This window comes from Hypanus sabinus, chromosome 9, assembly GCF_030144855.1.
Source record: "Hypanus sabinus isolate sHypSab1 chromosome 9, sHypSab1.hap1, whole genome shotgun sequence".
Lineage (NCBI taxonomy): Eukaryota > Metazoa > Chordata > Chondrichthyes > Myliobatiformes > Dasyatidae > Hypanus > Hypanus sabinus.
The window spans coordinates 163,760,500-163,832,588 of NC_082714.1; the positions used below are offsets into that span (position 1 = coordinate 163,760,500).

The 72,089-nt window shown below is 44.8% G+C and overlaps 1 protein-coding gene across 1 annotated transcript; it reads right to left on the reverse strand.

Annotated features, from left to right (window-relative positions):
* Window positions 1-1,521: 1,521 nt before the first annotated feature.
* Window positions 1,522-35,969, reverse strand: LOC132400134 (R-spondin-2-like). The gene is made up of 5 exons (XM_059981209.1): window positions 35,897-35,969; window positions 19,211-19,390; window positions 13,036-13,179; window positions 11,071-11,259; window positions 1,522-2,584 (listed from the first exon to the last, which is right to left on the reverse strand). The coding sequence occupies exons 1-5, from the start codon at window positions 35,967-35,969 to the stop codon at window positions 2,493-2,495; spliced, it is 678 nt and encodes a 225-aa protein (XP_059837192.1). The 3' UTR covers window positions 1,522-2,492.
* Window positions 35,970-72,089: the final 36,120 nt, after the last annotated feature.

A 72,089-nucleotide genomic window follows, 5' to 3' on the forward strand; every position in this document is an offset into this window, starting at 1 on the left:
GGCAAGTCAGGAGATGGAGTGGCCATTGGGGAGAGGAGATGCTAAGCTGCAGGAGATGAAATCAAGGGGAAGGCGATGAATGAGAATGGAGGAGAGGAGGTTCGAGGGAGAACAGGTATAAACAACAGGATGGAAAAAGGAGGGCTTGGGACAGAAATGAGCCATTGAAGGGGGAAAGGAAGTGGGGTAAATGGAAGAGAGAGGAACAAGTAAGATATGGAGGACCGTGGGCAAAGTGAGGAAATGTGATTGGACTTGCCTGGTTTTACAAGTATGAACAACTGCCAACAAGATATTTGATGCAATCAGGCATCATTACAGACCATAATGCAACCATCTGCATGACAGCAGTTAGAGTAGTGAGCTCCATAACCCAGCTTCCAGCCACACCCTCAGTCCAAGGGTACTGAGGTCAATTGCTAAATCCTGTTGCATCACTCCACTCAGCAAGGCTGGTGCTGGGGTTGCGCCTGGGGCCGTACGCAGACATGGACATCTTCTGAGGTTTGAACCCTCTGCAAGTAGGTGTATCAGAGGAAGGGATGCAGCTGTGGAGCAGAGATGGAAGAGCTGTAACTAGAACTCTCCAAACCAAAGATTCATAAAATCAGCTGATGTTGTGTGAGTCCACAGAAAGCCCACATCCTCTTGCTGCCTTAAAGCTTGCACCTTGTTTTTTGGAGAGTGTGAAGTCCAGGTTGGTCACTTTAACCTTCCTTCAGCCCATCTTGAATGCTGATCAGCCTCGAAGACAATGTTCACCAACGACTGTTGTTCTAAAACTCCACCAAGGACGGTCCCAAGCCTGGCTGTGACAAGAGGAGGGTTGGGTATGGGGCTAGCAATCCTATCCCATAAAAACACAGAGCTACAGAAACACCAACAGAGGCTACAAACACCTCATCCCTGGAAGAGGAAGGAGACGTATGGATGGGCTATGCCTGAACTTGACAGACTGGCTCATGACAAAGGACTCTGGCAAGCTGTTGTTGGTGGCCTGTGCCCCAGAAGGGATGATGGGCTTAAGGAGAAGAAGATTGCTGTTCTAACTGGTACAAGATGAGGGAACAATGTTCATTTGGTCTGTTTGTTAGTCTTGGACGTGTAGTCATGGACAAAGTCTCCAGCTAAGGACTAACCAACATCGTGGTTTGGGATTTTAACACAGCCCCCTTGGAGGGACAGTACAGTGTCGTGCAGGTAGGTGTTAACGTGTGCAGGTCAGTAAAGAATGCTGTGCAATGGTTGGAGCAACATGGAGATGGTATTCCTAACAAGGAGATGTAGTTGTTCCAGAGACACAGTGCAGGGTGGAGGAACAGGAAATGCTCTACCATTTCAACAAATTCCAGCTGACTCCTTGTGAAATCTTCTTTGCCATCAGCGTTACAATATGATACATATGATAAAATATCCCAGTCTCAATCACTGAGGAGCACGACAAACCAAATCTACAAGGAGATGTCCTAACGTTTGATCCAAGACGAAGGTTTTTTGAGGTTGTGAAAGAAGGGGCACAGGTGTGGGGGTGGAGGGAGGAGGTAGAATGGGGAAGATAGAGGGAGGGGAGGTGGGGGATGGAGAGAAAGGGGAAGAGGGTGTTGGAGATAGAAGATGGGAACTAGTTGATTGGGGGATAGTGAAGGAGAAGCAAGGAAAGAGCTAGAAAAGAAGGGGAGTTGTGGTGGGGTGTGAACAGAGGCAAGGAGGAGAGAGGTGGAGAGAAGTGGGAGGAGGAAGTTAAAACGAAGAGGAAGAGGCAAGTGATAAGTAGGGGTGGGAGAAGGTTGGTGTTTGGAGATAGTATTTGGAAAGGGGTGGAGTTGGGTTATTGGTAACAGGTTGAGATGGGATTTGGGTATTGGAAGAGGTGTAGAGGTGGGAGAGGGTGTTGGAGGGGGTTATTTGTAAGGGGTTGAGATCAGAGATGGGTTTTGGGAGAGGAGTAGAGGTGTGAGGGGGCAGAGGTGGGAGGGGAATAGCAGCAAGGAAGTGTTGGATTAGGGAAACAAATATTAGGAGAGGGAGAGGTAGAGGTGGGGTTTAGAGATGGAAGAGGGGTGGAGTTGGAAGGGGATATTGGGAGACAGGTAGAGATGGAAGATCGGTGGAGAAGTAGGAGGGGGTATTGGGAGAGCAGGAGGGTAGGCGAGGGATATATGAGTGGGATTGAAGGACGGTTGATGGGGTAGAGAGGAAATTGAAGTCTGACAGCTGATGACACGTCCACCATTGGGTGATGTGCTGGGCTGTCACTACTGTCCAGTCTCAGTGTTAGTAATTCCACCCAAGCCACTGCAGTGATACATTCCTGCAAGGCGAAAGGCATTCCAGGTCTGGGGAAATCTACACAAAATACAGTGTCCACTTCAGGCAGGAGGATGTACTCTCCGTTTGGTCCTCGGTGTGCCCTCATTGTGCTGCCGAGTCCGCAGGGCTCCACCTTAATCAGGGCATTTGCCCCCACTCCCTCCTGTAGTGAGCCCTGGACGTTATGAGGAGGAGTTGCCCTCCTCTGATCTCATGCCACTCGCCAGACCTTTATTCCTCCACCTGCCCCCTCTGTTTCTATGCATCTTTTTGTCTGCAAAGCAAAAGAGAGATAATTCTGTGATTAATTTCTTTCTTTGCTGATAATCTCAAGTCAAACATAGAGTCATGGAGCACTACAGCACAACACCAGGCCCTTTGGCCCATCTAACCCATACCAAACCTATATTCTACCTAGACCCGTTAACTAGCACCTGGACCTTAGCCCTCCATACCCCTCCCATGTATTTATCCGAACATCTCTTAAATGTTGAAATTGAACCCCTTATCCATCACTACCGCTGGCAGCTCGTTCCATCCTCTGAGTGGAAGAAATTGCCCCTCAAATTCTCCTTCAATAGTTTACCTTTCACCTGTAATCGATGACCCAACCTCAGTGGAATTCAGAATCAGGTTTAATATCACTGGCATATGTCAGGAAATTTGTTGAATTTGCAGCAGCAGTACAATATAATACATAATAACAGAGAAAAATAAATTACAGTAAGTATATATGTATATAAACTTCAGTTAAATTAAATAAGTAGTGCAAAAACAGAAATAAAGGAGCAGTGAGGTAGTATTCAGAAATCGAATGGCAGAGGGGAAGAGGCTGTTCTTGAATCAGTGAGTGTGTGCCTCCTCGCTCCTGTACCTCCTTCCTGATGGTAGCAATGAGAACAGGGCATGTCCTGGGTTATGGGAGCCCTTTTTGAGGCATCATTCCTCGAGGATATCCTGGATACTATGGAGGTGAGTGCCCATGGTGGAGCTGACTAAATTTACAACTCTCTGCAGTTTACTTCAAGAGCATGTGTTGTCCTGCATTTCCAGCATCTGCAGAATCTCTGGTGTTTAAGCCTGCTTGCATTTATCCTATCTATACTCCTCATAGTTTTTTACACTTCTATCAAATCTCTCCTCATTCTCCTGATCTCCAGGGATAAAGTCCTAATCTCTTCAGTCAGCTCACTAGCCTCTGGCAGTCATATTAAATTAGCTAGGATCACCAACCAGGATGAGCTGCAAAATGTTAAACACAGGTGTGTGTCTTCATTCTCTGCAACAATTACAGTTTCACACATTTCAACACCATGAGCTCCTCTTTAAATATGCCAATCAGGATATGGTGACACCATGAAGCCTGACCCAATCATTAACGAGAGGGACAGTTACAAGATATGACTGGATATACTCCTGCAGACCAGAGCCATGAACACCCTGTTTTCCCTCCTGTGCAATATCTACCTATTCATTTGTTGCAACTTAGAGCATTTTGTTACATCTTGCAGGGTGGTGCTGCCACAAAACACCAAATTTCACACCTCATGCTCAGTGGCCACTGAGCAGGTATCTCCTGTACCTAAGAAAGTGGTCACTGAGAATATATTCCTGGTCTTCTGTTGCTGTAGCCCATCCACTCCATGATTTGATGTGTTGTGTATTTAGGGATGTTCTTCTTCACACCACTGTTGAAACGTGTGGCTATTTGAGTTATTGTCACTTTCCTGTCAGCTTGAACCGGTCTGGCCATTCTCCTCTGACCTCTCTCATTAACAGGGTATTTTTACCCACAGAACTGCCTCTCACTGGATGCTTTCTGTTTCTCACACCACTCCCTGTAAACTCTAGAGCACGGGTTCCCAATCTTTTTTTATGCCATGAACCCCCACCATTAACTGAGGGGTCCGTGGATTCCGGGCTGGAAACCCCTGCTCTGGAAACTGCTGTGTGTGAAAATTCCAGGAGCTTAGCAGTTTCTGAGAATCACTCAATCTAGCACCAACAATTATTCCACGTTCAAAGTCACTTCGATCACATTCCTTCCCCATTCTGATGTTTGGTCTGAACAGCAACTGAACCTCGTGACCATGTCTGCATGCTTTGTGCATTGAGTTGCTGCCACATGATTGGCTGATTAGATATTTGCATTAACGAGCAGGTGTACAGGTGTGTCTAATGAAGAGGTTACTGAGCGTATGTCAGAGATAATAAACTTGATATTGAGTCTCCTTGTGATACGGATGGTTTAGGTGAGATAGAATATAATATGGGAAAAAGTGAAGGAAAGCACTTTGGAAGGAAATTTTTCCTTTATTTGGAGTGAAAGCGTTAAGACAATCATAGAAAAATAACTGGGAGTCTCAAATGAAACGCAAGGGGCTGTGATTACGCGAGAAGATAGTTGGCTTTCATTGCAAGGGTTATGGCGTATACAAGGAGAAATGTTTTGATTCATTTTTGCAAGTCACTGGTAGGTCCGTACCTGAAGTATACCTGCGTGCAAGTCCCGGTCTCCATATTTGAAATGGGTATGATTGGACATCACGGTGGTGAAGTGGTTTGCTTAACACTGTACGGCACCAGTGAGCGAGACTTAATTCTCTCTGTGTCTGTGTGGATTTCGTCCCACATACCAATGACACACGGGTTGGAGTTAATGAGTTGGGAGCATGCTAAATTGACACATGGTGACACTTGTGGGCTGCCCCCAGCACATCCTCAGACTGTGCTGATCGATGATAATTCATGTCCACGTGACAAATAAAGCTAATCTTTTTTTAAAATTTGAGGCCATTTAGAGAGGGATTACTAGATCGATTCTGGTTTGAAGCAGATGATGTTTGGGCTCATATTGATTGATGTACGAGAGATGAACTTGCTGAAACGTGTCAGATTTTGAAGGGGATTGATAGGATGGATATGGTGGAGATGTCTCTTTGATATGATGGGGAAAGGGTGCTAGAACTTGGGGGACACGTTGTCTGCTCTTTCTGACAAAGATATGAAAGAGTTTCTTCAGAAGGAGGAATGTGGATCTTTGAAGTTTCCTACCTCTAGTCCATAACAGAACCATTCATTTTATGAAGTCACCAAGTACATTGAAGGTGGTTAGATGATTGGGGAGGATATCATTGAAACCTATGAAATATTGAATAGACCTAGATAAAGTGGATATGGAGAGGAAGTTTGCTGTAGTGGTGGAATCTAGGACCAGAGGACATAGCCTCAGAACAGGACATTGATTTAGAACAGAGATGAGGAGGAATTTCTTTAGCCAGAGGGAGGTGAATCTGTGGAATTCCTTGCCACAGACGTTTGTGGAGGCCAAGTCATTGGGTATATTTAAAGCGGAAGTCAATAGGTTCTGGATTAGTAAGGGTGTCAAAGGTTATGGGAGAAGGCAGGGGAACGAAGTTGAGAGAGATAATAAATCAGCCATGATTGAATGGCAGAGCAGACTTGATGGGCTGAATGGTCTAATTCTCCTCCAATGTAGTATGGTGATTGATAAACCTGAAGCCTGAAGGTATAAGGAGAGAGGGGAACTTTGCATTGGAGCAAAATGTGGAACAGCCATGGTGGAGCAGATTAGAGGGACTGAGAGGCCTTTACCTAATGCTGTTTCCTATGTGCTTGGGCCTTAGTTGGCATGGGATGAGATGGACCAAGGGGCATGTTTCCATGTTGTATAATTCTATGCTTCCATGATTCTTAGTTGAGTGGAATCCAGTGAAACATGAATTGGAAATACAGCTTGGCAGCCACAGTAACTAACAATTGATTTCCAGGCAACCATCAGGTCAGGTAACATCTGTGGAGGGCAATAAACAGCTGATGTTTCAGGCCGAGGCCCTTCAATAGGACTGGAAAGGAAGGGAAAGAAAGCCAGAGTGAGAAATTGGTGGGGGGAGGGGGGAGAAGGACAAGCTGGCAGGGGGCAGGTGAGACCAGGTGAGGGGGAAGATGTGTGGGTGGGTGGGGAAGGAGGAGATGAAATAAGAAACAGAGATGTGATAGGTAGAAGTGGTAAAGGGCTGAAGAAGAAGAAATCTAATGGGAGAGGAGAGTGGACCAGGGGAGAAAAGGAAGGAGGAGGAGAACTAGACAACCACAGGGAGGTGATGGCCAGAGGAGGAGATGAGTAGGGGCATTTGTAAACCCCTGGTATTCCAGACAAACTCGTTTCAGACCAGAGCGTTTTTTATATCTATTCCCTAAGAAAAGTCATCTACTGAATTTGGTAAACAAACAAGTAAGTGATTCTAAAAATGACCCCAGTCTGACTGCAGTTTAATACTAACCTGCAATAATTCTGAAATGTTTGTTCCAAAACTCTGAGTTTATTACAATTAAAACATTCAGGACATTTTAGCCACAAAACCAACTGCCTATTAAAAGTAGCCAAGATCTCCCCTGCCTTGGCAGTAATTATATACTACTTCAATCTTACTATTAAATGAATACATTTTAAAAATCTGGTGCAGAAGAAACTATTTTGAAATTCAGTCTTTGGGAGAAAGTCCTTAAGTTGACCTGACATTCAAACATCCCTGTCCAGTTTTCTCTGTCTTTGTTTGTAGTTTTCCATTGACTCTATTGTACCTCTTTGTATCTACTGTGAAACCCTGCAAGAAACTGAATTTCAGGGTTCCGTATGGTGACATATACGCACTTTGATATTAAATTTACTTTGAATGTTGAACTAAATCAAGGCCGGTAATACCACGAAGGATCCCACCCACCTTGCTCACGGACTGGATGTCCCACTCCCATCAGGGAGGAGGCTACGTAGGATACACACCAGGACCACCAGACTCAAAAACAGTTACTTTCCCCAAGCAGTAAGGCTGATCAACACCTCCACCCACTAACTTACCCCTCCACACCCCCAAACACAACTACTTTATCACTTCCTGTCAGAGTCACCTTGTGTACAGACACTCCTGTGTGTAGCCTCACTTTATGGACATACAATCAATCTGTGTATATAAACTATCTTATGTATTTCTATTTATTGTGTATTTTTTATTATTGTCTTCTTTATCTTGTGTTTTTATATGCTTCATCAAATCCGGAGTAATAATTATTTCATTCTTCTTTACATTTATGTACCGGAAAATCTTGAACTTTGAATCTTAAATCACTTTGAAATCACCAGTGAAGATGTGATGCGGGGAAGTAGACAGCCAGTTTGTATTCAAACTTCACGCTGATAAGACCAGGTCATCCATTTGCAGCTGTTTTCCCAGGATAACCCTCTCATGGGGTGGCGTTTTGGCGTGGTGGTTAGCATAACTCTACAATGCCATCACTGATTGATTGGGGTTCAATTTCCTGCACTGTGTCCATAAGGAGTTTATGGGTTTCCTCCCAGTACTCTGGATTCCCCCCTCATTCTACAGACATGCGTTAGGGTCATTGAATTGTGGGCATGCTATGTCAGTGCCAAACGCATGGTGATACCTGCGGTTGCTCCAGCACAGCTTTGGACTGTGTTGGTCACTTATACAAATGACGCATTTTACTGTGTGCTTCAATGCTTTGATGTAATGTGGCAGTTAAGGCAAATCCTTTATCTTAGATAGTATCCAAGACGTGGAGAGAACTCCACCTGCTCTTTTCTGAAATAATCCCACACAGTACATCTATACACAGGGACACAAGGTTCTGTGTATCTGTGTGTTGTGATCTTGGGGAGGACAGGAGGGTCACATTGTGTGTCTGCAACTCCAAAGTCTGCCACAGGATTGAGTCATAGAGTCATAGGAAAGTACAGCACAGAAACAGACCCTTTGGCCCATCTAGTCCATGCTGAATCATTTAAACTGCCTTGTCCCATTGACCTGCTCCAGGACCACAGCACTCCATACCCCTACCATCCACATATCTATCCAACCTTCTCTTAAACATTGAAATCAAGCTCCCATGCAGCAGCAGTACTCAATGTGTGTGTAGATTGAGTCTTCTCTCTAGTAAATGTCAAAGTCCCTCCCTCTACTGATTCTTAAAGTGTGTGGAGGGAAGTATAAGGGGCCCAAAACGTCGATTGTGCATTTTTGTCTGGTCTGCTGAATTCCTCCAGCATTTTGTGTTTGGTGGTAGAGGGAGTTATCATAAGACCATAAGATATAAAGGCAGAATTAAGCCATTTGGCCCATCGAGTCTGCACTGCCATTTTATCATGGTGGATCCGTTTCCCTCTCAGTCCCAGTCTCCTGCCTTCTCCTATACTCCTTCATGGCCTGACTAGTCAAGAATCTATTAACCTCTGCCTTAAATATACCCAATGCCTTGGCTTCCACGGCTGCCTGTAGCAACGAATTCCACAGATTCACCATTCTCTAGCTTTCCTCATCTCCCCAACTCTAAAAGGATGTCCCAGTATTCTGAGGCTGTGTCCTCTGGACTTAGGCACTCCCACCACAGGAAACATCCTCTCCACATCCACTCCACTGAGGCCTTTCAACATTCGATAGGTTTCAATGAGGTCATCCCTCAGTCTTCTGAATTCCAGTGAGTACAGGCCCAGGGTTATCAAACACTCTTCATATAACAAACCATTTAATTCTGGAATCATTTTCGTGAACCTCCTTTGAACCCTCTCTGGTTTCAGCACATCTTTTCTAAGTTAAGGGCCCAAAACTGCTCACAATGCACCAAGAGAGGCCTCACCAGGGCTTTATAAAGTTTCAACATTACATCCTTGCTTTTATATCTAGTCCTCTCGAAATGAATGCTAACTTCACATTTGCCTTCCTCACCACCGATTCAGCCTGCAAATTAACCGTTAGGGAATCCTGCACAAGGACTCCCAAGTCCCGTTGCGCCTCAGGTTTTATATTTTCCCTCCATTTAGAAAATAGTCGACCTTTTTGTTTCTTCTACAGAAGTGCATGACCATAGACTTCCAGACACTGTATTCCATCTGCCATTTCTTTGCCCATTCTCCTAATCTGTCTAAGTCCTTCTGTACCCTCCCTACTTTCTCAAAACTACCTGCCCCTCCACCTATCTTCATGTCATCTGCAAACTAATTAGGGACATATGTTCATGAAATGCATTAGAAACATTTAAGAGACTCTTAGATAGGCAGAGGGATGAAATAAAAATGGGGGGGCCATGTCAGAGGGAAGGGTTAGATTGACCTTAGGTTAAAGAGTTGGCACAGGGTCATGGGCTGAAGGGCCTGTACTGTTCTCTGTTCTAAAGGCCACCATTGTACTTGCCCTCTTCACCTCGTTATCTATTCATGTTGTCACAGTCAAGGATACTCATCCTCGTTGGTAAGGACGGGCGTGGATTTGGGCAGTGCTGTCTGTGTAGCTGGTGTGAGTAATTGCTAGGTTGGTGGTCAAGGCAGATACATTATGGACATTTAAGAAACTCTCAGATAAGCACATGGTTGAGTGATTTGTGTGGGAAGGAAGGCCTGTGTTGATCTTAGAGCAGGTTAAAGTGTTGTCACCTGTTGAAGGGCCCGTAACATTCTATATTCTATCGCAACAAAGTTGGAGGGTGGCAATCAATGTGTCTTGCTCCCAGATGTAAATAGAGAGTCACAGACCCATACAACGTGGAAAAGGAAGCTTCTGCCCACCATATTCACACATCAGGCTTCCAAATGCACAAATCCCATAATAATCCCATCTTTCTGCCTCATACCTGTGGATGTGGAGAGGATGTTTCCTATAGCGGGGTGAGTCCAGGACCAGAGGGCATAGCCTCAGAATAGAGAGATGTCCATTTAAAACAGGAATGAGGAGGAGCCAGAGGGTGGTGAATCTGTGGAATTCACTGTCACAGATGGCTGTGGAGGCCAAGTCAGTGAGTATATTTAAAGCAGAGGATGATAGGTTCCCGATTAGTAAGGGTGGCAAAGGTTATGGGGAGAAGGTGGGATAATGAAGCTGAGAAGGAAAATAAATCAGCCGTGACGGAACTGTGTAGCAGTCTTGATGGGCCAGACGGCCTAAATCTGCTCCAATATCTTATAGTCTTATAGCCAATGTTCTATGTTCTATCACAGTGAAAGTGGAGGGTGGTGGTCAGTAGGAATGTGCCTTGGTCCTGGAGATAAAGACTGAGATACGTAGACCTATACAGCACAGAAAAGGAAGCTTCCCTTGGTTCCTCTACCAACCATCCACTCAACTGGGGCAAGCTACAATTAAGCAATTGGGATGTCTCTGGAATGTGGGAGGGAATCAAACCACGTGCAGGAAACCTGCACAGTGAGAATGGAGTGTGAAAACTCCATGACCAGGACCGAGCCAGTTTCTGCAGCTGTTGGACACTAGCACTAACTGGAGTACCACCTGTATGGATCCTCAATTCTTAGTAACTGTTCACTTGTTACGTGCTATTTCATACAACATGGGTGATCACGGTCTTTCCATGACCATAACTGTTCTTGGTCAATTTTTTCTTCAGGAGTGGTTTGTCATTGTCTTCTTCTGGGCAGTGTCTTCACAAGACGGGTGACCCCAGCCTTCAGCAATACTCTTCAGAGTCTGCCTGCCTGACATCAGTGGTTGCATAACCAGGACTTGTGACATGCACCCCGTGCTCCCAAGGCTTCACATGACCCTGATCGAGAGGGTTGGTGGGTGTTCTAAGCAGGTGCTACACCTTGCCCAAGGGAAGAAGATGCATTTCTGCCCCACCATCCTATCTTAACTTTACTGTTATTTATTAGACCATACTGCACAACAGTCCAAGCTTTGCGAGAAGGAATCACACCCTATTTAAGCATCTTACCTCCAGGGCAGTGTCTGTTCTTTATCCTGCATTTCCTTGTCATCTTCAGGGCAACGCAGGGCTCAGAGAGATTCTCTGAGGCAGACAGCTCCTGCCGGGTTCTGGTCTCAGACCCCCACTTGTAGCCACAAGTCCGCTGGTTCCTCATACAAGGACTCCACGCGCTCCATGATCCAACCTCGCATCCATCTGTGGTAAAACCAGAGAAACACCAAAATAATCACCAGGTTTTATTGCATGAGCACAAGAGGCTGCAGACTCAGCCGGCTGGATCACAGGCCTAGAAAGAGTGGATGTGGAGAGGATGTTTCCTATAGTGGGGAGCCTAGGACCAGAGGACACAGATAGAGTGGATGTGGAGAGGATGTTTCCTATAGTGGGGGAGTCTAGGACCAGCGGACACAGATAGAGTGGATGTGGAGAGGATATTTCCTGTAGTGGGGGAGTCTAGGACCAGAGGACACAGATAGAGTGGATGTGAAGAGGATGTTTCCTATAGTGGGGGAGTCTAGGAGCAGGGGGCACAGATAGAGTGGATGTGGAGAGGATGTTTCCTGTAGTGGGGGAGTCTAGGACCAGAGGACACAGATAGAGTGGATGTGGAGAGGATGTTTCCTATAGTGGGGGAGCCTAGGACCAGAGGACACAGATAGAGTGGATGTGGAGAGGATGATTCCTATAGTGGGGGAGCCTAGGACCAGCGGGCACAGATAGAGTGGATGTGGAGAGGATGTTTCCAATAGTGGGGGAGTCTAGGACCAGCGGGCACAGATAGAGTGGATGTGGAGAGGATGTTTCCTGCAGTGGGGGAGTCTAGGATCAGCGGGCACAGATAGAGTGGATGTGGAGAGGATGTTTCCTATAGTGGGGGAGTCTAGGACCAGAGGACACAGATAGAGTGGATGAGGAGAGGATGTTTCCTGTAGTGGGTGAGTCTGGGACCACAGATAGAGTGGATGTGGAGAGGATGTTTCCTATAGTGGGGGAGTCTAGGACCAGCGGGCACAGATAGAGTGGATGCGGAGAGGATGTTTCCTGTAGTGGGGGAGTCTAGGACCAGCGGACACAGATAGAGTGGATGTGGAGAGGATGTTTCCTGTAGTGGGGGAGTCTAGGACCAGCGGGCACAGATAGAGTAGATGTGGAGAGGATGTTTCCTATAGTGGGGGAGTCTAGGACCAGCGGGCACAGATAGAGTGGATGTGGAGAGGATGTTTCCTGCAGTGGGGGAGTCTAGGACCAGCGGGCACAGATAGAGTAGATGTGGAGAGGATGTTTCCTATAGTGAGGGAGTCTAGGACCAGCGGACACAGTCTCAGAATAGATGGATGTTCCTTTAGAACAAAGATGAGGAGGAATTTCTTAGGCAAGAGGGTGGTGAATCTCTGGAATTCATTGACACAAACGGCTGTGGAGGCCAGGTCATTGGGTATATTTAAAGCGGAGGTTGATAGTTTCTTGATTAATAAGGGCATCAAAAGTTACAGGGAGAAGGCAGGAGCTGAGATTGAGAGGGGTGATAAGTCAGCCATGATGGAATGGCAGGGCAGACTCAATACTGGCGATTTGTCCTGAAATTTGTTATTTTTTGGCAGTAGTACTTTACAATACATACAAAAAGATGGAGAGAGATAGAGAGAGAGAAATAGAGATGGAGATAGAGAGATTAAATTACATAAGTAATGAGAAAAGAGAGCAAAAATAGTGATTCAGTGTTCATGGGTTGGTTCATTGGGCATTCAAAAAAATTTGATTGCAGAGGGGAAGAAGCTGTTCCTGAAATATTAAACTTAAGTCCTCAGGCTTCTGATAATGATAGCAATGAGAAGATGGGGGTCCTTAATAATGTAATTGTCCTCAATGAGAGCACATCTGTGGGTTGGAGCTTTCAGACTGTGAATCTTTATTCTGTAATGGAAGAGACAGACCGGACAGCATTAAGATGACGGGAGGTGAATGACGTACCCACACAATCCATTGGTTGGTCCTGTGGAGCTGAACCCTCGGGACAGGCGATGTAACATTTGCCCTTCAACAGGTAGTGGTCGGGACTACACTTGATGCAGAACTCACGGCTGAAGCACACTTCACAGTTCCTGGCCTTGCATCCTAGCGGGATGAGAAAATGTAGAAGAATGCTTTCACTTTGCAATTGGAATTGGTTGATTACTGTTGAGTGTACTAAGAGACCATAAAAAGTTCTGCATGCCATTCAAACAGATTATTCTATACACAACTACATCTAGGTAGTGAAAACACCATAAGACCATCAGACATAGGAGCAGAATTAGGTCTTCTGGCCCATCAAGTCTGCTCCACCATTTCATCATGGCTGATTTATTTTCCCCCTCAACCACATCCTCCTACTTTCTCGCTGTAATCTTTGGCACCCTGACTAATCAAGAACCTATCAACCTCCACTTTAAATGGCCTCTACAGCCATCCATGACAATGGATTCCACAGAAAGTTGATTCAGTTTGGGAAGGACTTCCAAGCCAAGGTCCATTGTGTGTCAAGGGCTGCCAATGTCTTCTCTGACATTTGGTCTCAGTGATGTGAGTGGAGACAAATATTAGAAGGAAATACAACAGAACTAATTCTCAACCACACATGTGACCCTCTCACCCTCTTGGTTCATTAGTTAACTCTGTTAACAGCCATGTGACTCAGCGGTGAGAAGGCCACCTTTCATGAACAATATACCTTGGGTTGGTATGATTCAACCAAACAGGAAAGTTGGGATGTTCCAATTAAGGAACATAACTTATAGTGAATGCTGTGTGAATACTGCTCACACACAATTACCAGTAGTCTAGAAATGGCAGATCATACACCAGTATAAAATTACAGAGAAAGTATATTTACCAGATTTTCAACTTTAACAAACAGTTACAGAAAAAGAAAACCATAAGGGCCCATTACAGTTAATCTAGTCCAATTTGCGCATAAACATTGGAGCTCATTCTGGAGTAGCTGGGGCGTATCTCTTTACTCATGCATTGGGCCCATGGTTTGTGTGAAAGTGCACGGCGTATTCAAAACTTCCCTTGAAGACCATCTCTTGGAGCCATTCATCTGCACAAGGCACTTCTTGCAATGGGTACTCTCCTTCTAATGGCATTCTACAGCATCTCCCTTCTGCCATGCTCCACAGCTGCCACCAAAAAGACCCCAAACCAGACTGCTGCCCTTCAGAAAACTCTTACCTGCCCATACAAACACGCTGGAGGAACTCAGCAGGTCAGGCAGCGTCCGTGGAAAAGAACAGTCAACGTTTCGGGCCGAGACCCTTCGTCAGGAAAGAAGGGGCCCTATAAAGAAGGTGGGGGGAGGGTGGGAAGGAGAAGGCTGGTAAGTGCCAGGTGAAAAACCAGTAAGGGGAAAGTGGGGGAGGGGAAACAGGGAGGGGATAGGCAGGAAAGGTGAAGAAGGAATGTAAGGGGAAAACACTATGGGTAGTAGAAGGAGGTGGAACCATGAGGGAGGTATCCTCTCCCTGCTTCCCCTCCCCCACTTTCCCCTTATTGGTTTTTCACCAGGCACCTACCAGCCTTCTCCTTCCCACCCTCCCCCCACCTTCTTTATAGGGCCCCTGCCCCCTCCCTCTTCAGTCCTCTTCAGTTTTGGGTCTCGGCCCGAAACGTTGACTGCTCGTTTCCACGGACGCTGCCCGACCTGCTGCGTGTTTGTATGTGTTGATTTGACCCCAGCATCTGCAGTGTACTTTGTCCCTGCAGCTCTGTCTCACATCACACATTCCAGACTGGCTGACGTACACTCCAAAGTTGTACAATGTGGTTCCTCATCTTTAGCTGGAGCCAAAACACTCCTTCCAGCGGGTCACACTGCTAAAATAGAATACCTCACAGCATAGCAGTAGAAATCTCAACAAGGGCATTTCACATGTTTAGATCGTCTCTACCTCCTCCCATAGATGCTGTCTGGCCTGCTGAGTTCTGCCAGCACTTCGTGTTTTTATTTAGATCACTATTGTTTATTGTCATTCTTCATTGAGGTACACAGTACAGGGAAACCCAATAACAGAATGCAGAATAAAGTGTAAGATCTGCAGAGAGACTTAGTGCAGATAGACAACAAGGTGCAAGGTGATAACGAAGTATTGTGAGGTCAGAAGTCTATCTAATTGTACTACAGAGAAAGATAAGTTTTAGTTGTAATATGTACAGACAGTGAAATGCGTTGTTGCAGAGCAGGAGGGACAAACAGGAGGCAGCCCACAGTGTCACCATGCACACAACGTGCTAACCCTAACCCAAGAGAAAACCGGAGTAACCAGAGAGAACCCACGTAGTCACGGCGAGAGTAAACACCAACAGGGTTCACTTGATCAAATACACTTCATCAAGGTGTCCATTGCTGGGGCAGCATGGTAGTGTAGTGATCAGTGTAACACTAGTAAAGCACCAGCAACCAGGGTTCAATTCCCACCACATCTTCTTTCTACAAGCCATTAGACCTTTAAATTCACATGTCTGTATATTGCAACAGGGTCACAACACAAATATTTTTACTCACTTATGTTGTGGAATGGATGTAAGATTTCAAATAAATTCAGAATTCCTAAGAAACAGTTTGTGAACCCATTGCCAATCTGAGTGGCTGGATCAGTGTAACCAGCTATTGCTGGACAAACCATCCAACCTTCCCAAGGTCCTCACCATCTCCGGCCTCATCTACCTTCCCTCCTCTAGTCAGCAGCTGAGATTCTGGGCTTGACTCTGAGCCACTGTCCTCCTGACCATTCCTGTGGCTTTTCACTCTTACCCTCCTTGCACTGGGGAAAGGAAAGAGTTCAGTTCTGCTGAAGGGTCTCGGCCCGAAACATCTACAGTTGATTCATTTCTATAGATGCTGAGCTCCTCCAGCATTTTGTATGCGTTGCCAAACAGTTCAAATAATTTCTTAAGTAAAAACTTGGACTTAATAGGTTGCAGTTTGGATGGAAACCAACTTTTAAACAATGAAACCTCTTAGCAAATCCATGTCCTTACAATCCCTCTGACCACAAACCGAAACCAATCACTCTAAGTCATGATGGTCATCACACATTTTAATCCCTGTGGACTTGGGTTGACTCTTGCATGGTTACAGAGCAGTAGGGACAAACCATAGGAAGGATAAAATCTATCTTATTCAGAAAACCATGATCTGAAGCAATTTCCGTTCTTCCCTTTTGCAAGTTGGCCACCGGGTGGGCACTTACTGAAATCACTGACTTCTCTTCTGATTCCACATTGAGTTGGGCACAGACGCTGGAGGCTGGGTCAGGTCAAAGTCACAAGCTCTGGTCTCAAGGGAAAACACACAAATGCTGGAAGAGCTTGGTAAGTCAGGCAAGCGAATAAACTCTCATTGTTTTGAGTCCTGATCAGGGTTCTTGGACCAAAACGTCAACTGTTTATTCCTCTCCATAGATGCTGTCTGACCTGCTGAGTTTCTTCAGCATTTTGTGTGTGTTGTGTATAGAGAGAGAAAGAAATTGCAAGAGCAAGCAAGAGAGATTGAGAGAGAGAGAGAGAGCGAGAGAGAGAGCGAGCGAGCAAGAGCGAGAGTGAGAGAGAGAGATTGAGAGAGAGAGCGAGAGAGAGCGAGAGAGTGAGAGAGCGAGAGAGTGAGAGAGATTGAGAGAGAGAGAGAGCGAGAGCGAGAGAGTGAGAGAGAGAGATTGAGAGAGAGAGCGAGAGAGAGCGAGAGAGTGAGAGAGCGAGAGATTGAGAGAGAAAGAGAGAGAGAGAGAGCGAGCGAGAGCGAGAGAGAGAGCGAGAGAGAGAGCGAGAGAGATTGAGAGAGAGAGAGAGAGCGAGCGAGAGAGAGAGCGAGAGATAGAGAGAGAGTGAGAGAGATTGAGAGAGATAGAGAGTGAGAGAGAGAGAGAGCGAGAGCGAGAGAGACAGAGCGAGAAAGACAGCGAGAGAGAGTGAGACAGCAAGAGAGAGAGAGTGAGAGAGAGAGCGAGAGAGCAAGAGAGAGAGAGAGAGAGAGCGAGAGAGACAGAGAGCGTGTGAGAAAGAGCGAGAGAGAGAGAGAGAAAGAGAGAGAGAGAGAGAGAGAGAGAGAGAGCGCAAGAGAGAGACTATGTCCATGCACCAGTAGGGGTGATGACGGGTTTAAGAAGAAAACTATCCAAAACTATTTGACACCAAGACACACACAAGGTGCTAAGAAGTGTTGCAGTTGTGACTAAGCACATGTGAAATGCAATTTGTAAATCTGCAGATGACAGTACTGTTATTGATAACATCTCATTTGCAATGAAGAGATGTGCACAGGAGATCAAAGAACCACATTTTCTGATTCAGAAACAGCTTCTTCTCCTCCTCCATCAGATTTCTGAACGGTCCGTGAACCCTTGAACACTACCTCACTGTCTTTTGCACTACTTATTTAATTCATCTCCTCTTCTTTGCACTATTTTAAAATTTTGTAATGTGTAGCATTTTACATCTTTGCACTGCACCGCTGCTGCAAAACAACATCCGTATCTCAGTCAATATGATTCTGCTTCAGATTCCAGATGGAGAAAGAGGGTGGGAGTTTGGGGAGGAAATTTCAGTCAAACAGATTAGACATTAGCTTTATTTATAAATTACAGTGAAATATGTTGTTTTGAGTCACATCAAATAAGTGGTGATTGTGCTGGGGCCACACTTCCGGTCCAGCCCACAGCTCACTGACCCTAACCCGGACTGTGGGAGGAAACCCACACGGCCACAGGGAGAATACACAGACTCCTCACGGACAGTGGCAACCTTACAGCTGGTGCTGTAAAGCACTGTGCTACCCACTGGATGGCAGTGCCACTTTCAGAGCTGAAGACCTGGTGGTCTGCGGTGGCGATCACAGGAGGTCGTGACCGGAGAAGGACTGAGATCTGTGAGAAGCTTTCAAAGACGGAAAGGCAGCCCCCTGATGGCAAGAACTCCGATATCTTCTCCTCCCTCCTCTTCTCTCTTTTTCCATTCCCCATTCTGGGGTCCCTCTTACCCCTTCTCTTGCCCTCACCTGCCCAAAACCTCACAATGGTGTGGGCATGGTGGAGGATTACAAGTACCTGGGGATACGAATGGACAATAAACTGGACTGGTCAAAGAACACTGAGGCTGTCTACAAGAAGGGTCAGAGCTGTCTCTATTTCCTGAGGAGACTGAGGTCCTTTAACATCTGCCGGACGATGCTGAGGATGTTCTACGAGGCTGTGGTGGCCAGTGCTATCATGTTTGCTGTTGTGTGCTGGGGCAGCAGGCTGAGGGTAGCGGACACCAACAGAATCAACAAACTCATTTGCAAGGCCAGTGATGTTGTGGGGGTGGAACTGGACTCTCTGACGGTGGTGTCTGAAAAGAGGATGCTGTCCAAGTTGCATGCCATCTTGGACAATGTCTCCCATCCACTCCATAATGTACTAGTTAGGCACAGGAGTACATTCAGCCAGAGACTCATTCCACCGAGATGTAACACTGAACGTCATAGGAAGTCATTTCTGCCTGTGGCCATCAACCTTTACAACTCCTCCCTCGGAGTGTCAGACACCCCGAGCCAGTAGGATGGTCCTGGACTTATTTCCACTTGGCATAATTTCTTACTATTATTATTTAATTATTTATGGGTTTATATTGCTATATTTCTACACTATTCTTGGTTGGTGCGACTGTAACGAAACCCAATTTCCCTCGGGATCAATAAAGTATGTCTGTCCGTCTTTCCTCCTTCCCATTCTCCGATGTTCCACTCTCCTCTCGCATCAGATTCCTTCTTGTTCTGCCCTTTATCTTGTCCACCTATCACCTCCCAGCTTCTCACTTCATCCCCCCCTCTCCTACAGCCACCCACCTTACTCCACACCTGGTCTCACCTACCACCTGCTGGTGGGTTCTCCTTCTCCTAGCCTGGCTTCTGCTTCTTTCCTTTCCGGCTCTGATGAAGGGTCCCAGCCCAAAATATTGACTGTTTATTCCTCTCCATAGATGCCGCCTGACCTGCTGAGCTCCTCCAGCGGTTTGTGTGTGTGTGTGTTACACTGTGAATTTTAAACTCAAACAGCAGCCAAATGGAAATCCAAGGAATTTTGGTTTCCCACAGGCTGCCAGCAGAGCAGCCATTCAAGGTGCACCCACTTACTCAGGCAGCGGTTCATTTCTTTACCCCGCAGGCTGTAGTGTCCCACAGGGCAGACGTGCACGCACTCCCCTCGCTGCCTGATCCCCTCCCTTAGGATCAGGAAGAAGAGGCGGTGTTGGCAGCTCAGGCAACCGTTGTCCGTGGAGCATTCGCGGCACTTCTTGCACTTCTGGAGAGACCCTGCGGAGAGAGGAGGCGGAGGAAGAGTTAGGACGGGAGGCTCTGAACTATGTCAGATAGATTGCGAGAACATGGCTGGTGTTCGTTCGGTGAATTGACTGGGCCTCCTGCGCAAGGACAAGCACAAAAAGCACAAAAAGAGAAGAAACAAAAAAGTGAAGAATTGTTCATGGGTTCATTGTCCCTTCAGAAATCTGATGGTGGAGGGGAAAAAGCTGTTCCTGAAACATTAAGAGTGTCTTCAGGCTCCTGTACCTCCTTCCTGATGGTAGCAATGAGAAGAGGGCTTGTCGTGGGTGATTGGGGTCCATAGTGATGGATGCTGCCTTTCTGAGACATCGCCTTTTGAAGGTGTCCTGGATGGTGGGGAGGCTGAGAGCTGGTGCCCATTGTGGAGCCTAATTTGGAGGATTCTGTGCAATTCTGGTCACCTACCTACAGTAAAGAAACCGATAAGCTTGAGAGAATACAAAAAAAATACAAGGATGTTGCCAGGACTTGAGGATTTGAATTAAAGTTTGAATAGGGTAGGACTTCATTCCCTGGATCACAGGAGAAGGAGGGGACATTTGATAGAGTATACAAAACTATGAGGACTAAATGCAAGCAGGCTTTTTTCCACTAGGTTGGGTGAAACTAGGGGAGGAGCACTGGAAGGAGGTGTTGAGCAGATAAGGAGATACGGTGAGAGAGGGAACAGGAATGGGGAATGGTGAAGGGGGAGGGGGCAATTACTGGAAGTTTAAGAAGTCCATGTTCATGCCATCAGGTTGGAGGCTATCCAGATGGAATATAAGGTGTTGCTCTTCCAACCCGAGTGTGGCCTCATCACAGCAGTAGAGGAGGCCATGGATTGACATGTTAGAATGAGGATGGGAAGTAGAATTAAAACGGGTGGCCACCGGCAGATCCTGCTTTTTCTGGCAGATGGAGCTTAGGTGCTCTGCAGAGTGGTCTCCCTGTCCAAGTCAGGTTTCACCGATATACAAGAGCCCACACCAGGAGCACCGGATACAGTAGATGCCTCCAACAGACTCATAGGTGAAATGTCGCCTCACCTGGAAGGACTGTTCGGGGCCCTGATTGGTAGTGTGGGAGAAGGTATAATCCGCTTGTAAGGATATGTACCAGGAGGGAGATCAATGGGGAGGGATGAATGGACAAGGGAGCGATCCCTGAGGAAAGTAGAAAGTGGGTGGGGGGAAGAGGGAAAGATGTGGTGGGATCCCGTCAGAGATGGGCAGAAGTTACAGAGGATTATGTACTGGATGCGGAGGGTAGTCGAGTGGTAGGTGAAGGAACCCTATCCCAAGAGGATGTGGTGAGGGCAGACATCCACGAAATGGAAGAGGTGCGGGCGAGGGCAGCATTGATGGTGGAGGAAGGAAAACCACTTTCATTGAAGGAGGAGGACATCTCATTAGTTCTGGAATGAAAAGCCTCATCCTGAGAGCAGATGGAGCAGAGACAGAGGAACTTTTAGAAGGGAGTAGCATTTTTACAAGTAACAGGGTGGGATGAGGTATAGTTCAAGTAGCTGTGGGAATAAGTATGTTTGTAAAATATATCAGTTGATAAAAAATGTCCCTAGAGATAGAGACAGTGAGATTGAGAAAGGGGAGGGAGGTGTTGGAAACGGAACAGGTAATTTTGAGGGCAGGGTGTAAGTTGGAGGCAAAGTGGTTGAAGTCAATGAGCTCAGCTCATACGAGTGCCCGTGGCTAGACCCTTGGTTTGAAAGAAGGGGAAGGAACTGAAGGAGAAATTATTGAAAGTGAGGACCAAGCATACACACAAAATACTGGAGGAACTCAGTAGCCCAGTCCTGCAGAAGGGTTTCAACCTGAAACATCGACAGTTTGCTCTTTTCCTAGATGCTGCTTGACCTGCTGAGTTCCTGCAGCATTCTGTGTGTGTTGCTCAGATTTCCAGCATCTGCAGATTTTCTCTTGTTTGTGAAAGTGAGGACCAATTCTGCCAGACAGAGATGGAGAGGTCTGTTGTCTAGAATTAAGCGGAGAGCTTTAAGGCCCTCCTGATGAGGGACGGAGGTGTATAGGGACTGGACATCCATAGTGAAAATGAGACGATCGGGGTCGGGGAACTGGAAGCCATTGAAAAGATCCAGAGCAGGTGAAGTGCCACAGATGCAGGTAGGAAGGAACTGAACCCGGGGAGATAAAGCAGAGTCAAGGTATGCAGATATAACTTTGATGGAGCTGGAGAGTCCTTGCCCCTTGGTATTAACCATTTCCGCCCCGGGAGAACATTTCTGGCTGTCCACTCTATCTATGCCTCATCATCTTATGCACCTCAATTGAGTCACCTCTTAAGGTCTCCTGGTCATGGTTTGTTCCTGCATCAGTCTGCTGTCTGGTCACTCTCACACATAACGTCCATTAGCTGCAGCTCAGTGAGAGGTGCCGTGGGCCTCTGTAACAAGCCATAGAGCACCAGGCCGCTAGGTTTCTCAAACACTCACTGTTACCTCAACTAGAGTCAGTAATCTCTTGTGCTTTCTGTTTAATCTTGTCAAGTTCATTGCGTTTCCTGCATTCCATGATTATTTTAAGGGAATTCTCGTTTAGAACTGCTGACAGAGTCTTCTTGTGTGTTTGTGGAGAATGATTGGACACCATATCCCCTTCTCACAATTCCTCCGTCTCTGCCGCATCTGTTCTCAGGATGAAGCTTTTCATTCCAGGACGAAGGAGGTGTCTTCCTTTTTTAAACAAAGGGGCTTCCCTTCGTCCACAATCAACTCTGCTCTCAAACGCATCTCTCCCATTTCACGCACATCTGCCCTCACCCCATCCACCCGCCACCCCACTCGGGATAGGGTTCCCCTTGTCCTTACCTACCACCCCACCAGCCTCCAGGTCCAACATATAATTCTCCGTAACTTCCGCCACTTCCAACGGGATCCCACTACCCAGCACATTTTTCCCTCCCCCACTTCTGCTTTTCACAGGGATCGCTCCCTATGCGACTCCCTTGTCCACTCCTCCTCCCCATCCCTTCCCACCGATCTCCCTCCTGGCACTTATCCTTGTAAGCGGAACAAGTGCTACACCTGCCCTTACACTTCCTCTCTCACCACCATTCAGGGCCCCAGACAGTCCTTCCAGGTGAGGCGACACTTCACCTGTGAGTCGGCTGGTGTGGTATACTGCGTCCGGTGCTCCCGGTGTGGCCTTTTATATATTGGTGAGACCCAACGCAGACTGGGAGACTGTTTCGCGGAACACCTACGCTCGGTCCACCAGAAAAAGCAGGATCTCGCAGTGGCCACACATTTTAATTCCACATCCCATTCCCATTCTGATATGTCTATCCATGGCCTCCTCTACTGTCAAGATGAAGCCACACTCAGGTTGGAGGAACAACACTTTATATACCGGCTGGGTAGCCTCCAACCTGATGGCATGAACATTGACTTCTCTAACTTCTGTTAATGCCCCTCCTCCCCTTCTTACCCCATGCCCGACGTATTTAGTTGTTTGCCCATTCTCCATCTCCCTCTGGTGCTTCCCCCCTCCTTTCTTTCTCCTGAGGCCTCCCGTCCCATGATCCTTTCCCTTCTCCAGCTCGGTATCACTTTCGCCTATCACCTTTCTAGCTCTTAGCTTCATCCCACCCCCTCCGGTCTTCTCCTATCATTTCGCATTTCCCCCTCCCCCACTACTTTCAAATCTCTTACTATCTTTCCTTTCTGTTAGTCCTGACGAAGGGTCTCGGCCCGAAACGTCGACAGTGCTTCTCCCTATAAATGCTGCCTGGCCTGCTGTGTTCCACCAACATTTTGTGTGTGTTGTTGGTCTCACGGTGTCGCTCGGTTGTGCCTCCAATACTCTGTTAGTATTCCTATGTCTCTTGTTTCCTTCTCTGCATGGGAGTCTGCCATTCGTTCCTGTGCTCTCGGGTTGAGTTGTTGCCAGAGTCTGCCATTCCTCTGCAGCTGGATCCAGTGCAGCCAGTGATCGCTGTGACAACTGCATTCTTCTATGCTTTAACCGCCTTGTTCCTGCAACTCCATTGGCTAAAAGCTCCAGAACGCTGCATACTCATTTAACTTCGTGGATAATGCAGTATCTTAAAGCAGTTTTGTCTCCTCACTCCTTCTTTAATGACTTTGGCATCCACACCAGTGAGTACCACGCTCTCAAGTTAAGCTGCTTTGTGTAACTGTGTTTTTGACATAACTTGGGCCAGTGAATTGGTTCAACGAGCCAAAGTTTGGATAGAGAGCAACATCTGGATAAGAACAGTAACCCATATGTAGATTAAAAGGATTAAAGAATTGTTGGTGGTTTTAGTTAAGTATTTCATGCCAGAGATTAAAGATTAGCTTTATTAATCACATGCACATCAAAACATATGAAACAGGCATTGAAACAGACAGTGTAATATGTCGTTCTGTATCAGTCCAAGGTTGTGCTGGGGGCAGCCTGTAAGTGTTGCTGAGTTTCTGGTGCCAACATTGCATGCCCACAAATTACTAACCCTAGCCCTTGCATCTTTTGGAATGGGAGAGGAAACTAGAGCACCCAGAGGAAACCCACGGGATCACAGGGAGAAGGTATAAACTCCTTACAGACAGCGGTGGGAGTTGAACCCTAATCTTACAGCAGGAATTGTGAAGAGTCACACTAACTGCTGCACTACTATATAGCGCCAATGTTAATTTATTAATGCATCAAATGTGCAAGTTACAGCAGGTCTGTTAAAGTCACAGCTTCTTGTGTAGCGTGGCTTGATACATGTTCTCCAATGTATAACGGCTAAAGAGTTAAATGTGTCTATTCTGTAAAGGACAAAGCAGGAGGACAACGTGCAGACGTTACTTTACCCTTTACATATTTAGTTATTCAATAAAATACAGTGCAGAAAAGGCTCTTCCAGACTTTTGAACTGCACTGCTCAGTAATCCCCTGCTTCAATCCTGGCCTAATCAGGGGACAATTTACAAATACCAATTCACCTTCCAACCAGTAGGTCTTTGGACTGCGGGAGGAACTCACACAGTTTCCGGGAGAACATGAGAACTCCTTACAGAGAACAGTGGGAATCGAACCCAGATCACTGGTACTATAAAGTGTTGTGCTAACCACTATGCTACCAAGCCAACCCTATCAAACCTAATTGCCTGGAGTTCACCACTATGACTACTGCACTCTAAAATAGACACTTCCTGCTTGTTTTAACCATATTCTTTGTTGTAAAAGTCATGCATGTTGTTTGTTTATGTTTCTTGTGAATGCTGCCTATCTGATGCTATGTGCCGGTAAAGCTTCTGCAAGTTTTCATTGCAATGGCCACACTTGTACACACTCGTACACAGGATTGGAAAAAGCTGCAGAGGGTTGTAAACTCAGCCAGCTCCATCACGGGCCACCAGCCTCCTCTTCCAGGACATCTTCCAATGGTGAAGCCTGAAAAAGGCAGGATCCGTCATGAAGGACTTCCATCACCCCAAACAAGCCCTCTTCTCATTGCTACCCTCAGGGTGTTGGTACAGAAATTTGAAGACACACTCAGCTTTTCAGGAACAGCTTCTTCCCCAACGCCATCAGATTTCTGAACGGACCATGAACCGCGAACACTATTTTGTGCTCTTTCTGTTCTATTTACTTATTTTTGAAAATTCAAAGTTCTAAATAAATTTATTATCAAAGTACATATACAGTATGTTACCATATACAATCCTGAGATTTATTTTCTTGCGGGCATACTCAATAAATCTATAGAATAATAACCATAACAGAATCAATGAAAGACTGCCCAACTTGGATATTCAACCAAGTACAGAAGATAACAAACTGTGCAAATAAATAAATAAATCAATGATGATGACAATAACAATAAGTAGGCAATAAATATAGAGATTGCGAGGTGAAGAGATCTTGAAAGTGAGTCCATTGATTGTGGGAACATTTCAAATATTTGTGCAAGTGAAGTTGAGGCAAGTTATCACCTCTGGTTCAAGAGGCTGATGGTTGAGATAATAACTGTTCCTAAATCTGGTGCTGTGGGTCCTGAGGCTCCTACCTTCTTCCTGATGGCAACACCAAGAAGAGAGCATGACCTGGGTGGTGGGAATCAGTGATAAAGGATGCTGCTTTCTTGTGACAGTGTTTCATATACATGTGCTCAGCAGTAGCGAGGGCCTTACCCATGATGGACTAGGTCATATCCATTACCTTTTGTAGCATCTATTATTGTAACTTATTGCAATGTTAATGTATTGTACTGTACTGCTGCCACAAAACAACACATTTCTTGATATATGTCAGTGATAATAAACCTGATCTGATTCTTGTGCATCTGACAATAAACTTGACTTTGACTTTGTAGGCGTTTGGGTCATTTGGAGGTGTCTAGCCTGATGACGAAATAATAATACAAAGAGAGAATCTTGGCTTCCTGTCACTGAGAGTCATGACATCTTGATCCTATTCATAAACATTTCTTGTGAGATTGGAAGCACATACTGAATTGATAGTTTTACCAACATTAAGACCATAAGACATAGGAGAAGAATTAATCCATTTGGCTCATCGAGTCTGCTCTGCCACTCAATCATGGCTGATCCTTTTTTTCCCCTCTCAACACCAACCCCTGATCATCAGCCCATAACCTTTGATGCCCTGTCCAATCAAGAACCTATCAACATCTATCTTAACAACACCCAATGACCTGGCCTCCACAGCAGCCTGTGGTAACAAATTCCACAGATTTACCACCCTCTGGCTAAAATTTCTCCACATCTCTGTTTTAAATGGACACCCCTCTATCCTGAGGCTGTGCCCTCTTGTCCTAGACTCCCCCACCATGGGAAACATCCTTTCCACATCTACTCTGTCTAGGCCTTTCAACATTCAAAAGGTTTAAATGAGATCCCCCCTCATCCTTCTAAATTCCAGTGAGTACAGACCAAGAGCCATCAAGCATTCCTCATATGATAACCCTTTCATTCCCAGAATCACCCTTGTGAACCTCCTCTGGACCCTCTCCAATTCCAGCACATCTTTTCTTTGATGAGGAGCCCAAAACTGTTCGCAATACTCAAGGTGAGGCCCCACAGTGCCTTATAAAGCCTCAGCATCACATCCTTGCTCTTGTATTCTAGACTTCTTGAAATGAATGCTAACATGGCATTTGCCTTCTTCACTACTGACTTTACTTGCAGGTTAGACTTCAGGATGTTCTGCATGAGGACTCCCAAGTCCCTTTGCATCTCAGATTTTTGGATTTTCTCCCCATTTAAAAAAATATTCTGCACGTTTAATTCTACTACCAAAGCGCATGACCATACTTTTTCCCAACATTGTATTTCATTTGCCACTCTCTTGTCCATTCTCCTAATCTGTCTAAGTCCTTTTGCATCCTACCTGTTTCCTCAACACTACCTGCCCCTCCACTAATCTTTATATCTAAGGAGTAGATTTCACCACACTTGATGCTCTGTAACTGTTCAATGTCAAATACAGCTAAGGCACTTTTGACATCGCAAGGATCTGCAAAGAGTTGCCCAGCCAATGGGAGAATGGTCTGTGCTATCATTGGCCGTAAATTTTGTTGATTCACCCTGAGGATGTGAACGGTGCTTTGAAAATGTGAGCCCATCTTGCCTTGCTTCAATCTCTCGCTTCCTTTGTCTCCAGATTTGATTATTTCATTATTCTGGAATGTCTCTTAAAGGCTCTGACTCCAGCCTTACCAGTGTCAACCCCTTGAACCTGTTGTTTTAAATAATATTTTATAAGATTTGTACTTTTTAACGAACTCATGTATTTTTAACTCAGGTAGAAAGCGGTATAGCAGCTAAACTGACAGTTTATCAGCTTTCTCAGTTTTCATTGGCTCAGTATTAGCATGTTACCCATGTGATGTAATTGTTTTAATTATGTAGCCTATTAATCAATTCATTCCTATCTAAAGGATTTCTTATCTATAAAAGTGATAGTTTTTCCAGAGGCGCCATTTCTTATTTTTTATTCCTTTTCTCTTTGCATGTTCATTCATTTTTCAGCTCTTTACTTAGTTGCTTAGTATTCGAATGTTTGCTTGTACCCTAATTAAGACTGCTCATCATTTCTGACTCACAGAAGCATCCTAAGGATCTAAATTAAACAGAGATCCAACAAACCACAGAGATCTGCAGTGCACACTGAGGCCATTCAGCTGACTATGCCCATGCCAACCAAAAATGGCCTACACTAATCTAATGTTTCAACTTATAACCTTGCATGTGAGATGTTTCAATTGTTCATCCAGGTACTTACAAGATTTCTGCCTTCCCCACTTCCAGACCCTCATCATCCATTGGGTGAAATACTTTTCTCAATTTCCTTAAAATGAATTTTGTAGTTAGTTCAAATGCGTACCCCCTAGTTATTGATCTCTCTGGTAGCCTATCAAGGCCTTTCGTACTCTTGTACCAGTATTAGTGTCTGAGTGTATCAGCATTACAGTGGAGTACAGGGAATTACAGAGGCAGGAGAGAGGAGTTGGCCAGATTTCTAAAGGAAAGATGACACAACCGTGGCTAACAACATAAGACTAAGCTAACATAAAAGCAAAAGAGAGGACATATAATAGAGCAAAAATTAGTGGTATGTTAGAGGATTGGGAAGCTTTATGATATTATAGGAAAGATTCTAGCATGGATAAAGCAGTGGCTGATTGGCAGGAGCCAAAGAGTGGGAATAAAGGGATCCTTTTCTGGCTGGCTGCCGGTGACTAGTGGTGTTCCACAGGTGTCTGTATTAAGTTAAATGTCAGTGATTCGGATAATGGAATTGATGGCTTTGTTGCAGAGTTTGCAGATGATATAAATATAGGTGGAGGGGTAGTTTTGAGGAAGTAGAGGCTACAGAAGGACTTACAACAGATTTGGAGAATGGGTGAAGAAATTGCAGTGTCAGGAAGTGTATAGTCATGCACTTTGGTAGGCAAAATGAAAGGGTTGACTATTTTCTAAATGGAGAGAAAATTTTAAAATCCAAGGGTCAAAGGGAGTCCTTGTGCAGGATTCCGTAAAGGTTAATTTGCAGGTTGAGTCTGCGGTGAGGAAGCCTCCTCTTTCAGAATCCTGGTGTGTACACCATCTGGTCCAGGTGACTTATCTACTTACAGATCTTTCAGTTTCCCAAGAACCTTCTCACAAGTTATGATAACTTCACACACTTCATGACCCCTGACACCTGGAACTTCCACCATAGTGCTAGTATCTTCCACAGTGAAGACTGATGCAAAATACTTATTCAGTTTATTTGCCATGTCCTTGACCCCCATGGCTACCTCTCCAGCATTGTTTTCCAGTGCTCCTATATCCACTCTCACCTCTGTTTTACACTTTATATATCTTTATGTATGAAGGAACTTTTGGTATTGTCTTTAATGTTACTGGCTAGCTTACTTTCATATTTCGTCTTTATCTTCTTAATGACCTTTTTTAGTTGCCTTCTGTTGGCTTTTAAAGCTTCCCAATCCTCTGACATCCCACTAATTTTTGCTCTATTAGATGCCCTCTCTTGGCTTCTTTGTTGGCTTTGACTTCCCATGTTAGCCACGGTTGAGACATCTTGCCTTTAGAATACTTCTTCCTCTTTGGGATGTATATATTCTGTGCCTTCTGAACTGCTTCCAGATATTCTAGTCATTGCTGCTCTGCTGTCATCCCTGCCAGTGTTGTTTGCCAATCAATTCTGGCCAACTCCTCTCTCATGCCTCTGTAATTCCCTTTACTACACTGTAATACGGATACATCTGGCTTTAACTTCTCCTTCTCAAATGTCAGTGTGAAATTGACCATATTATAATTACTTTCCCCTAAGGGTTCTCTTACCTTAAGCTCTCCAATCAATTCCTGTTCATTGCATAACACCCAATCCAGAATACCTGATCCCCTCGTGGGCTCAGCCTCAAGCTGCTCTAAATCACCATCCTGTAGGCATTCTAGAAATTCCTCTCTTGGAATCCAGCACCAACCTGGTTTTCCCAATCTATCTGCTGATTGAAACTTCCCATGACTGTTGTAGCATTGCCCTTTTGGCATGCATTTTCTATCTCCCATTGTAGATCACATCCTTACTACTGTTTGGGGTTCTGTATATAACACCCATCAGGGTCTTTTTAGCCTTGCAATTCCTTAATGATTCAACACCTTCCAACCTATGTCACCTCCTTCTAATGATTTGATTTATATTTTGCCAACAGAGCATCGCCACACCCTCTGCCTTCCTGCTTATCCTTTTGATACAAAGTGTTTCCCATATATCTGCGCTGTAGTTACACCTAGGCATGCAATTTACCCAACATCAGCTTGTAAAGTGAAGACTGGTCAAACCATTCTATATTTAACACTGCCCTGTGGATACTCAAGGGCTGCCACCCAGAGAGAGGCCACTCGGTGCCCGCTCCTTCACACAAACCTTTTGTGCTTTGCAATTTATCAGAGTTTCACTCCACTGACAGCTTTGAGTTGACTGCATCCCTTTTGAGGCATAGTGTCCAAAATGGAATAAAGTGGTCAGATGGCATCTGTGCACAATAATCCAGAAACAGCTTGACATCCCTAAAAAAATCAACACCAATCTCTTTACTTTGTACTCCGTTCATAAGGTGCCTGGTATTGCTGAGGTTTAGATCGGTTATTGAAATGGTAAATAGTAACAGTCCTGGTGAAATATCTCACCACACCGTTCCTCTCTGAGAAGGTTCCTTTCATGCTGACTCTGGTTTCTAATCTCCAAACCATTCTGCAACCATGGGGCTCAATTCCATTGTCAACCAGCCTTGTCTTAAATCTTTGTTGAGTATATTGAACACAGATAAATGGATTTACAGACACTGAGTATTTTGTGGGAAATAGGGAACAGGTGAGAAAGTGGAATTGAAATGGAAGATCACTCATGGGTTTCTTTGCAGAAATAGCAGGCTTCAGGAGCCACATAACTTACCGAATCCATTTTTAATGTTCCTATTACATGTTGATGTATCTGGAGCTGTACTGAATCTCATGAACTTCCAACTCAAAGACTGTGCCATGTCATAAACCCAACCTCCATTCAGTGGTCACTTTGTTAGTTACCACTGGTACCTAATAAAGTGGCCTCAGGGTGTATGTTTGTGATCTTCTGTTGCTGTAGCCCATCCACTTCAAGGTTTGATGTCTTTTGTGTTTAGAAATTTTCCTCTGCACACCACTGTTGGAACACATGGTTACTTGAGTTACTGTCAACTTCCTGTTAGCTCAGGGGTTCCAACCTTTTTACGCCATGAACCAATACCATTAAGTAAAGAGTCCCATTAATCCCAGGTTGGAAGCCCCTGTAGTTAGCTTGAACCACTCTGGCCTCATCTCATTAACAAGGCATTTTTGCCCTCAGAAAAGCCACTCACTGGTTGCACCATTCTCCGTAAACAATGGAGACTACTTGGCCTGAAAATCCCAGGAGATCAGCAGTTCCTGAGATACTCAAACCACCCTGTCTGGCACCAATCTATGGTCAATGTCACACAGATCACATTTCTTCCCCATTCTGATGTTTGATCTGAATATCTTGCCTTTATCCATTGAGTTGCTGCCAGATGATTGGCTGATTGGACATTTGCATTAATGAGGTGTACAGGTGTACCTAATGAAGGGGCCCCTGAATATATCTCTGGAAACTCAGGTCTCAATGACAGCATTTGTTGAAGCATCTGTCTTTCTTGTTTGGTTACTGGAAATGATGAGGGATGTTGGTAAAATAAGGATGGGAGGAGGATTCAACAAAATGCTGCAGACATAAGATCATTGGGGAAAGAATCGGGGGGGGGGGGTAAGTATTTTTGTGTGCAGTGAGTTGTAATCTAAAAAGTGTTGTCTGGAAAAGCAATAGAAACAGGTTGCATGCCAACACTCAGAAAGGATTGAAAGGAAAGAGAAGGTTGGTAGCTCAGGTAGGTTAGCTGCTTTTTTGTAGGGTTGTTCACCAAGCCTGGAGGTGAGGTTGCAAACATTTCATCACTAGTCGAGGTGACATAATCTGGGCTATTTCTGCCGAGTTTCCACTAGCAGCTAGCGCGACAACCAACCAATCGGAATAATGAGTCGGACCAATATAAATGCGAGTACTTGGCAGAAACAACGTTCATTTGCCTACATGATCTCACCTTGACTGGTATTGAAACATTTGTAACCTAATCTCCAGGTTCGGCGAGCAACCCTACAAACGTTCATAATGATATAGCTTTAAAGCGTGACCAGCCTTGAGGGTGGTGATCAACCTCTGAGAGATATACTGTCAAAGGGCAGGCACGTGGCTAAATGACTGAGACAGGAGACTTTGTAGATGCTGGAAATGCAGCGTAACACACACAAAATGCAGGAGGAACTCAGCAGGCCAGACAGCATCCACAGAAATGCAAAAACAGTCGACGTTTTGGGTCGAGACCTTTAAGCCTAGTCATGGTGAAGGGTTTCAGCCCAAAACATCAACTGTTCATGCACTCCTATAGGTGGTGCCTGGCCTGCAGTGTTCCTCCATAATTCTGAGTGTGTTGCCCTGGAAGTGGCAATGACTCAGTTTGTTTAAGGAGAGTGTGAACAGATCCATGGGTGTACAGATGTACAGTATTAATCTTTGGTAGGGCAAAATGCATCACAGCCAGGTGTGGAAACACCAATGCCAAGGAGCAAGAAAGTCTATAGAGTCCATCATAGGTAAAGCCCCCTCACCCACCAATGAGCACATTTACTCGGAGCACTGTCACAGGAAAGCAGCATCCATCATCAAGGATCCCCACCATCCAGGCGAGCTCTCCTCTCACTGCTGCCATCGGACAGGAAGTACAGGAGCCTTCCCACCACCTCCAGGAACTGTTATTACCCTTCAACCATCAGACACCTGAACCAATGTGGATAATCACTACAAGGTAGATTGTGAGGTCAAGAGTCCATTGTGCTTGGGAGCCGTTCAAGTCTTATCGCAATAGGATAAAAGGTGTCCTTGAGCCAGGTGCTTCGTGCTTTCAGGTGTTTGTATCTTCTGTCGGATGGGGGGGGGGAGAAGAGGGAATGTCTTGGGTGGGTGGGGTCTTCGTATATATTGGCTGCTGTCCAGCTGTGAATTTCTGGGGCAACAGAGGGAGTAGTGCTGGGAATGCTCAATATTGATTCCGGTCCTGTGACGTAAGGTCAAAACAGATACTTTCTCCTGACCACTACCCTGTGTTACAGTTACAGAGAAAGTGCATTACAGGCAGACAACATAGATCATGAGGTCAAGAGTCCATCTTATCATACTATATACATCATACCATATTGTCATTTAAAAAAAAAATTGGATAGGTATATGGACAGGAAAGGAATGGAGGGTTATGGGCTGAGTGCGGGTCGGTGGGACTAGGTGACAGTAAGCATTCGGCACAGACTAGAAGGGCCAAGACGGCCTGTTTCCATGCTGAGATTGTTATATGGCTACTAGATGACCATTCGATAGTCTTATAGCAAAGGGAAAGAAGTTTTCCTTGAGCCTGGTGGTACGTGCTTTCAGACTTTTGTATCTTCTGCCTGATGGGAGAGGGGAGAACATTTAGGGTGCTGGGGTCTCAGTCCCTGGCAGTAGGCTTTTCCCAGTAGGTTCTCTCCCTGGGCTCCCTGGGACTAGCCCCCACTAAACTCTCATGTCCCACCACCCAACAACAGCTACTGCAAATACAAAATCTTTCCCTTTTGCCTGCTAACAGTGCCTCATTGGCTTGATTCCCCCCACTCTTCCCTTCTTAACCTACCCAAGAACCTTTTAAGTGTTGTGCTCCAACCATCTCCTCTGGAAGTTCACTCCATATATTGACCACCCTCTGGGTGAAGAGGTTGTCTCCGAAGTCCCTTTAAATATTTCCTCTCTCACCTTGTTTTTGTGTTCCAATGTTCGACACCCCCCTCCCCGGGAAAACATTGTGACCATCCATCCTATCCATACCCCTCATGATTTTATAAACCCCTCAGCCTGCTATGTCACAGGAAAGCAAACTCAGCCTGTCCAGTCTCTCCAGAGAACTCACACACTCCGGTGCCGGGAACATCTCCAGTTTAGTCACATCCTTCCCATGGCTGGGTGATCAGAGCTGCACAGCGTATCACCTACAGTACCTGCGGCTGACACGGTTTCCCACCTACCCTACCCCCAACTCATTTCCACTGTTCTGCTCAACCCAGGTAACCCAGGCTTCCAAAATCCATTAATGGATTCCTCTCCAGCCTTCCCAGCTTCCCAGATCCGAGTTCCTTGGAATTGGCATTAGTTTGTTGCTGTCACAAGTTACAGTGAAAAGCTTGCCTTGATACTGTTCATACAGACCAGTTCATCATTTACATTTTATTTCTTTAGAGATACAGCACTGTAAGAGGCCCTCCCAGCCCAACAATTAACCTACTAACCCGCACATCCATGAATTGTGTGAGGAAACCAGGAGAAACGGTCACGGTGAGACAAAAAAAGAGCATGGGGTCTTGAACCTGGGTCACTGGCGTTGTGATACTGTTGCACGAACTGCCATGTGCATTACAATCGTGTATTGAGGTAGTGCAAGATGAAACAGAATGCAGAATAAAGTGTTACAATTACAGGGAAAGTGCAGTACAGGTAGACAATAAAGTCTCTGGATCATAATGGGTAAATCGGGAGCTCAAGAATTCAGCTTATCGTTCCAGGGAGACATTCTATAGCCTACATCTCCAACCACCCTGTGACCTCTGGGACTTCTTCCCTTGCAAAGTGAGCAGTTTCAGGTTCCTGGATTCAATAGTTTAATTAAATCTTTCCAGTTAATATCAGAGAATGTCAGCATCTCCGAGATCTCTCCTGGGTCCAACTTACTGATGCAATTACAAAGAAGGTACGACTATGGCTGTATTTGAGGAAACTTTGTATGTCACAAAAGACTCTCACAAAGTTGTAAAGATATACTGTGGAAAGCATTCAAACTGTTGCATCACCATCTGGTATGGAGGGGTCCCTGCAAGGGATCAGAACAACACTCCTGAAAGTTGTAAACACAGCCGGTTCCATCACGGGCACTAATCTCCCCACCACCTAGGACTCCTTCAAAACTGATGCCTCAGAATTGCTGCATCTATAATTAAGGGCACCACCACCCAGGACATGCTCTCTACCATCAAGGAAGAGGCATAGGCGCCTGAAGACACACACTCAAGGTTTCAAGAACAGCTTCTTCCCCACCGCCGTCAGAATTCTGAATGGTCAATGAACCCGTGAACATATGCCAGTGATATTAAACTTTTTTTCTGATTCTAAATGACAATGAGTTCCTGCTTACCTGCGCCAACACCTCCTGCCTTGCCATGAACTCCGGAACCGGTATACCGGGACCAACACCTCCACCCCCCACCCCCCGTGTTTCGATGCCAGGTTTCTATTCAACCCAAGGTTTAAGACCCAATTCCACCCCATCCCAACGTAGTCCCGATTTCCATGCTGGACCAGTGCTTGGCGTGTTTCTCTGCTCCTGCCGCCTCTCGCTCCCGCTCAATGGCTCTGTCTGTCCCAGCCAAATGCAGAACAGAATGGGATGCCCCCGGTGCCCAAGAAACAGCTCCGGGGATCAAAGCCAGAACGCATCTCACACCCGCTCCACCATCACCGGGTGGTGGTCGGGGCAGCATCGCCTCTCCAAATCCGGGAGCAGCCACACTTACGTGAGGCAGCGACTCCTTCGCAAGAGGGGTGTTGGTGCGGGGTGGATGGAAGGACCGAGAGAAAGGAGGGGACTGAGAGGGTGGGATTGGTCAGAGATAGGCGAAGGAGGAACGGACAGAGGATTGCAGGGATAGGCGGGTGGAGAGGGAATGTGAGAGGAATGGACGGAGGGAGAAGTGTTGGAGTGAAAATCAAGTGAAGGATGGAGGGACCATGGATGATCTGAAGGTACATGGTATAGGAAAGGACAGAGAGATGGGGGGGTAATATTGGAGAGAGACGCTGTTGCAGGGAGGGAAGGAGGGGTGGTGCTAGAGAGAGGGATGGAGGGAGGGAGGGCAGGATGGATGGTGCTGGAGGGAGAGACGGACGGGGGAAGGAGGGACGGTTTTGGACCGAGGAATGGTGTGGAACCCCAAAAAGGGTCGGGGGTGGGGGGTTGCTGGCGAGCTTCGTTCGGGCGGACCCTGTAGCGGTGTCAGCTCGGGGTCCATCCCCAGGCACCAGCTCCTTTCCACCGCCCGCGACTGCTCCGAGATGAAACCGAATTTCATGCGTAATATCTATCCCGGCCGCGGCAAAGAGGGTCCTACAGCGAGGCGGGGGAAACACTCACAGGACAGGGGTCCCAAGTGAAAAGGCATAAGGGCGCCTCCGCACCCAGTCCGGACACCTAGAGCGCGTTTGCCTCTGTCTCTGGGTCCGGTCATCTGTGGACTCTGCCCCGACAACACGAGCACCTTCGCCCAGCAGGTCCCCGAAGTCTCCCGCCTTTCCCCTACTCCCGGGGATGTACCTGTGCCCTCTCCGACCGCTGGCTGCCAGCATCCCAGCAGGAGGATCCCAAATGTCAGAGTCCTCAGGTCCATCTGCGCGGCCGCTCGCTGCCCGTGCCGAGCCGAAGCCACTGTCCCGGGATCAGGATGGAGAGAGGGAGGGCGGTTACGTTTTGGATTGGTCGCAGAGTTCGGCTCTCGCAGTCTGAGTCCTGACCCATCTGCACCAGGACCCTCCTCATCTCCAAACTCTTCTCCAGATCACAGCCTCAGCGTCACGGGGTTGGGTTAACCCATTAGATGCCGGGTAAACTTGCTCCCCTACACCGCTCACGGGCGCGCGCGCGCACACGCACACAGACACACACCCACACAGGCAGACAGACACACTCTCTCTCTCTCACACACACACGCACAGGCAGACAGACAGACACAAAAACACAGACACACACACACTCTCTCTCTCTCACACACAAACACACACACACACACACATCCTCTCCTCCCTCCCTCCCTCCTCCCCAGGTATTGCCTCATCGCCAGCACCCCCTACACGTCTTTAATCCAGGACAGTTTCGCGCTTCTTGGCCTTTCCCCATGACACCACTGTCGTGGCCGAATCAAAGACGGTGACGAATCAGCGTACAGGAGGGAGATTAAAAACATGGCTGAACAGTGCCTCAACAGCCACCTCTCACTCAAAGAGCTGATTTTAGACTTCGGGAGGAGGGAAGCGGACGTCCATGAGTCCGGGGGATCAGCGGTAGAGGGGTCAGCAACTTTAAATTCAGAGTGTCTGTCCCAGGACCCACAGGTAAGTGCCATTACAAAGAAAACAAGACGGGGCCTCGACGTTCTTACAAGTTTGTGGAGATTCGGCATGACACCTAAAACTCTGAAAAACTTCTGTAGATGTAGATGCGTGGTGGAGAGTACATTGACTGGTTGCGTCACAGCCTGGTATGGAAACACCAATGCCCTTGAACGGAAAATCCGACTAAAAAGTAATGGACATGGCCCAGTCCATCACGGGTAAAGCCCACCCCACCACTGAGCACATCTACATGAAATGCTGTTGCAGGATAGCAGTATCCCTCATCAGGGACCCACACTGCCCAGGGCATGCTCTCTTCTCACTGCTGCCATCAGGAAGAAGGTATGGGAGCTTCAGGAACAGTTAACCACCAGGGTCTTGAACCAGAGGGGATTACTAAACTCATCTTGGCTTTCCCCATCCTTGAAATGTTCTCAGAACCAATAGACTAACCTTGAAGGGCTCTTCGTCTCACGTTCTCGTTATTTATTGCTTATTTATTTTCATTCATTTACTTTATTTCCATCTATCCGCTTATTATTTCCCTCTTTTTGCATTCGCAGTTTGTTGTACTTCTTTGTCCGTCCTGTTGGGTGCGCTCTTTCATTGAATCCTGGAGAAGGGCCTCGGGCCGAAACGTTCATCTCCACGGATGCTGCCTGACCCGCTGAGTTCCTCCAGCAATTTGTGTGTTGCTTTGGATTTCCAGCACCTGCAGAATCTCTTGTGTTTATTATTTCATTGATTCTCTTGCGTTTCTCCTATTTACTCGGATCGCTCGCAAGAAAAAAGAATCTCAGGGTTGTATATGGTGAGATATATGTACTTTAGATAATACATTTACTTTGAGCTTAGAGTGGTCTGTGTTGGGGCGGAGGTTCCAGGGTTTACCGAGGGCCCCGCTCCGTCAAAAGGAAGCCCCGCTCTCCCCGCGGGTACACCGGCTCTGGGCGGCCCTTGGGACAGAGAGAGCGCGGCGCTCCTCTTCCGAGGCCCAACGTTCACCAGGGCAGGCCGAGTCACGAGAAACCGTGAAAATCTAGAATAAAAACAGAAAATACCGCAACTACTCAGGCGGACTGACGGCGTCCGCGAAGAAATGCTCAACAGGTTGGGAAGCATTCTGATGAAGGGTCGCAACCCGAAACAGCGACTGTTTATTTCTCTCCATAGATATTGCCTTCTACTCAGTCTCTTGTGTTTTTGTGTTGTAAACATCATCTGGGTCTGAGAAACTTTCGAACTCATTAGAGTTATAGAATTATACAAGCACAGCACAGAAACGGGCTCTTCGGCCCAACTCTTTCTTGACGACCTAGAATATATTTAATTATTTGTTAATTTCAAAGATTCGAAGTGCACATACTATCAAATACAACTCTGAAATTCGTCCTCCCGCAGGCTTCCACGGCACAAAATAAAACCCACCGTGGAACCCGTTCAAAGAAAACATCAGACCCCCCCCCCCCCATTTGCGCCAAAAAAGAACGAAATGCGCAGTCGGCAAAAATGCGAGCGAACGACGCGTAGAATATCAAACCTCCCACTCAAGAGTCCGGTAGTATTCAGCTTCGTTCAGTTGACCGGCCTCCCTTCCTCTCCTCGCCAGCTGCTGTCAGGACAACGCAGGAACGACGCTAGCCCGCCGCCGGCTGCACGCCCCAGCCCGCTTTGATTGCCCCGCTCAGAAACAGCAAGAAAAGAATAACCAGAATCCAGAAACACCTGCAACAAGAACATAAAAATTCCCCAAAACGAGTCTGCAGCCTCGCCGATCGATTCTTGCAGCAGCTGGCGAGAAGGGGAGGAAGGCCAGGCAAACTGCGCCGAACTCTCGCCCTTTCCTCCGTTCTCGTCCTCATCGACTTCAACCTTGCTCGAATCAATAGTCGATAATATTAATGAGTTGTGTGAGACTTGTATGTACTGTGTTGCGCACCTTGGTCTTGTTTCTCGAATTTCCAGTAACAACTACCCTCTGCTTTTACAAGAGAAAATCTGCTGGAAATCGGAATAACAGACACAAAATGCTGGGGGAACTCAGCAGGCCAGGCAGCATCAATGGAACATCAATGGCACATCAGCTAGCTCCCATCAGTTGATCAGAAGCAATTAAATAGGGTGTTGATTGCAGGAGGGGTAAATATCTGCCCGACATATTGGGATAACTCAACAGCCCACTTTTATCCGCAACTGGTCCTTAAATTCATGAGGATGCCTCATCTGAAAGACAGTTCACAGCTGTGTGGCTCTCCTTCGGCACCACACAAGAGATCAACTAGGACCTTGAACCCAGGTCTCAGGAGAGAGCTTTGAAGCTGCAGCCCGGTGAGTGCTCTGTAAACTGGTCCAAAGCCAACACTGTGTGCACTGAAATTGGTTTATGGCTTTGTATGCTCCTGTGTCAGTCTTAAGTCAAGAGAGTGAGAAAGCACTTGAGGATTTATGCATGGGAGGGATACATCTGGATATTGATACTAGTATTGGTATTGATTTATTGGCGGTGGTGGGGTGGAGATACGTCTCTACCAAAGGAGGTGTAAAACGCTCCTTCTCTCCACTAGCCTGCAGATCACCCTGGGGCAGGGTGTAGCATCTGCTTAGCACCACCCTCCCACCTCCCACTCCTGATCAGGGTCACGTGAAGCCATGGAAACAGGTGGTGGACGGTCGTATGAGCAGCCGATGCAGATCACAAGTCTCGATTATGCGACCACTGACAACAGGCAGACAATCTCTGAAGAGTATTGATAATAGCTGGGGTCACCCGTCTTGTAAAGACACTGTCTAGAAGAAGGCGTTTCTGTAGAAAACACTTCTGTTGAAAAATTTGCCAAGAACAATTATGGTCATGGAAAGACCATGATCGCCTTTGTCATAGGACACGGCACCTAAAGATGATGTCATATGACACAGCACATCACCAACAAACAATTGGTGTATTATTGTCATGTAAAAAGATTAGGTTTATTTGTCACATGAACATCAAAACATACAGTGAAAGGCATTATTTGCGTCAAATCAAATCCAGATTGTGCTGGACAGCCTGAAAGAGCCATTATGTTTCTGGCACCAACATAGCAGGCCCACAACTCATTAACACAAACCTGTATGGCTTTGGAATTTAGGAGGAAACCAGATAACCAGGAGGAAACCCATACAGTCACATGGGAACACATAAACTCCTTATAAACAGCGGCAGGAATTGGGTCCCGAATGGTGATCCCTGGCGTTGTAAAGATACATGTACGGCGATACAGTGAAAAGCTTGTCTTGCATACTGTTCATACACATCAAATCAAAGTTCAAAGTAAATTTCCAAATTTTATTACGCGGTGCGTTGAGCTAGAACAAGGTACACTTTTTTTTGCATTGTTATTGTAAAAGCCACAGGGAACGTGCAGTGTAGGCTAATGATAAAGTGCAAGATCATAATGAGGTAGATTGTGAGGTCAAGAGTCCATTTTATTGAACGAGACATCTGTTCAAGAGACTGAATACAGAAATGGTTCTTGAACCTGGTGGTACGTGCTTTCAAGCTTTTGTATCTTCTGCTCGATGGGAGAGGGGAGAAGAGAAAATGTCCAGGAGGGGTGGGGTCTTTGATGGTATTATCATGGTCTTCCCACAGGCTGGTGGAAAGAGGAATTTAATGGAAGAGCTACGGCATTGCTGTGATGGAATGGAGCTGAGGACCCCAGATGAATCACAGAGCAACTGTGTGCTGTGGCCTGAGGCATCTCGTGGGAGGAAGTGGAGGGGAAGGAGCTCTGTGGGCATAAGACCTGATTCATACACTTCTCAGAAAGAGCACAACTGCTACAGCTGTAAGCTCTTGTACAGTTTCCCATTGCCCTCTTCCAACAGGGAGGAGACCACAATCTCTTTCAGCTGTTTCATGGACTGATTGGATCTTTTTACTTCATCTTAAAAAACAGCACTTTGCAGGAACAATGCAGTGACATGGAGTACTTACCACTTAACAGGTGTTCCAAAAACACTCAAGTTCGGAACTACTTAAAATTCAAAGTTTAAAGTAAATTTATTGTCAAAGTACATATATGTCACCATCTACTACCCTGAGATTAATTTTCTTGCAGGTATTTGCAGGAAAATAAAGAAATACAATAGAATTTGTGAAAAACTTACACACAAAGACTAACAAACAACCAAAGTGCTAAAGAAGACAAACTCCAAATAAAAAAAAAATAACACGGAGAACATGAGTTGTTGAGTCCTTGTAAGTGAGTCTGTAGGTGGTGGAATCGGTTCCGAGTTGAGGTGAGCAAAGTTATCCACAAGAGTTCCAGAGCCTGATGGTTGGAGAGTCATAGAACACTGCAGTGCAGAAAGAGGCCGTTAGGCCATTAGTCTGTGCCAAACTATTATTCTGTCTAATCCCATCGACCTGGGCCACACCATAACCCTCCATACTCTACCAAACTTCTCTTAAATGCTGAAATTGACCCCACATTGACCACTTGCGCTGGCAGCTTGATCCACAGAGTCACCATCCTCTGAATGAGATCCCCCTCATGTTCCCCTTAAACTTTCACCCTTAATCCATGACCTCTAATTGTAGTCTCACCCACCCTCAGTGGAAACAGCCTGCTTGCATTTACCACATCTATATCCCTCATAATTTTCTATACCCTATCATATCTCCTCTCAATTTTCTATGTTCTAGGGAATGAAGTCCTAATATATCCAGCCTTTCCTTTCACTCAGGTCCTCAAGTCCCAATGACATTCCTTGTAAAGTTCCCTGGACTCTATCAATCTTATTTACATCTTTCCTGTAAGTGGGTGACCAAAACTGACACACAATACACTAAATTAGGCCTCATCAATATCTTATACAACTTCAAAATAACATCACAACTCCTGTACGCAATACATTGATTTTTGAATGCCAATGTGTCAAAAGCTTTCTTTACCACCCTACCCATCTGTGATGTCACTTTCAAGGAATCTGTATTCCCCGCTCTCCTCAGTGTCCAACCGCTCCATGTGTAAGACCTACCCTAACCGGTCTTTCCAAAGTGCAATAGTCTGCATTAAATTCCATCTGCCATTAACTCATCAGGGGTGATTGATAAGTTTGTAGCCCAGGGTAGAAGGAGATGAGTTATTAACTTCAAACTTTCTGCATAATCACTCAAAGAGATGACCTGCATGTGCATGTAATGAGAGCTGGATAACAAAATTATCAATCACCCCTCATACCTGCTGTGGACACTTATTGGAGGTCCAAGATCTGTATGCTCTATGACTGCTGGACTAGGCGTGTAAATGTAGGAGAGGACTATGTTGAAAAATAAATGTGATGGGTTTTCTAAAATTGACTCCTTCTACCTTAGGCCACAAACCTATCCTACACCCCTCATACCTGCTATGCACCTCCTTTTTCCCAGCCTGGGCCTGACTCAATATCTCTTGGTTCCCTAAACCTCTTATCCTTTCCTTTTATTTAGTCAGAAATGTATACTTTAAAATACAAAATGCAAGCATTGAGTATGAAAAAGAATACAAAATATGCATAAAAATGTGATAGCGCAAAATGCAGATGTGCAGTGGGAAATCATCAAAATTGCTCTTTCTCCAATTTAGAATCTCAAACAAATAATTATTACCTTGAAACTAATGTCATTATGATTAGTATGCAAAGTATTCTCCTACACAGACTTCTGTCATTTGCCCTGTCTCATTCCCTAATAGGAGATCTGGTGTTGCATTCTCTCTAGTTGGGATTCTATGTACTGATTAAGGAACCTTTCCTGAACACACTTGACAAGGTCTTTTCCATCTGACCCTTTTACAGTATGGGAGTCCCAGTCAATACGTGGAAAGTTAAAATCACTTGCTATCAGAATCTTATGTTTCTTGCAACACTCTGTGATCTCTCTGCAAATTTGTTCCTCTAAATCCCTCAAGCTATTAGGTCAGCTGTAATATAACGCCATTAACATGGTCATACCTTTCTTATTTCTCAGTTCCACTGATAAAGTCTCTCCAGTCTGTTCTGATGGAGCACTGCTGTGACATTTTCCCGCAATGTCACCCCTCCCCCTTTAAACCCTCCTGCTCTGTCACATCTAAAGCAATGGAACCCCAGAACACTGAGCTGCTAGTCCTGCCCCTCCTGCAACCAAGTCCCACTAATGGTAACAATGTCATAATTCCACGTGCTAATCCACACCCGAAGCTCATCCACCTTTCCTACAATACCCCTTGTATTGAAATATACTAAGCTCAGAACATTATTCCCACCATGCTCAACGTTTTGATTCCTGGCCTTGTATGTAGGCTTACAACATCTTTCTCCATACCCCCACCGCTATCTCTGCACTGGTTGTCACTCCAGATGAAACCCCAAATGCGGCACTAGAAAACCTTCTCACTAGGATATTAGTCCCCCTCCAGTTCAAGTGCAGGCTATCCTCTCTATACAGGCCTCACCTTCCCTGGAAGAGAGCCCAGTGATCCAAAACTCCTATGCCTTCCCTCCTACACCAACTCCTTAGCCACATGTTAAACTGTATAATCTTCTTAGTTTTGGCTTCTTAGTTTCTTAGTTCCCTACATGCATAGCAATCCTGAAATCACAGCCCTGGAGGTCTTGTCCTTGAACTTAGCACATAACTCCCTGAACTCACTTTGCAGGACCCTGTCACCTCTCCTGCCCATGTCATTGGTACCAATGTGGACCATGGTCTGTGGCGGCTCATCTTCCCATTTAACAATGCTGTGGAATTAATCCGAGATGTCCCTGATCCTGGCACGTGGGAGACACCGTACCATCCAGGAATCTCATTCTTGTCCACAGAACCTCCTGTCCGTTCCCATAACTCATGAATCCCCATCATTACAGCTTGTTTCACGTCTCCCCTTCCATTCTGAGTCACAGACCCAGACACAGTGACGGAGACTTCACCACTACGGCTTCCCTGAACAGTAACCAAAGTGGTATAAGGGAATGGCCGCAGAGGTACTCTGCGTTGGCTGCCTATCCTCCTTCCCTCACCTGATAGTCACTCTGTTATCTGTATCCTGCACCTTGGGTGTAAATGCCTCCTTGTATGTTTATTAACTGCTCAGCCTCCCAAATGATCTGGAGTTCATCCAGTTCCATCTCCAACTCCTTAATACACTCAGTTCGAAGCTGCAGCTGGGTGCACTTCTTGCAGGTGCAGCCGTCTGGGACACCAGAGGTCTTCCTGTCTTCCCACATCTTGCAGGAGGAGCATTCCACTACCCTGCCTGGCATTCCCACTGCTCTATACATGTAACAGGAAACAAATAATCATTTTTAAAAATCTTCTCCTTGCCAAATCCTTGATGAGTGAAAGCCTCAACATCCCACTCTAACACTGGCCTACTCACACGATGGCTGCTCCACTTAAACCTCATTTATTTTCGTTGACCATTGCCAAGTGCCTAATTATACACAATCCGATGTCTCCTCAGGAATTATGGCACACGAAATGTGCTGACTGCCTCCTCTCGTTTCCTTTAAACTCTCCCTCCCTCTACGCAATTCAATGTCTCCCCGGGAACTGTGGTATGCAATATGTAGGGTAATTTCTGCTTCTGAACCTAGTGGTGTGAGAGCTAAGGCTCCTGTACCTCCTGCCCAGTAGTAGCAGTGAGAAGAGAGCATGGCCTGGAAGATGGGAAACCTCAATGATGAATGCTGCTTTATTGTGGCAGCGTGCCCTATAAATGTTCCTTATATGTCCCTAATGTACTTGTTTCTACTACCACTCCTGGTAGGAATTTCCACACCCACCACTTTCTGTGTAAAAAAATTACTTTTGACATCCCCCTAATACCTAAATCACCACTTCAATCACCTAAAAATTATGCCCCGTCTCATTAACCATTTACATCTGGGAAAAAGGTAGATACTCTTGCAGGTAGATTTATATAGGACATAAATCTGGAGCAGAAGAGGCTGAGGGGTATTAGCCATTTTCACCATGGGACAAAGGTTTTAACTGTCCACTTGATCTATGCCTCTCATCACTTTGTTCATCTCCATCAAGTCATTTCTCATTCTCCATTCTAAACAGAAAAGCCCTCGCTCACTCAACCTTTCCTCATAAGACATGCTCTCTAAACCAGGCAGCATCCCGGTAAATGGTCATTCACTTTGGAATAAGAAATGAAAGGGGTGACTATTTTCTAAATGGAGAGAAAATACAAAAAAAAGTTTCAGGTGCAAAGGGACTTGTGAGTCCTTGTGCAGGATTCTCTAAAGGTTAATTTGCAGGTTGAGTCTGTGGCAAGGAAGGCAAATACAATATTAGCATTCATTTCAAGAAAACTAGAACATAAAGCAAGATATAATGTTGAGACTTTATAAAGCACTGGTGAGGCCTCACTTGGAGTATTCTGAGTAGGTTTGGTCCCCTTGTCTTAGAAAGGATGTGCTGAAACTGGAGAGGGTTCAAAGGAGGTTCACAAAAATGTTTTCAGGATTGAATGGCTTGTCATATGATGAGCGTTTGATGGCTCTGACCCAGTATTCACTAGAATTCAGAAGAATGAGGGGTGACCTCATTGAAACCTATGGAATGGTGAAAGACCTTGATAGAGTGGACGTGGAGAGGATATCTCCTCTGGTTGGAGAAGTTAAGACCAAAGGATAGAGGGTCATCCTTTTAGAATGGAGATTGAGAGGATTTTTTTTAAGCCAGAGAGTGGTGAATCTGAGCTGTGGAGCAGCTGTCTTTAAGTACATTTAAGGCAGAGGTTGACAGAACTTTGATTGGTCAGGGTATGAACGAATATGGGGAGAAGATTGGGGCTGAGGAAAATGGGATCAGCCATGATGAAATGGCAGTGCAGAGTCAATGGGCCAAATGGCCTAATTCTGCTCCTGTGTCATAGTTTTAAGATCTTATGGTATAAATCTCCTCTGCAACCCCTCTAAAGCTTCCACAACCATCTGATAATGAGGCAACAGAAGTGATCATGATATTCCAAGTGTGGTCTAACCAGGAGTTTTCTCGAGCTCTCATATTACTCTTTACCGTGGTCACTATATTCTTTTCTGTCACTTAACTATTACAAAATACCCAACCATTAATATCATGACAGTGATTATTAATGTGACACTTAGCTTTGTGGTATATTGGATATTTGATAAAATGTTGATAAATGTTTATGAAGTTGATTCATGTTTTGACATACTGGACTAATTAACAAGATATTTGTTTTATGTACATCATTCTGGCAATAATTTGTTTCTGTCCTCACTTTTACAAAACATTTATTCTTGTACAACACAACTTATTACCTCCTCTCGGAAGATGGCATGGATCACTTACACGTGAGGGAAGCCTAACTCAGTGGCAACCCTTCCGCTTTACTAAGTTTGCTCTGGTTAATATTGCACTCCCATCCAAACTGATCAAGTCCAGCCACCGTTACCTAGCCCCAATGGTGGAACCAGATTTTTCAGCTCCAACCTTCATCTGTTCTACATAGATAGAGTCATACAGCTTGGAAAGAGGCCCTTTGGCCCAACTGGTCTATGCTGACCAAGCTATCAAGCTATCCCTATCCAAGCTAGTCCCATTTCCCAGCATTTGGCCATAGGCTTCTAAAACTTTCCAGTCCTCGTACCTGTGTCTTTTAAATGTTATTATAAGGAGTCATCACCTTGTTGTAGTGGAGAGAGACGTGATCTCCTGACACTTTGAGAGGACACCATTTGGATCTTGGTTCCCGGTAGGGTCATCCATGGTGGTAAAGTCAAAGGAGAGGTTGCAGGCAAAGAGCGTTCCATCCAAAACCTCAACGGCGGAGCTGGCGGAAGTTGGTGACACATCACAATGGCAGTGAAGGTGCAGGAAGGCTGCAGCAGTGTAGGATCTGCAGTCCTTGCACTCTATGCCACTGGACCCTGAGCCTGATCTGTTAAGGACTATGTGGTGGCTGCCCATGCATCAGTCTCCCCACATTAAACAAAGACATGCACAGGCCCACGATATTGTTCCAATGTTTTAACCTACTCTAAGGTCAATCTAACCTTTTCCTCCTGCATAGCCCTTCATTTTTCTACCATCCATGTGCCTATCTAAGATTCTCTTAAATGTCCCTAATGTATCCGCCTCGCCCACCACCCCTGGCAGGGCATTCCACACCCACCACTCTGAGTGTAAAAAACCTACCTCTGACATTCCTCCTATACATTCTGCCAACCTTAAAATTATGCCCCCACATATAAGTCACCTCTGCTCTGGGAAAAAGTCACTGTCTATCCACTCTGTCTGTGCCTCCTAACATCTTGTCACCTCTCATCCTCCTTCGATTCAAAGAGAAAAACTCGAGCTCGCTCAACCTATCCTCAAAAGACATTAGGTTATTGGCCAGGATTAGATTTAAAGTTAGGACTTTGAGATAGAGTTAATTTAGGTTTGGGGTTAGAGGAGTGAATATATATTCAGTGAGGAGCGAACGTGGTTTAGGAACAAGAAACATGGTTTAGGAATTTCTCAGTAGCTTGCTTCTTGAATCTGCTGTTTAGTTTCCACATGGCTTTTTTATCCAGTTCAAAGTAAAATTTATTATCAGAGTACATATATGTCACCACATACAACCCTGAGATTCTTCTTCCTGTGGGTATACATAGCAAATGTATAGAATCATAACTATAAACAGGATTAATGAAGGAGCAAGTAGAGCACAGAAGACAACAAACTGTAAATGCAAATATTAATAAATAACAATAAATAATGATAAGATAAAGAGTCCTTAAAGTGAGATAATTGTTTATGGGAAGATTTCAATGGATGGGTGTAGCTATCCCCTTTTGCTCAGGAGCCTGACGGTTGAGGGGTGGTCTGAGTCCTGAGACTCTTTTACCTTCTTCCCAATGGCAGCAGCAAGAAAAGAGCATGGCCTGAGTGGTGAGGATCTTTGATGATGAATCCTCTATAATTTAACATCCATCACCTTCAAAATACCACAGACCTACATTTTGTGGACTCCTGCAGGGAGGTTAGACATGTGTAAGTCTGTTTGTGGTACATGTGTTAGAGTATTTAGCAGGGAACTGGCAACAGGATAAACAGTATTAATTCCATCTGGAGAGCCTTCGTTGTAGAGTAATTGTATAAATATGAAATGGAGCAACAATATGCCATGTATTATAAACATCACCACACTGGCACAAAGAGTTTGTTTTTTTAACATCAGCATGTTTAACCCCAGGACATCCCAAAGCACCTTGAAGCTAATTAACCACTTTGAAGTGAAGTCACAGTTGGTTGGTTGATGATCGGTACGCAACGATGTTGTGCAGTCAGCGTGGAGATCTTTCTCCTGTTCATTTGCCCCGCTGGAGTCAGTTGAAGCCCATGTTAGGAGGAGAATGGAAAAGTTAGAAAAGTAGTGGATACAGCCTCATCCATCAGAGGAAAAACCCTGCCCACCATCGAGCACAACCACAGGAAGTGCTGCCATAAGAAAGGACCCCTACCAGCCAGGTCACGATCTCTTCGTGAGGTGGTACAGAAGCTTTAGGCCCCACACATCCAGGTTCAGGAACAGTTACAACAAGGGTTCCCAACTTGGGGTCTATGAACCCCTCAGTAAATGGCAGAGGTGCATGGCATAAAAAAAGGTTGGGAACCCCTGCCCTACAACCACCAGGCCCCTGAGCCAGCGTGGATAATTTCACTCACCTCAACTCTGAGCTGACTCCACAATCAACAGACTCACTTTCAAGGACGACACAACTCATGTTCTCAGTGTTATTTGTTCACCTTTTTTTTTATTTTTCCCAGTTTGTCTTGTTTTGCACATTGGTTGTTTGTCAGTCTTTGTGTGTAGTCTTTCACTGATTCTATTGAATTTCTTTGTTCTTATGTGAATGCCTGCAAGAAAATGAATCTCAGGATAGTATAAGGTTGCATACGCATACTTGGATAATTAACTCACTTTTTGAACTTTAAGATTCCGCTTTATGGAATCTTGCAAGGGGCCTGGAGAGGAGATCCACTAGGATGTTGCCTGGTTTTGAGGACTTAATTTAAAGGAGGGGAGGTTGGATAGGATGGACTTGTTTTCCCTGGATTGAAGGAGACTGAGAGCTGACCTGTAGAATATTTAAAACTATGAGAGGTGCAGATAGAGTGGATTGTCATATTTTAGTCATTATTATGAAGGGGTAATGTGCACTCAGTGGCCACCCTATTAGATGGCTCTTCATGGTCTTCTGCCTATTTGCTTCAAGATTCGACATGTTGGGCAGTCAGAGATGCTCTTCTGCACACCACTGTTGGTTGTTCGAGTTACTGTCACCTTCCTGTCAGTTTGAACCAGTCTGGCCCTTCTCCTCTGGCCTCTCTCATTAACGAGGTGTTTTCACCCACAGACCTGCTGCTCACTGGATGCTCTTCATTTTTCTCACCATTCTCTGTAAAACTCGAGAGCAAGTGTTCCCAAATTATTGTGATATGGGCATAAAAGAGATAGCAGAAGTAGATTCAATCGAAACCTCAACTGGTAGCTGGATAAATTTTTAAGGATCAAAGATCAGCTCTATTCACCATATACTCTCAGTGACCGCTTCATTATATACACCTGCTCATTAATGCAAATATCTAATCAGCCAATCACGTGGAAGCCACTCAATGCATAAAAACATGCAGACGTGATCAAGAAGCTCAGTTGTCTTTTTCAGATCAAACATCAGAGTGGGGAAGAAATGTCATCCAAGTGATTTTGACTGTAGAGTAATCGTTGGTGCCAGACAGGGTGGTTTGAGTATCTCTAAAATGGCTGATTTCCTGGGATTTTCATGCACAACAGTTTTACAGTTTACAGAGAATAGGGTGAAATACAAAAAAAAACCCAGTGGACGGCAGTTTTGTGGGCGAAAATGCTTTGTTTTTGAGTGAGTTCAGGGGAGAATGGCCAGACTGGTTCAAGTTGACAGTAACTCAAGTAACCACACATTACAACAGTGGTGTGCAGAAGAGCATCTCTGAACGCACAACATGTCAAACCTTGAGGTGGATGGACTACAGCAGTAAAATACCACACCAGCTTCCATTCCTCTACCTAATAAAGTGGGCACGGACTGAACATTTACATGTATTAAGAATTTGCCATCGTGTATTGGCACGGCATGCAATGAAAATCAGAATTCAATCAGAATCAGGTTTATTATCACCGGCATGTGTCAGGAAATTTGTTAACTTAGCAGCAGCAGTTCAAAGCAATACATAATATAGAAGAAAAATAAATAAATTGCAGTATATGTATATTGGAGATTTAAAATCCTGCAAAAACAGAAATAATATATATTGAAAAAGTGAGTTAGTGTTCATGGGTTCAATATCCATTTAGGAATCGGATGGCAGAGGGGAGGAAGCTGTTCCTGAGTGTGTGCCTTCAGGCTCCTGTACCTCCTTTCTGATGGTAACAATGAGAAAATCAACATTTAACAATTATAAAGAATATTGGTGTGTACTCTAATGATGTCCCAATTCTGATTTTTGCCTTTCAAGTGTTTAACTTTAGCAGAATCTCATCTGCGACAAAAACCAAAATTCCTGCTAACTGATCGGATATAGGGTCTGAAACTGAGTTGGTGACCAACTCTTCTCCTCCACAGACGGTTGTCAGATTGACTTCTTCCAGCAGTTTACTTTTAATCCTGCTAACAGAGATCAACCAGCCTCCTAAATAGCAAATAAACATACAAAGTACATATTCAGAGTGGGAGTACAACACTTGGCCTCTTAAGCACACTCCACAACACAAACAGCAGCGCAGGAGGCACATTGACAGCCTCAGCTCCACAATTCCACCTTCCCTCTAGTTACAGCCCATCCCTTACGTAGCTAGCTCTGTCTCACAAACATCTGTGCATATCCACACTCTAACCTATTTTTATATAATACTTTATTCTTTATCATCGTTAAACATTTCTGTTTTTGTGCCCTGACCAACACACCAAAGCAAACTGCCAAATACATCAAAGTTCAAAACACATTAATTATCAAAGTACAATCCTGTGCAAACATCTCGGGCAAATATAAAAATAATTATGTAAATCGAAGGTGCTTTCAAAAGTACTGAAAGGAAATGTTTCTAAATATCAAAAAATTATTATAGAGAGCAGTAAGCAGTAAAAAAAACCTAAATCAAATCAATACTTGGTGTGACCAGCCTTCACCTTTAAAACTGCATCAATTCTCTTGTGTATACTATCATGCAGCTTTATAAGAAAATCAGCTGGTAGGCTGTTCCAAGCATCCTGAAGAACTTGTTACAGTTCTTCTACGGATTTTGGCTGTCTCACTTGCTTCTGTCTCTCCAGGTAATCCCAGACAGCTTCGATGATCAGTGGAGGAGGTACCAACTGAAAGCGTGTAAAATATCAATGGTGCCTAAGACTTTTGCACAGGGCTGTATACCACGTACAACCTTGAGGTTCATCTTCTTGCTAGCAGCCGCAGAACAAAGAAACACAATAGGATCCCTGAAAGTCCCCACCACAAAGGCCATCAAAACCGTCAAACCCAAGTGTGGGTTTAGTACTTTTTTCTTAAGGATTATATGGGTCGGCACAACATGGAGGGCTGAAGGGCCTGTACCATGCTGTAGTGTTCTATGGTTCTATGGTGCAAACATCTAAAGTATGAAAAAAGAACAGGCATGCAAACAATGAAAAAATAATCAAATAATGCACAGAACATGAACCAGGATCCCCCATAATGAGCCCATGTAAATGTATATGGCAAATAAAGTCAACCCTTAATCCAAAGACTTACCTTCAACTTCACATTTTGATTAAAGGGCTGAAAACCTGAGATTTCACTTCAAATTTGACTTAAGTGGATGTTTTATTAAACAGAGTCCTAGTTTTAGATTCTGCCGCAAGTTAAATCATCCAACCTCCCCTACCAAGACCCCTGAAGATTTTGGCAAAATATAACTGGTTAGATTGAGAAAGGTCTTACTTCTCATTTTTACAAGATGTATAAAATTTGCCAGTCAGTATTTCGCCCAATAAAAAAGTATGTCGATTGGAGCAAATGTTCCAGATTCTAGCATCTGCTGTCTCCACATTCCAAGTGAATTTCCCATCTGGAACTGGCAGTCTGCAAGCTCCCTAGTTATTGTGCAATGCACACAAAACACTGGAGGAACTCAGCAGGCCAGGCAGGATCGCTGGAAAAGAGTAAACAGTCGGCATTTTGCGCCAAGACCTTCATTAGGACATTATCTGCAGATTTTTCCTGTGTTTGTGTCCCTAGGTAGAGACGGTTACATTCGGGACATTTAGGAGACCCTTAGATAGGCACGTGGATGATAGAAAAGTGGAGGGCTATGTGGGAGGGAAGGGTTAGGTTGATCTTTAAGTAGGTTAAAGGATCAGCACAGCATTGTGGGCTGAATGGACTGTGCTGTGCTGTAAAGTCCTCTGTTCTTTCACTCCCCTGCCATCTTCCCCATGACCCATCAAATCTTTTCCTTTCAGACACTTATCCAATATGGAAACACCAATGGCCCTGAGCAGAGAAGTCTACAGAAAATGGTGGATACAGCCCAGTCCATCACAGGCAAAGCCCTCCCCAGCACTGAGTACATCAACTTGGAGTGTTGTCACATGAAAGCAGAATCCATTGTCAAGGACCCTCACTATCCAGGCCAGGCTCCCTTCTTGCTACTACCATCGAGCAAGAAGTACTGGAGCCTGAGGTTCCACACTTCCGGGTTCAAGAACAGGCTCAACCAACAGGCCTCTGAATCAGCATGGATAACTTCACTCGCCTTAACTCATTTAAAACACTCTTAGATAAGCACATGAATGAAAGAGAAAAGGAGGGCTATGTAGGAGGGACGTCACCTCGTGGTGCAGTGGAACGTGCACCAGACTTCGAGGTGAGTGGTCCCAGGTTCCGATCCAGCCGGCTCTTTGCACACTTTCCATCAGCGCTGGGTTCAGTGTCAAGCTGGCATCTCAGCCTCGGGAGGACAGACAGAAACACTAAAGAAACGACAAGGTTGCCGCCTGATGCACCATGAGGTATGGAAAGGAACAACACGTAGGAGGGAAGGGTTAGATTGACCCTCGAATAGGTTAAAAGGTTGGATTGGGGGCGGTGGTAGAGGCTGATACAAAACTCTTAGATAGATGCATAGAAATGGAGGCTTATGGCGTAGGAGTGTTAAATTGGTCATGGAGTAGGTTTACATAGGTTATATTATTTTTAAAAATACCTATACTGTATATATATATTTCATATTGTAATTTATATTTTTCATGCACCGTTACCACAAAACAAAAAATTCACATCATTTGCCAGTGATATTAAATCGGATTCTGGCATAATATTGTGAACTGTGCTGTTCTGTTCCACGTTCGATGCTCAACCTCAAATCACGACACTCAAAGAAATAGTCTGGTCTGAGCGACTCGTCTCCAGCTGAGGAAAGCATTGGTTTGGAAATGCTCACCTACTGCTCTATTGCAATGTTCTTTGCCTTTGACTCTTTTAAACCGACACAGCCTGCCAGAAGTAATAGATTAAAAAAACAGCCCTCTCCCCAAGGTACCCTGGAGAGAGAGCGGCACTTCTGTCTGGAGGAAGGCAGGAGTGGTAGGGCTGCACATGATTGCACTTAACTTGCGTAAACTGCCCAGTAATTGCATTCTTTGGATCTGCCAAGTTTAGAAAAAGGGGGACATTTCCAACTTATTTCACCAGATGAGTTGGCTCAGTGATGACCTGAAATATGCTGTTTATGTGATAAGTCGAAGTACAGTACACAGACTCACAGTGGCCACTTTATTAGGTACACCTGTACACCTGCTCGTTAATGGCAATATCTAATCAGTCAGTCAGGTCAGAATCACAATCAGGTTTATTATCACCGGCGCATGTCATGAAATCTGTTGTTTCGTGGCAGCAGTGCACTGTAATACATAATAATTTTTAAAAACTATGGTTACACTAAGAAATTAATACATATATATAAATCAATTAAATAAGTAGTGCAAGAAGAGTGTGAGGTAGTGTTCGTGGGTTCATCGACCGTTCAGAAACCTTATTATTCAACATTATTGTCCCACAGACCTTGGTGAACAAACTCCTGCTCCTTGGTCTAAATACACCATGGTGTAACTAGGTGTTGGGCTTCCTAACCAACGGACCTCAGACAGTCAGGATGCACAACCACTCCTCCCTCCCCATCGTCCTCAGCACGGGTGTCCCCCCCAGAGCTGTGAGCTGAGCCCACTGCTGTACACTCTGCTCATACACGACTGCGCAGCCAGACACCCGAGCAATCACGTTTTCCATTTCGCTGATGGCATGACAGTGGTGGGGCTCATCACCAACAATCTTGCAGCCTAACAGAGAGGAGGTGGGCGAGCTTGAGGCCTGGTGCCAGTCAAATAACCTCTTCCTCCATGTCATCAAGACAAAGGAGATGGTGACAACTCTTTAGGAGAACTCGTACCGTTTTACTTTACATTGGCGGCACAGCCATAGACACTGCAAGCAGTTTCAAACTCCTGGGAGTGCACAACTCCCACAGCCTCTCACGCCGGACCACCAGACTCAACTACTTTGTGGTAAAACAATAGCAGAATGCAGAATAAAGTGTTATAGTTGCAGAGAAAGTGTAGTGCAGGCAGACAGTAGGGCACAATGTCATAACGAGGTATTTTCTGTCCGATGGGGGAGGGGAGAAGAGAGGATATCCAGGGTGGGTGGATTCTTTGATTATACTCGGGCAAGAAGAAGTGTCGACAAAGAGCATGCATAAAATCATGCAGATATGGTCGAGGTTTAGTTGCTGTTCAGACCAAACATTAGACTGGGGAGGAAATGTGATCCAAGTGACTCTGACTGTGGAATGATTGTTGGTGCCAGATGGGGTGGTTTGAGTATTTCAGAAACTGCTGATCTCCTGGGATTTACACACATAACTGTCTTCAGAATTTACAGAGAATGGTGCAAAAAACCCAGAAGAAATCCAGTGAGAGGCAGTTCTGTGGGCAAAAACACCTTTTTGAAAATTGTTGTCATGATGGACATGTTCTTCTCCAACTTTACAGAGGCTGCTTTTGGTGATGCGTTGAACTCTGTCCACAACACTGCCTGGCAGGTTAGACCCATGAGTTTAGGATAAGAAATACTGAGCCAAGGTGATATAAGAACAAAAAATGGAAAATGCTAGTAAAACTAAGCAGTTCAGGCAGCCTCTGATGATTAATATTCTTCTGAGGTCTCCATTAGTCAGGGCTGACCATAGATATTGCATCCTAGCTGTCTAGATCTGCAAGCCTGGGTAGTACGATATGGAGAACAAGCTGCTGCCCACGTAGCAAGCTCCCCATTCCCACACGTCTGATGAACCCTAAGGATACAGTTTGGCACCAGCCGTGTTGCGGGAGTTGCCAGTCACCATCGACTGAAGGACTGCCTTAGAGGCTTCGACTCCTGATCTTTCCTTTGAGGTTTACTCCCGAAGCCTTCCTCACGAGAGGGTATAGCCGCAAGGCTGTGCAGCTTCTCCTAAATGAGCTGCCAACCACAGCCGATGAGCCCCATCTGCCTTAAGCAACTGGCTTTAAGGCACCAATAACCCACCTTTGCCACTTCCCTTTCAGTAGAAGTGGTTCTGCCAGGTTCAGTAGCTAAGCCACATGTGAAGGCCAGAAACTGGACTTGGTTGTCAGAGGCTACTTGACCCAATGTTTGACCATTGGGAGCATTTGATTGGTAGTGGGAAGCAGAAAAAAACAGTTAATATTTCAGATGAGAAAACCTTCATCCTGCTCTTGACTGACTCAATTGACAGTAAAAGACATTGGGATGAATGGAAATTCTGAAAGGTGCAACAGAAATCGAAGATATTTGTTCTGTTAATGTTTATATTTGTGTTTGATTTTTATAGAAGTGGCTGTGCTTTGATATGTTGTGAGTGAATTGCTTTGGGAAATGATTGTAATGGAAGTGAATGCTGTTCATCAGACCAGATGTCTTAATATTAGACTGGCAAAGGTTTATTTCTTGGTAAGAATGATTCAGCTTGCCTTCTATAAATCCCTGAAGGGTTAATATCTTCTCTTGTTTGAAGTGGTTGAACACAGCTAAAATTCTGACAGTGAAGATTCGGCTTCATTCCAAATCAATTTTAACCATACCCACCTTGAGCAAGCTTCACTTTAAACTTATTGAGCTGAAACTGCTTTGAATCACGGTGTGTGTGACTGTTGAACCCGTTTTGAATCTCGGTGTGTGTGACTGTTGAACCCGTTTTGAATCTTGGTGTCTGTGACTATTGAACCTGTTTTGAAGCTCGGTGTCTGTGACTGTTGAATCTGCTATGAATCTCGGTGTGTGTGACTGTTGAACCCATTTTGAAGCTTGTTGTGTGTGACTGTTGAACCCATTTTGAATCTCCGTGTGTATGACTGTTGAACCTGCTTTGAAGCTCGTTGTGTGTGACTGTTGAACCCGTTTTGAATCTCCGTGTGTGTGACTGTTGAACCCGTTTTAAAGCTCAGTGTGTGTGACTGTTGAAACCGTTTTGAATCTCGGCGTGTGTGACTGTTGAGCCCGTTCTGAATCTTGGTTTGTATGACTGTTGAACCCGTTTTGAATCTCATTGTGTGTGACTGTTCAACCTGTTTTAAAACTCGTTGTGTGTGATTGTTCAACCTGTTTTGAAGCTCGGTGTGTGTGACTGTTGAACCTGTTTTGAAGCTCGGTGTGTGTGACTGTTGAAACTGTTTTAAAGCTCTGTGTGTGTGACTATTGAACCCGTTTTGAAGCTCGTTGTGAGTAACTGTTCAACCCGTTCTGAATCTCGGTGTGTGTGACTGTTGAACCTGTTTTGAAGCTCGTTGTGTGTGACTGTTGAACAGATTTTGAAGCTCGTTGTGTGAAACTGTTGAACCCATTTTGAAGCTCGTTGTGTGTGACAGTTGAACCCATTTTGAAGCTCAGTGTGTGTGACCGTTGAACCTGTTTTGAAGCTCGGAGTGTGTGACGGTTGAACCCGATTTGAATCACAGCGTGCGTGACTGTTGAACCTGTTTTGAAGCTCGGTGTGTGTGATTGGTGAACCTGTTTTGAAACTCGGTGTGTGTGGCTGATGAACCTGTTTTGCATCTCGGTGTTTGTGACTGTTGAACCTGTTTGAAAGCTCGTTGTGTGTGACTGTTGAGCCCGTTTTGAAGCTCGGTGTGTGTGACTGTTGAACCTGTTTTGAATCTCGGTGTGTGGACTGATGAGCCTGTTCTGAATCTCGGTGTGTGTGGTTGTTGAACCCGTTTTGAATCTCAGAGTGTGTGGCTGTTGAACCTGTTTTGAATCTCGGTGTGTGTGTTACTGTTGAACCTGTTTTGAAGCTCGGTGTGTGTGACTGTTGAATACCATTTGAATCTCTGTGCCTGTGACTGTTGAATCTGTTTTGAACCTCGGTGTGTGCGACTGTTGAGCCCATTTTGAATGTCAGTGTGTGTGACTGTTGAACCTGTTTTAAAGCTCGATGTGGGAGATTGTTGAACCTGTTTTGAAGCTCGGTGTGTGTGACTGTTGAACCCGTTTTAAAGCTCGTTGTGTGTGACTGTTGAACCTGTTTTGAAGCTTGGTGTGTGTGACTGTTGAAACTGTTTTAAAGCTCTGTGTGTGTGACTATTGAACCCGTTTTGAAGCTCGTTGTGAGTAACTGTTCAACCCGTTCTGAATCTCGGTGTGTGTGACTGTTGAACCTGTTTTGAAGCTCGTTGTGTGTGACTGTTGAACAGATTTTGAAGCTCGTTGTGTGAAACTGTTGAACCCATTTTGAAGCTCGTTGTGTGTGACAGTTGAACCCGTTTTGAATCTCAGTGTGTGTGACCGTTGAACTTGTTTTGAAGCTCGGTGTGTGTGACTGTTGAACTCATTTGAAGCTCGGTGTGTGTGACTGTTGAACTTGTTTTGAAGCTCGGTGTGTGTGACTGTTGAACTCATTTTGAAGCTCGGTGTGTGTGACTGTTGAACCTGTTTTGAATCTCGGAGTGTGTAACTGTGGAATCTGTTTTGAAGCTCGGAATGTGTGACGGTTGAACCCGTTTTGAATCACAGTGTGTGTGACTGTTGAACCTGTTTTGAAGCTCGTTGTGTGTGACTGTTGAACAGATTTTGAAGCTCGTTGTGTGAAACTGTTGAACCCATTTTGAAGCTCGTTGTGTGTGACTGTTGAGCCCGTTTTGAATCTCGGTGTGTGGACTGATGAGCCCGTTCTGAATCTCGGTGTGTGTGGTTGTTGAACCCGTTTTGAATCTCAGAGTGTGTGGCTGTTGAACCTGTTTTGAATCTCGGTGTGTGTGTTACTGTTGAACCTGTTTTGAAGCTTGGTGTGTGTGACTGTTGAATACCATTTGAATCTCTGTGCCTGTGACTGTTGAACCTGTTTTGAAGCTCGGTGTGTTTGACTGTTGAACCTGTTTTGAATCTCGTTGTTTGTGATTGTTGAACTTGTTTTGAAGCTCGGTGTGTGTGGCAGTTGAACCTGTTTTGCATCTCGGTTTGTGTGACTGTTGAATCTGTTTTGAACCTCGGTGTGTGCGACTGTTGAGCCCGTTTTGAATGTCAGTATGTGTGACTGTTGAACCTGTTTTAAAGCTCGTTGTGTGTGACTGCTGAAACTGTTTTGAATATTGGTGTGTGTGACTGTTGAACCTGTTTTGAAGCTCGGTGTGTGTCACTGTTGAACCTGTTTGGAAGCTTGGTGTGTGTGACAGTTGAACTCGTTTTGAACCTTGGTGTGTGTAACTGTTGAACCCGTTTTGAATCTCGGTGTCTGTGACTATTGAACCTGTTTTGAATCTCGGTGTGTGTGACTGTTGAACCCGTTTTGAATAACGGTGTGTGTGACTGTTGAACCCATTTTAAAGCTCGGTGTGTCTGAATGTTGAACCTGTTTTGAAGCTCTGTGTGTGTGACTATTGAACCTGTTTTCAATCTCGGTGTGTGTGACTGTTGAACCCGTTTTGAATAACGGTGTGTCTGAATGTTGAACCTGTTTTGAAGCTCTGTGTGTGTGACTGTTGAACTCATTTTGAAGCTCGGTGTGTGTGACTGTTGAACCTGTTTTGAATCTCGGAGTGTGTAACTGTTGAATCTGTTTTGAAGCTCGGAATGTGTGACGGTTGAACCCGTTTTGTATCACAGTGTGTGTGACTGTTGAACCTGTTTTGAAGCTCGTTGTGTGTGACTGTTGAACAGATTTTGAAGCTCGTTGTGTGAAACTGTTGAACCCATTTTGAAGCTCGTTGTGTGTGACTGTTGAGCCCGTTTTGAATCTCGGTGTGTGGACTGATGAGCCCGTTCTGAATCTCGGTGTGTGTGGTTGTTGAACCCGTTTTGAATCTCAGAGTGTGTGGCTGTTGAACCTGTTTTGAATCTCGGTGTGTGTGTTACTGTTGAACCTGTTTTGAAGCTTGGTGTGTGTGACTGTTGAATACCATTTGAATCTCTGTGCCTGTGACTGTTGAACCTGTTTTGAAGCTCGGTGTGTTTGACTGTTGAACCTGTTTTGAATCTCGTTGTTTGTGATTGTTGAACTTGTTTTGAAGCTCGGTGTGTGTGGCAGTTGAACCTGTTTTGCATCTCGGTTTGTGTGACTGTTGAATCTGTTTTGAACCTCGGTGTGTGCGACTGTTGAGCCCGTTTTGAATGTCAGTATGTGTGACTGTTGAACCTGTTTTAAAGCTCGATGTGGGAGATTGTTGAACCCGTTTTGAATCTCAGAGTGTGTGGCTGTTGAACCTGTTTTGAATCTCGGTGTGTGTGTTACTGTTGAACCTGTTTTGAAGCTTGGTGTGTGTGACTGTTGAATACCATTTGAATCTCTGTGCCTGTGACTGTTGAACCTGTTTTGAAGCTCGGTGTGTTTGACTGTTGAACCTGTTTTGCATCTCGGTTTGTGTGACTGTTGAATCTGTTTTGAACCTCGGTGTGTGCGACTGTTGAACCTGTTTTGAATCTCGTTGTTTGTGATTGTTGAACTTGTTTTGAAGCTCGGTGTGTGTGGCAGTTGAACCTGTTTTGCATCTCGGTTTGTGTGACTGTTGAATCTGTTTTGAACCTCGGTGTGTGCGACTGTTGAGCCCGTTTTGAATGTCAGTATGTGTGACTGTTGAACCTGTTTTGAAGCTCGGGGTGGGTGACTGTTGAACCTGTTTTGAATCTCGGCGTGTGTGACTTTTGAGCCTGTTTTGAATCTCGGTGTGTGTGACTATTGAACCCGTTTTAAAGCTCAGTGTGTGTGTCTGTTGATCCTGTTTTGAATAGTGGTGTGTGTGACTCTTGAGCCCGTTTTGAATGACAGTGTGTGTGACTGTTGAACCTGTTTTAAAGCTCGTTGTGTGTATTTGTTGAACCTGTTTTCTATCTCGGTGTGTGTGACTGCTGAATCCGTTCTGAAGCTCGGTGTCTGTGACTGTTGAAACTGTTTTAAAACTCATTGCGTGTAAATATTGAACCTGTTTTGAATCTCGTTCTGTGTGATTGTTGAACCTGTTTTAAAGCTTGTTGTGTGTGATTGTTGAAGCTGTTTTCAAGCTATGTGTGTGTGACTATCGAACCTGTTTTGAATCTCGGTGTGTGTGACTGTTTAACCTGTTTTGAAGCTCGGTGTGTGTCACTGTGGTACCTGTTTGGAAGCTTGGTGTGTGTGACAGTTGAACTCGTTTTGAACCTTGGTGTGTGTAACTGTTGAACCCGTTTCGAATCTCGGTGTCTGTGACTATTGAACCTGTTTTAAATCTCTGTGTGTGTGACTGTTGAACCCGTTTTGAATAACGGTGTGTGTGACTGTTGAACCCGTTTTGAATAACAGTGTGTGTGACGGTTGAACCAGTTTTGAAGCTCTGTGTGTGTGACTATTGAACCTGTTTTGAAGCTCGGTGTCTGTGACTGTTGAATCTGCTATGAATCTCGGTGTGTGTGACTGTTGAACCTGTTTTGAAGCTCGTTGTGTCTGACTGTTGAACAGATTTTGAAGCTCGTTGTGTGAAACTGTTGAACCCATTTTGAAGCTCGTTGTGTGTGACAGTTGAACCCGTTTTGAATCTCAGTGTGTGTGACCGTTGAACTTGTTTTGAAGCTCGGTGTGTGTGACTGTTGAACTCATTTTGAAGCTCGGTGTGTGTGACTGTTGAACCTGTTTTGAATCTCGGAGTGTGTAACTGTTGAATCTGTTTTGAAGCTCGGAGTGTGTGATGGTTGAACCCGTTTTGAATCGCAGCGTGTGTGACTGTTGAACCTGTTTTGAAGCTCGGTGTGTTTGACTGTTGAAACTGTTTTGAATCTCGGTGTGTGTGATTGTTGAACCTGTTTTGAAACTCAGTGTGTGTGGCTGATGAACCTGTTTTGCATCTCAGTGTTTGTGACTGTTGAACCTGTTTGAAAGCTCGTTGTGTGTGACTGTTGAGCCCGTTTTGAATCTCGGTGTGTGGACTGATGAGCCCGTTCTCAATCTCGGTGTGTGTGGTTGTTGAACCCGTTTTGAATCTCAGAGTGTGTGGCTGTTGAACCTGTTTTGAATCTCGGTGTGTGTGTTACTGTTGAACCTGTTTTGAAGCTCGGTGTGTGTGACTGTTGAATACCATTTGAATCTCTGTGCCTGTGACTGTTGAACCTGTTTTGAAGCTCGGTGTGTTTGACTGTTGAACCTGTTTTGAATCTCGTTGTTTGTGATTGTTGAACTTGTTTTGAAGCTCGGTGTGTGTGGCAGTTGAACCTGTTTTGCATCTCGGTTTGTGTGACTGTTGAACCTGTTTTGAAGCTCGTTGTGTGTGACTGTTGAACAGATTTTGAAGCTCGTTGTGTGAAACTGTTGAACCCATTTTGAAGCTCATTGTGTGTGACTGTTGAACCCGTTTTACAGCTCGTTGTGTGTGGCTGTTGAACCTGTTTAAAATCTCGGTGTGTGTTACTGTTGAACCTGTTTTGAATCTCGGTGTGTGTTACTGTCGAACCTGTTTTGAATATCGGTCTGTGTGACTGTTGAACCTGTTTTAAATCTCGGTGTTTGTGGCTGTTGAACCTGTTTTGAATCTCAGTGTGTGTGACTGTTGAATCTGTTTTGAATCTCGGTGTTTGTGACGGTTGAACCCGTTTTGAATCTCAGTGTGTGTAACAGTTGAACCCGTTTTAAAGCTCGTTGTGTGTTTCTGTTGAACCTGTTGTGAATCTTGGTGTGTGTGACTGTTGAACCTGTTTTCAAACTCATTGTGTGTGACTGTTGAACCTGTTTTGAAGCTCGGTGTGTGTGACTATTGAACCTGTTTTCAAGCTTGGTGTGTGTGACTGTTGAACCTCATTTGAATCTCTGTGTTTTTGATTGTTGAACCTGTTTTGAATCTTGGTGTGTGTGACTGATGAACCTGTTTTAAGGCTCGTTGTGTGTGACTGTTGAAGCTGTTTTGAAGCTCGCCGTGTGTGACTGTTGAACCTGTTTTGAAGCTCGGTGTGTGTGACTATTGAACCTGTTTTCAAGTCGGTGTGTGTGACTGCGGAACCTGTTTTGAAGCTCGGTGTGAGTGACTATTGAACCTGTTTGAAGCTCGGTGTGTGTAACTGTTGAACCTCTTTTGAAGCTCGTTGTGTTTGATTGTTGAACCTGTTTTGAATCTTGGTGTGTGTGATTGTTGAACCTGTTTTAAAGCTCGTTGTGTGTGACTGTTGAACCTGTTTTGAAGCTCGGTGTGTGTGACTTTTGAACCTGTTTTGAATCTCTGTGTATGTGACTGTTGAATCTGTTTTGAATCTCAGTGTGTGTGACTGTTGAATCTGTTTTGAATCTCGGTGTTTGTGACTGTTGAACCCGTTTTGAATCTCAGTGTGTGTGACTGTTGAACCCATTTTGAATCTCGGTGTGTGTGACTGTTGAACCCGTTTTACAGCTCGTTGTGTGTGGCTGTTGAACCTGTTTTGAATCTCGGTGTGTGTTACTGTTGAACCTGTTTTGAATCTCGGTGTGTGTTACTGTCGAACCTGTTTTGAATATCGGTCTGTGTGACTGTTGAACCTGTTTTAAATCTCGGTGTTTGTGGCTGTTGAACCTGTTTTGAATCTCAGTGTGTGTGACTGTTGAACCTTTTTTGAATCACGTTGTATGTGACTGATGAAGCTGTTTTGAAGCTCGGTGTGTGAGGCTGTTGAACTTGTTATAATACTCGGGGTGTATGACTATTGAACCTGTTTTGAATCTCTCTGTGTGTGACTGTTGAACCTGTTTTGAAGTTCGTTGTGTGTGATTGTTGATCCTGATTTGAAGCTCGGTGTGTGTGACTGTTGAACCTGTTTTAAATCTCGGTGTTTGTGGCTGTTGAACCCGTTTTAAAGCACTTTGTGTGTGACTGTTGAACCTGTTTTGAATCTCAGTGTTTGTGACTGTTGAACCTGTTTTGAAGCTCGGTGTGTGTTACTTTTGAACCTGTTTTGACTCTCGGTGTGTGTGACTGTTGAACCCGTTTTACAGCTCGTTGTGTGTGACTGTTCAACCTGTTTTGAATCTCGGTGTGTGTTACTGTTGAACCTGTTTTGAATATCAGTCTGTGTGACTGTTGAACCTGTTTCAAATCTCGGTGTTTGTGGCTGTTGAACCTGTTTTGAATCTCGGTGTGTGTGAATGTTGAACCCGTTTTGAATCTCAGTGTTTGTGACTGTTGAACCCATTTTGAATCTCAGTGTGTGTGACTGTTGAACCCATTTTGAATCTCGGTGTGTGTGACTGTTGAACCCGTTTTAAAGCACTTTGTGTGTGACTGTTGAACCTGTTTTGAAGCTCGGTGTGTGTGACTGTTGAACCTGTTTTCAAGCTCGGTGTGTGTGACTGTTGAACCTGTTTTGAATCTCTGTGTATGTGACTGTTGAATCCGTTTTGAAGCTCGGTGTGTGTGACTGTTGACCCCATTTTAAAGCTCGGTGTGTGTGACTGTTGAACCCGTTTTGAATCTCGGTGTGTGTGACTGTTGATCCTGTTTTGAAGCTTGGTTTGTTTGACTGTTGAACCTTTATTGAATCACGTTGTATGTGACTGTTGAAGCTGTTTTGAAGCTCGGTGTGTGAGGCTGTTGAACTTGTTATGATACTCGGTGTGTATGACTATTGAACCTGTTTGGAATCTCTCTGTGTGTGACTGTTGAACCTGTTTTGAAGTTCGTTGTGTGTGATTGTTGATCCTGTTTTGAAGCTCGGTGTGTGTAACTGTTGAACCGTTTTTAAAGCTCATTGTGTGTGACTGTTGAACCTGATTTGAATCTCGATGTGTGTGACTGTTGAACCTGTTTTAAATCTCTGTGTTTGTGGCTGTTGAACCTGTTTTGAATCTCAGTGTGTGTGACTGTTGAACCTGTTTTGAATCTTGGTGTGTGTGACTGTTGAACCCGTTTTGAATCTCAGTGTGTGTGACTGTTGAACCCATTTTGAATCTCGGTGTGTGTGACTGTTGAACCCATTTTAAAGCACTTTGTGTGAGACTGTTGTACTTGTTTTGAATCTCGGTGTGTGTGACTGTTGAACCTGTTTTGAAGCTCGGTGTGTGTGACTGTTCAATCTGTTTTGAATCTCTGTGTATGTGACTGTTGAATCCGTTTTGAAGCTCGGTGTGTGTGACTGTTGACCCCATTTTAAAGCTCGGTGTGTGTGACTCTTGAACCGATTTGAAAGTTCGTTGTGTGTGAACTTTGAACCTGTTTTGAATCTCGGTGTGTGTGACTGTTGATCCTGTTTTGAAGCTTGGTTTGTTTGACTGTTGAACCTTTTTTGAATCACGTTGTATGTGACTGATGAAGCTGTTTTGAAGCTCGGTGTGTGAGGCTGTTGAACTTGTTATAATACTCGGGGTGTATGACTATTGAACCTGTTTTGAATCTCTCTGTGTGTGACTGTTGAACCTGTTTTGAAGTTCGTTGTGTGTGATTGTTGATCCTGATTTGAAGCTCGGTGTGTGTGACTGTTGAACCTGTTTTAAATCTCGGTGTTTGTGGCTGTTGAACCCGTTTTAAAGCACTTTGTGTGTGACTGTTGAACCTGTTTTGAATCTCGGTGTGTGTGACTGTTGAACCTGTTTTGAAGCTCGGTGTGTGTGACTGTTGAACCTGTTTTGAATCTCTGTGTATGTGACTGTTGAATCCGTTTTGAAGCTCGGTGTGTGTGACTGTTGCACCTGTTTTGAATGTCAGTGTGTGTGACTGTTGAATCTGTTTTAAAGCTCGTTGTGTGAGATTGTTGAACCTGTTTTGAAGCTCGGTGTGTGTTACTGCTGAACCCGTTTTAAAGCTCGTTGTGTGTGACTGTGAACCTGTTTTGAATCTTGGTGTGTGTGCCTCTTGAACCTGTTTTGAAGCTTGTCGTGTGTGACTGTTGAACCCGTTTTGAAGCTCGGTGTGTGTGACTGTTGAACCTGTTTTGAAGCTCGGTGTGTGTGACTGTTGAACCTGTTTTAAATCTCGGTGTTTGTGGCTGTTGAACCCGTTTTGAATCTCAGTGTGTGTGACTGTTGAGCCCATTTTGAATCTCGGTGTGTGTGACTGTTGAACCCGTTTTAAAGCACTTTGTGTGTGACTGTTGTACTTGTTTTGAATCTCGGTGTGTGTGACTGTTGAACCTGTTTTGAAGCTCGGTGTGTGTGACTGTTGAACCCGTTTTGAATCTCGGTGTGTGTGACTGATGAACCTGTTTTGAAGCTCGGTGTGTGTGTCTGCTGAACCTGTTTTGAATCTCTGTGTGTCTGACTGTTGAACCTGTTTTGAATCTCGGTGTGTGTGACTCTTGAGCCCGTTTTGAATCTCATTGTGTGTGTGTGACTGTTGAGCCCGTTTTGAATGTCAGTGTGTGTGACTGTTGAACCTGTTTTGAAGCTCGGTGTGTGTGACTGTTGAACCTGTTTTGAAGCTCGTTGTGTGTGCTTGTTGATCCTGTTTTGAATCTCGGTGTGTGTGATTGTTGAACCCGTTTTAAAGCACTTTGTGTGTGACTGTTGAACCTGTTTTGAAGCTCGGTGTGTGTGACTGTTGAACTTCTTTGAAGCTCCGTGTGTGTGACTATTGAACCTGTTTTGAAGCTCGGTGTGTGTGACTATTGAACCTGTTTTGAATCTCGGTGTGTGTGACTGTTGAACCCATTTTAAAGCTCGTTGTGTGTGACTCTTGATCCTGTTTTGAAGCTCGTTTCGTGTGACTGTTGTACCTGTTTTAAAGGTCATTGTGTGTTACTTTTGAACCTGTTTTGTCTCTCGGTGTGTGTGACTGTTGAACCCGTTTTACAGCTCGTTGTGTGTGACTGTTCAACCTGTTTTGAATCTCGGTGTGTGTTACTGTTGAACCTGTTTTGAATATCGGTCTGTGTGACTGTTGAACCTGTTTCAAATCTCGGTGTTTGTGGCTGTTGAACCTGTTTTGAATCTCGGTGTGTGTGAATGTTGAACCCGTTTTGAATCTCAGTGTTTGTGACTGTTGAACCCATTTTGAATCTCAGTGTGTGTGACTGTTGAACCCATTTTGAATCTCGGTGTGTGTGACTGTTGAACCCGTTTTAAAGCACTTTGTGTGTGACTGTTGAACCTGTTTTGAAGCTCGGTGTGTGTGACTGTTGAACCTGTTTTCAAGCTCGGTGTGTGTGACTGTTGAACCTGTTTTGAATCTCTGTGTATGTGACTGTTGAATCCGTTTTGAAGCTCGGTGTGTGTGACTGTTGACCCCATTTTAAAGCTCGGTGTGTGTGACTGTTGAACCCATTTTAAAGTTCGTTGTGTGTGACCTTTGAACCTGTTTTGAATCTCGGTGTGTGTGACTGTTGAACCTGTTTTGAAGTTCGTTGTGTGTGATTGTTGATCCTGTTTTGAAGCTCGGTGTGTGTAACTGTTGAACCGTTTTTAAAGCTCATTGTGTGTGACTGTTGAACCTGATTTGAATCTCGATGTGTGTGACTGTTGAACCAGTTTTGAAGCTCGGTGTGTTTGACAATTGAACCTGTTTTGAGTCTCGGCGTGTGTGACTGTTTAAACTGCAATGAAGATCGGTGTGTGTGATTGTTGATCCTGTTTTGAAGCTCAGTGTGTGTGACTGTTGAACCCATTTTGTAGCTTGGTGTGTGTAACTCTTGAACCCGTTTTAAAGCTCGTTGTGTGTTTCTGTTGAACCTGTTTTGAATCTTGGTGTGTGTGACTGTTGAACCTGTTTTGAATGACAGTGTGTGTGACTGTTGAACCTGTTTTCAAACTCATTGTGTGTGACTGTTGAACCTGTTTTGAAGCTCGGTGTGTGTGACTATTGAACCTGTTTTCAAGCTTGGTGTGTGTGACTGTTGAACCTCATTTGAAGCTCTGTGTTTTTGATTGTTGAACCTGTTTTGAATCTTGGTGTGTGTGACTGATGAACCTGTTTTAAGGCTCGTTGTGTGTGACTGTTGAACCTGTTTTGAAGCTCGCCGTGTGTGACTGTTGAACCTGTTTTGAAGCTCGCTGTGTGTGACTATTGAACCTGTTTTCAAGTCGGTGTGTGTGACTGTTGAACCTGTTTTGAAGCTCGGTGTGTGTAACTGTTGAACCTCTTTTGAAGCTCGTTGTGTTTGATTGTTGAACCTGTTTTGAATCTTGGTGTGTGTGATTGTTGAACCTGTTTTAAAGCTCGTTGTGTGTGACTGTTGAACCTGTTTTGAAGCTCGGTGCATGTGACTTTTGAACCTGTTTTGAATCTCTGTGTATGTGACTGTTGAATCTGTTTTGAATCTCAGTGTGTGTGACTGTTGAATCTGTTTTGAATCTCGGTGTTTGTGACTGTTGAACCTGTTTTGAATCTCAGTGTGTGTGACTGTTGAACCCATTTTGAATCTCGGTGTGTGTGACTGTTGAACCCGTTTTACAGCTCGTTGTGTGTGGCTGTTGAACCTGTTTTGAATCTCGGTGTGTGTTACTGTTGAACCTGTTTTGAATCTCGGTGTGTGTTACTGTCGAACCTGTTTTGAATATCGGTCTGTGTGACTGTTGAACCTGTTTTAAATCTCGGTGTTTGTGGCTGTTGAACCTGTTTTGAATCTCAGTGTGTGTGACTGTTGAATCTGTTTTGAATCTCGGTGTTTGTGACTGTTGAACCCGTTTTGAATCTCAGTGTGTATGACTGTTGAACCCATTTTGAATCTCGGTGTGTGTGACTGTTGAACCCGTTTTACAGCTCGTTGTGTGTGGCTGTTGAACCTGTTTTGAATCTCGGTGTGTGTTACTGTTGAACCTGTTTTGAATCTCGGTGTGTGTTACTGTCGAACCTGTTTTGAATATCGGTCTGTGTGACTGTTGAACCTGTTTTAAATCTCGGTGTTTGTGGCTGTTGAACCTGTTTTGAATCTCAGTGTGTGTGACTGTTGAATCTGTTTTGAATCTCGGTGTTTGTGACTGTTGAACCCGTTTTGAATCTCAGTGTGTATGACTGTTGAACCCATTTTGAATCTCGGTGTGTGTGACTGTTGAACCCGTTTTACAGCTCGTTGTGTGTGGCTGTTGAACCTGTTTTGAATCTCGGTGTGTGTTACTGTTGAACCTGTTTTGAATCTCGGTGTGTGTTACTGTCGAACCTGTTTTGAATATCGGTCTGTGTGACTGTTGAACCTGTTTTAAATCTCGGTGTTTGTGGCTGTTGAACCTGTTTTGAATCTCAGTGTGTGTGACTGTTGAATCTGTTTTGAATCTCGGTGTTTGTGACTGTTGAACCCGTTTTGAATCTCAGTGTGTGTGACTGTTGAACCCATTTTGAATCTCGGTGTGTGTGACTGTTGAACCCGTTTTAAAGCACTTTGTGTGTGACTGTTGTACTTGTTTTGAATCTCGGTGTGTGTGACTGTTGAACCTGTTTTGAAGCTCGGTGTGTGTGACTGTTGAATCTGTTTTGAATCTCTGTGTATGTGACTGTTGAATCCGTTTTGAAGCTCGGTGTGTGTGACTGTTGACCCCATTTTAAAGCTCGGTGTGTGTGACTGTTGAACCAATTTGAAAGTTCGTTGTGTGTGAACTTTGAACCTGTTTTGAATCTCGGTGTGTGTGACTGTTGATCCTGTTTTGAAGCTTGGTTTGTTTGACTGTTGAACCTTTTTTGAATCACGTTGTATGTGACTGATGAAGCTGTTTTGAAGCTCGGTGTGTGAGGCTGTTGAACTTGTTATAATACTCGGGGTGTATGACTATTGAACCTGTTTTGAATCTCTCTGTGTGTGACTGTTGAACCTGTTTTGAAGTTCGTTGTGTGTGATTGTTGATCCTGATTTGAAGCTCGGTGTGTGTGACTGTTGAACCTGTTTTAAATCTCGGTGTTTGTGACTGTTGAACCCGTTTTAAAGCACTTTGTGTGTGACTGTTGAACCTGTTTTGAATCTCAGTGTTTGTGACTGTTGAACCTGTTTTGACTCTCGGTGTGTGTGACTGTTGAACCCGTTTTACAGCTCGTTGTGTGTGACTGTTCAACCTGTTTTGAATCTCGGTGTGTGTTACTGTTGAACCTGTTTTGAATATCAGTCTGTGTGACTGTTGAACCTGTTTCAAATCTCGGTGTTTGTGGCTGTTGAACCTGTTTTGAATCTCGGTGTGTGTGAATGTTGAACCCGTTTTGAATCTCAGTGTTTGTGACTGTTGAACCCATTTTGAATCTCAGTGTGTGTGACTGTTGAACCCATTTTGAATCTCGGTGTGTGTGACTGTTGAACCCGTTTTAAAGCACTTTGTGTGTGACTGTTGAACCTGTTTTGAAGCTCGGTGTGTGTGACTGTTGAACCTGTTTTCAAGCTCGGTGTGTGTGACTGTTGAACCTGTTTTGAATCTCTGTGTATGTGACTGTTGAATCCGTTTTGAAGCTCGGTGTGTGTGACTGTTGACCCCATTTTAAAGCTCGGTGTGTGTGACTGTTGATCCCATTTTAAAGTTCGTTGTGTGTGACCTTTGAACCTGTTTTGAATCTCGGTGTGTGTGACTGTTGATCCTGTTTTGAAGCTTGGTTTGTTTGACTGTTGAACCTTTATTGAATCACGTTGTATGTGACTGTTGAAGCTGTTTTGAAGCTCGGTGTGTGAGGCTGTTGAACTTGTTATGATACTCGGTGTGTATGACTATTGAACCTGTTTGGAATCTCTCTGTGTGTGACTGTTGAACCTGTTTTGAAGTTCGTTGTGTGTGATTGTTGATCCTGTTTTGAAGCTCGGTGTGTGTAACTGTTGAACCGTTTTTAAAGCTCATTGTGTGTGACTGTTGAACCTGATTTGAATCTCGATGTGTGTGACTGTTGAACCTGTTTTAAATCTCTGTGTTTGTGGCTGTTGAACCTGTTTTGAATCTCAGTGTGTGTGACTGTTGAATCTGTTTTGAATCTCGGTGTTTGTGACTGTTGAACCCGTTTTGAATCTCAGTGTGTGTGACTGTTGAACCCATTTTGAATCTCGGTGTGTGTGACTGTTGAACCCGTTTTAAAGCACTTTGTGTGAGACTGTTGTACTTGTTTTGAATCTCGGTGTGTGTGACTGTTGAACCTGTTTTGAAGCTCGGTGTGTGTGACTGTTGAATCTGTTTTGAATCTCTGTGTATGTGACTGTTGAATCCGTTTTGAAGCTCGGTGTGTGTGACTGTTGACCCCATTTTAAAGCTCGGTGTGTGTGACTCTTGAACCGATTTGAAAGTTCGTTGTGTGTGAACTTTGAACCTGTTTTGAATCTCGGTGTGTGTGACTGTTGATCCTGTTTTGAAGCTTGGTTTGTTTGACTGTTGAACCTTTTTTGAATCACGTTGTATGTGACTGATGAAGCTGTTTTGAAGCTCGGTGTGTGAGGCTGTTGAACTTGTTATAATACTCGGGGTGTATGACTATTGAACCTGTTTTGAATCTCTCTGTGTGTGACTGTTGAACCTGTTTTGAAGTTCGTTGTGTGTGATTGTTGATCCTGATTTGAAGCTCGGTGTGTGTGACTGTTGAACCTGTTTTAAATCTCGGTGTTTGTGGCTGTTGAACCCGTTTTAAAGCACTTTGTGTGTGACTGTTGAACCTGTTTTGAATCTCGGTGTGTGTGACTGTTGAACCTGTTTTGAAGCTCGGTGTGTGTGACTGTTGAACCTGTTTTGAATCTCTGTGTATGTGACTGTTGAATCCGTTTTGAAGCTCGGTGTGTGTGACTGTTGCACCTGTTTTGAATGTCAGTGTGTGTGACTGTTGAATCTGTTTTAAAGCTCGTTGTGTGAGATTGTTGAACCTGTTTTGAAGCTCGGTGTGTGTTACTGCTGAACCCGTTTTAAAGCTCGTTGTGTGTGACTGTTGAACCTGTTTTGAATCTTGGTGTGTGTGCCTCTTGAACCAGTTTTGAAGCTTGTCGTGTGTGACTGTTGAACCCGTTTTGAAGCTCGGTGTGTGTGACTGTTGAACCTGTTTTGAAGCTCGGTGTGTGTGACTGTTGAACCTGTTTTAAATCTCGGTGTTTGTGGCTGTTGAACCTGTTTTGAATCTCAGTGTGTGTGACTGTTGAGCCCATTTTGAATCTCGGTGTGTGTGACTGTTGAACCCGTTTTAAAGCTCTTTGTGTGTGACTGTTGAACCTGTTTTGAATCTCAGTGTGTGTGACTGTTGAACCTGTTTTGAAGCTCAGTGTGTGTGACTGTTGAACCTGTTTTGAATCTCTGTGTATGTGACTGTTAAATCCGTTTTGAAGCTCAGTGTGTGTGACTGTTGCACCTGTTTTGAATGTCAGAGTGTGTGACTGTTGAATCTGTTTTAAAGCTCATTGTGTGAGATTGTTGAACCTGTTTTGAAGCTCGGTGTGTGTTACTGCTGAACCCGTTTTAAAGCACGTTGTGTGTGACTGTTGAACCTGCTTTGAATCTTGGTGTGTGTGACTCTTGAACCTGTTTAGAAGCTTGCCGTGTGTGACTGTTGAACCTGTTTTGAAGCTCGCTGTGTGTGACTATTGAACCTGTTTTCAAGTCGGTGTGTGTGACTGTTGAACCTGTTTTGAAGCTCGGTGTGTGTAACTGTTGAACCTCTTTTGAAGCTCGTTGTGTTTGATTGTTGAACCTGTTTTGAATCTTGGTGTGTGTGATTGTTGAACCTGTTTTAAAGCTCGTTGTGTGTGACTGTTGAACCTGTTTTGAAGCTCGGTCTGTGTGACTGTTGAACCTGTTTTGAATCTCTGTGTATGTGGCTGTTGAACCTGTTTTGAATCTCAGTGTGTGTGACTGTTGAATCTGTTTTGAATCTCGGTGTTTGTGACTGTTGAACCCGTTTTGAATCTCAGTGTGTGTGACTGTTGAACCCATTTTGAATCTCGGTGTGTGTGACTGTTGAACCCGTTTTAAAGCACTTTGTGTGTGACTGTTGTACTTGTTTTGAATCTCGGTGTGTGTGAC

Excerpts from the sequence above, each read along its gene's own strand:
- LOC132400134 (XM_059981209.1), bottom strand. The coding sequence starts at position 35,969 with ATGGACCTGAGGACTCTGACATTTGGGATCCTCCTGCTGGGATGCTGG. Across the intron at positions 11,260-13,035 it reads CCAACCAATGGATTGTGTGG|ATGGATGCGAGGTTGGATCA; the intron begins GTACGTCATTCA and ends GTTTTACCACAG. Across the intron at positions 2,585-11,070 it reads GAACAGACACTGCCCTGGAG|ACAAAAAGATGCATAGAAAC; the intron begins GTAAGATGCTTA and ends TTTGCTTTGCAG.